Below are 72,089 nucleotides of genomic sequence, written 5' to 3'. Positions count from 1 at the left end.
CTGCCTGGGTTCAAATCCCACCTTTGCCACTTACTAGGACAAAGCCCATAACCTCCCTGGGCTTATGAAATGAGGATAATTATTGTCCTTCTTAAGGTTATTGCAAAAGTCAAGTGAGCTAACTCCTCGAAGTGATTAACATACCTAGTACTGTGAGCTAAATATTAGCTAGTATAGTTATATATGTCAGGTAAGTTCATTATCTAAGTCTGGATGAGGGATCATTATATCCAACTCACAAGTTTGTGGTGAAATTAGGCTGGAAAGTTAAGCTGTCTGCCTACATGGTCAAACTAGGACTAAATTCATAGCTCCGCAATTTTAAAGCTTGAGATATTTCCAGAATATCATGCTACCTACTCCCCCTTCACTGGCAGCCTGAGTAGTTTCACCATTGGCCCCAGAGTCCCCTGCCTCTGCTCGTGAACAAATACCCACCATGGGGACTGTGGTCAGAGGACTCAGGGACAAACAACCCTCTGCAGACCATATCTGGACTATTAGCTTCAAAAGGGGATTAAAGTCATGAGGAAAGCAAGAGGGGGTAAAAAAGGGTGATAACAGGAAACAATCTGCTCTGATTGCAGGTTTGTTTCTATGCTTGTGTCCAGCCTTTATGTTCAGATACTAGATAGCAGGATAAAGCTGAGTCTCACTTGGGACAACAAATTTCTAATGAGTGTCCTTGAAGTCTCACCCCAGTGACTTTTTCAACTTTCATTTATCATTTTTCAAATCAATGTAAGGCCTTGGCAACCAGCCTACTTCTTTCTCCAGCATTCCCCCCACCTGCCTTCTGCAGAAAACCATCAAGTAAAACATCTGACAAAATACTTAGTGCTCAGTTGGTGTCCTGCATTGTAAGATGGCTCCAGGACCAGCAGGGCACCTCCAATCAGTCCCAGTGGTTTTATCCAGCGTCCAAAAGCAGCTGTTCCCCTGGGGCTTGAGAAGAATGCATTTGGACAACCCTTTCCCATCCTTCCTTGCCTCCCCCTAGGAAGTCCTCTCCTCGGCCAAACTGGCTAGGACCGCAGGCCTGCTGCATTTGCGTGTGTGTGAGTGTCTTCCCACTGGGAAGCTGGCTCATGAAGTCTCACCCCTTCCCCCTGGCCCAAATTAAAACAAGCTGGTTGCAATTGTGAGCAAACTCAGCTCACACCAGCTGGGCCCTGCTTGCAGCTTCAGAAAATGCTGTTTCATGTTCAGATGCAAATAACTATTTCCTCTCTAGAGCGTGCCCAGACTATATTCCAGCCTGAATGGGGAGCAGAGGGGAACAGAGGCTCTGGAAGAACATGAGGCTGGGACTGTCAGCAGGGATTCTGCTGTCCTTAACTTTCTCTGAATTCAGGGAGTGGTCAGTGCCCCACAGGAAGTATGGAGGACAGAAGGGAGATGTTTCCAGCATTTCCTGCAGCTGTGCCTGTACCCATCCCATTGCCAGCACCTGAGGACCATCACTTGTGGCCTCTGAACAGGTTCCCCTGCCTCCTGGAATGTCCTCTAAAAATGCCTGCTCCCATAGTGATTCCATCACTCATTCACTCAAATGTCAGTTACTGGACACTAAACTGTACTGGATACTGCTGCAAGCATTATCAGAATCACAAAGCAGGTGGAAGGATCCATCCTTAGGAGGCTTGTATTCTAATGATCATTCTCATGTGTAGTTCTTAACTTACCTCTATGCTCCAAAGTCCTCAATGGCTCCCTATGTCCAACTGAATGAAAATTAAACTTCTTAATGCAGGTGGGGCCCTCCAGGCTCACACCCAAACCCCTTTACCCAGTCCTGAATTTCATTGTTCACCAGTCATGAGTGTTGACAGGCCTACATTCAGGATAGAAGAGAGAGCATGGAAACAGAAGAGAGTCTGGAGTCGGTGATAGAGACACCTATGGTTTAATGGATGGGGAAGCTGAGCTGTCTGAAGCAAGGTCCTAGAGCGACACCCCACCATGTGTGGCAGATGGTGGCACTCTCCACTTCGGGGGGAGAGGGGAAGGTTACCAGTTTTAGGGGAAATAACATCAGGTGGGCTCATTTGTTACCAGGAAAACTGGCAGAGGGAAATGGCCCTCGTGGTCCCTTTGATAAGCTCTCATGATGGAGATATTCTAATGAGATGTTCTGATATTCTAATCAGAACAACTAAAACAATGCCCAGCTGGGGCAAGTGTGTAGGCTGGTCAATCAATGAAGATGCACCAGGGAATGTACAGGGAGCAAGAGAAGAGTCATCCTGGGGGGCTGACCATACAATGAGCCTGTTGAATATTTACCCACCCTGCAAGACCCAGCTCCAGTGTCATCTCCTTGAAAGCATCCAGGACCCCCCAGTAGGAATGAAGCCCTCCCTCCTCTATGTCCTCACAGCAAGATCCCAGCAACTTACAGAAAGGGTAAATCACAGAGAGCATCCAAAACTCCAAGGCAACCCTTCAACAGTCCCTTCCTTCCCGGGCCAAAGTGTGTGTTCAGTTCAGTTCAGTCGCTCAGTCGTGTTCAACTCTCCACAACCCCATGAATCACAGCACGCCAGTCCTCCCTGTCCATCACCAACTCCCGGAGTTCACTCAAACTCACGTCCATTGAGTCGGTGATGCCATCCAGCCATCTCATTCTCTGTCGTCCCCTTCTCCTCCTGCCCCCAACCTTTCCCAGCATCAGAGTCTTTTCCAGTGAGTCAACTCGTCACATGAGGTGGCCAAAGTATTGCAGTTTCAGCTTTAGCATCAGTCCTTCCAATGAACACCCAGGATTGATCTCCTTTAGAATGGACTGGTTGGATCTCCTTGCAGTCCAAAGGACTCTCAAGAGTCTTCTCCAACACCACAGTTCAAAAGCATCAATTCTTCGGCAGTCAGCTTTCTTCACAGTCCAACTCTCACATCCATACATGACCACGGGAAAAACCATTGCCTTGACTAGACGGATCTTGGTTGGCAAAGTAATGTCTCTGCTTTTTAATATACTATCAAGGTTGGTCATAACTTTCCTTCCAAGGAGTAAGCGTCTTTTAATTTCATGGCTGCAATCAGCATCTGCAGTGATTTTGGAGCCCAAAAAAATAAAGTCTGACACTGTTTCCCCATCTATTTCCCATGAAGTGATGGGACCAGATGCCATGATCTTTGTTTTCTGAATGTTGAGCTTCAAGCCAACCTTTTCACTCTCCTCTTTCACTTTCATCAAGAGGCTTTTGAGTTCCTCTTCACATTCTGCCATAAGGGTAGTGTCATCTGCATATCTGAGGTTATTGATATTTCTCCCAGCAATCTTGATTCCAGCTTGTGCTTCTTCCAGCCCGGCGTTCCTCATGATGTACTCTGCATATAAGTTAAATAAGCAAGGTGACAATATACAGCCTTGATGTACTCCTTTTCCTATTTGGAACCAGTCTGTTGTTCCATGTACAGTTCTGACTGTTTCTTCCTGACCTGCATACAGGTTTCTCAAGAGGCAGGTCAGGTGGTCTGGTATAAGACCAATTAATTTGTATTGTGGTGAACATGACTCAGGTTCCTTGATGTGTGACTTAACTAAAATCTGTTGAGGGCCTGATGTGAAGAGCTGACTCATTGGAAAAGATCCTGATTCTGGGAAAGATTGAAGGTAGGTGGAGACGAGGATGGCAGAGAATGAGATAGTTGGATGGCACCACCGACTCAATGGACATGAGTGAGCAAACTCCAGGAGATGGTGAAGGACAGGGAAGCCTGGTGTGCTGCAGTCCATGAGGTCGCAAAGTGGCAGATATGACTGAGTGACTGAACAGCAGTTGAGGGCCTGATGTGTGCCAGGGTCTGTGCCACATGCTTAATTTCTTCTTGTCTTCTCTGCTTCTATATACGGATGAGGAAACCAGACTCAGAGTGGTGAGGTTATTTACCTAATGTCACACAGCTGGTATTTCCATTGCTGTCACACAGCAAGGGAACCCATTCCCACAGCCATGTCTCCCACCTGTAGCACACACATTCTCCAGGGCACAGAGGTGTATGGTACGGGGCAGAGGGCTGTGCAAAGTTACAGAATAAATACTGGACCTATGCCTGGGGCATCCTTTTCATTACTGGCAAGTAATTTAAATATTATTTGATTTAAGAATATCTCCATTAATACAAGGGTTTCCCTGATAGTTCAGTTGGTAAAGAATCTGCCTACAATGCAGGAGACCCTGGTTCGATTCCTGGGTCAGGCAGATCTGTTGGTGAAGGGACAGGCTACCCACGCCATTATTCTTGGGCTTCCCTTGTGGCTCAGTTGGTAAAGAATCTGCCTGCAATGCAGGAGACCTGGGTTCCATCCCTGGGTAGGGAAGATCCCCTGGAGACAGGAAAAGCTACCCACTCCAGTATTCTGCCCTAGAGAATCCCATGGACTATATAGTCCATGGGGTCACAAAGAGTAGGACATGACTGAGCAACTCTCACTCGCTAATTAATACAAACCCAGATGTTGCATATTATAGAGTAGAATTTTAAGACTGCATAAATTTTAAGCATGAAATGCAAGTCTTCAGATCCATTTTGTACCAGAGAAGGGCACTTGGGGCTGCGCTCCAGACCTCTCAGCTGGCCCCCATTCAGGCTCCTGTGACATGAGGGCTACTTGGATGGAAAAGCTTTCTTTAATGTTACACTTTCCTGAAGGCAGAAACACTGATGGCAACAGATGAAGGCAGGTAGAAAGTGAAGAAGAAGGTGGGAGAAAGAAGCCTTTAAAAATACAGACATTCGAAGAAGTACTGAGGCCTAGGAGCACTGGGGCTGCGACCATGAGCCCTCCATGCATCTGAAGGAAGGACATGGTAAGAAATAATATTTCTGATAGTGGGCCATCCAAAAACAGAAAGGAGGGGCAGCTAATGATTTATTATATTCTGTATAGTATTTTCAAAAGACAATGACATCAGGCACTTGAGAAAACATTCCACTTAAACCAGTTCAAACTGTTAAAACATGGGTGCTTATAAAATATATATATATATATATATTGCATTTTCTTACTGAACAATGTACGTCCTTCCCCTCCTAAGATGTGGGCCCTGCATGTGGCAGGTAACTAACTGATGTGGCTGGCTGAATGATGTGTTCTTGACGAACTGATTCCTTTTCTGTAGCATCTTCTGTTCTGTAGAGACCTGAGCTGCCTGGCCAGAAAGAAAAGCATGATGGTGGAAATTCAGTCATTGTGTCAAGAAACAGGAAGAGTTTACATTGTGGAGGGTTGTGAAAAGGAGAGAGTCCTGTGTGCCTCAGGGACTCTGCTTCTCATAATTTAGAATTGATTCTAGCAGCTATTGACTTGGAGCAATGCTGGGTTTCCTGAATACAGGTGAGTTCTGAAAAACATGTGTTTTCATTTTCATTGTGCTAATTATCTGGAAAAATCAACTCAAATTTAATATAGGCCACATGAGCCAACACATCCTCCCCCCGTACAGGTTCATGGCCATGCCTCCCTTGGTTACCTAGTCACAGACTTCATTTCTCTACATTCTAGACTTGACTTCAGGATGTTCCTCAACACAGTACTCAGGCAGATGCTACTGATGGACCAGAGCTGGCAAGAGAAAAGAGCCTTTGTTTGACCTCCCTGATCTGGAGCCCAGGCATTAGATGAAGGATGCTGATGGACTGCCTGCTTTACATATGCCTAGCTCACACTGACTCTAAAGAGAAATCTGACTATGCCTCTCAAAAGGTCTTCTGTGGCTTCCCATCCCTACAATCCACACGCCTCCATTGTCTGTACCAGCCAGACTTTGATGTTCCTCTGTGGCACAGTCACACAGTGGCCCTACCCTCCAGCCCCTGAGTGATGTTCCCGTCCGTCGTCCACCATCTCCCTGCCTTTGTGCACCTGCTTCTTTGGCCTGGGGCAACTTCCTCCTTTCTTACCTAGAGCAGTAGTTCTCAAACTTCAGCAGACCTCAAGGACTGGTTAAAACACAGATGGTCAGGCTCCCATAGCCAGTTTCTGGTTCTTTCTGACTGGGATGGGCCCTCAAGATTTGCATTTCTCATGATTTCCTAGGGAATGCTGGTGCTTCTAGACTAGGGACTACACTTGGAAAACTATGCGGGCCAATCAAGCTCAGCTAAAGCTTCACTTCTTCTAGGAAGCCCACCCTGACTGGCCTCCTCCCCTACAGTTAGGTTCCCGCCTTGGACCCCCACACCCCCCTGTTAGGTACTCTGTCCTTTCATAATGAAGGGTTATGAAGAAACCTGTTGATGTGTCCATATTGTCTCAACCGTAACCTCCCTGAGACTTGAGCTTAACCGTGTCTTTGTTATCTCCATACCGCTAACGCCTCACACCTGAGTACACAGGACAGGCTCATTAAAAATTTTTAAATGAAAACAAGCCCTCAGGCAAGCAGATGGAGATATATTTAAGAAAAAGCATGATATAATCAGGAGGAATATTATCACTGTGGCTCATCCTCTCTTACCTGGAAGACTGCCTCAATTTCCCCCCTATTCTCTAGGCCTCTAGTCTCAATACCTCCCTGTCATTGATCATACTAACTCTGCCACACTCCTGCCTAAAACTCTCTTATGAACCCACATGGCCATCAGGAAAAAGACCAAGTTCCTCATCCTATCATTCAAAGTCTCCAGGTTTGGGCCCCAACATAATTTTCCAGCCTCATTCTGTTATACACTACATTCTCAGTCTCCCAGACTTTATCCTGTGCCATTTCCTCTATAAATAATACCCTCCTCCCTTTTCTTCCTGGAAAACTCCTATTCATGCTTCAAGACCCAAGTCAAATATTACCTTGTCTATGAAACCCTCATGGATTAGTCTGGGCCTAGTAACTTATTTTCATAATATGTAGTATTTAAACCTAGGGCAGGTCTCCTTCAGTTCAGTTCAGTTCAGTCGCTCAGTCGTGTCCAACTCTCCACGACCCCATGAATCACAGCACGCCAGGCCTCCCTGTCCATCACCAACTCCCGGAGTACACTCAAACTCATGTCCACAGAGTCGGTGATGCCATCCAGCCATCTCATTCTTGGTCGTCCCCTTCTCCTCCCGCCCCCAACCTTTCCCAGCATCAGAGTCTTTTCCAGTGAATCAACTTGTCACATGAGGTGGCCAAAGCATTGCAGTTTCAGCTTTAGCATCAGTCCTTCCAATGAACACCCAGGATCGATCTCCCTTAGAATGGACTGGTTGGATCTCCTTACGGTACAAGGGACTCTCAAGAGTCTTCTCCAGCACCACAGTTCAAAAGCATCAATTCTTTGGCGATCAGCTTTCTTCACAGTCCAACTCTCACATCCATACATGACCATGGGAAAAACCATAGCCTTGACTAGACGGACCTTGGTTGGCAAAGTAATGTCTCTGCTTTTTAATATACTATCAAGGTTGGTCATAACTACAACCTGAAAAAAAAATCTCATCCCTGCTTGTCCAATGCACAAGCCCAATGAGATCCAGAGCTCCTTTTCAGTGGGATCAAAATGTGTTTACATAATCAAATAATCAGAAAAGGAAAATCTTGTGAAATTGGCTGAACAAATGGGGTGACTTCAGTGCCCTCTCATGGACTTGCGTGAAAAGCAGAAATTCAAGAGACCTTTGCGGGCTCCCACTTTGTGCACAAGCACACACACACAGTCTGTAGAGAGAATCTGAGAGTAGACAGAGAAGTAGACAGACACGCCAGCTCAGAGATGCAGGGAGAAACAAAGGTGAAACAGAGCGGGAAGCAAAAGACAGTAGGAAAGTGAGAGAGACTAAATAGAAAAAGAAAGAGATGGGACTTCCCCGGTGGTCCTGTGGTTAAGACTTCACCTTCCAATGCAGGGGCGTGAAGGTTCAGTCCCTGGTCAGGGACCTAAGATCCCACATGCTTCATGGCCAAAAAGGCAAAAACAAAACATAAAACAGAAGCAATATCATAACAAATTCAATAAAGACTTTAAAAATGGTCCACATCCAAAAAACCGTAGAAAAGGAGACAGCAAAACCAGCAAAAAATAACGGAATAAAAACAGAGAAAGGTGTAGCAATACAAGAGAAGGAGGAAGAAGAGGAAAAGAAGGAAAAAGGGGGAAGAAAAAGAGAGACACTTTGGCCAAAAAGCCCAGAGAGACACAAGCATATATGCAGATGAGAGATGCAATGGGAAACAAAGACAAGGAAGTAGATTAAAGAAAGATGAAAGCCAACCATGTCTCCAAGACGCTACACTGTGATGAACGGTCCATGCTGCTGCTGCTGCTGAGTCACTTCAGTCGTGTCCGACTCTGTGTGACCCCATAGACGGAAGCCCACCAGGCTCCCCCGTCCCTGGGATTCTCCAGGCAAGAACACTGGAGTGGGTTGCCATTTCCTTCTCCAATGTGTGAAAGTGAAAAGTGAAAGTGAAGTCGTTTAGTCATGTCCGACCCATAGCGACCCCATGGACTACAGCCCACCAGGCTCCTCCATCCATGGGGTTTTCTAGGCAAGAGTACTGGAGTGGCTTGCCATTGCCTTCTCCGAATGGTCCACAGGTACTAATAAATATTTCGAATGACTATAGGATGGAATGGAGAGGAAAAGACCCAGATATGGACAGAAAGGGAATAGGATGAAGCTCAAACTTGGTGCCTGCTGTGTTCCCACCACATACTCTATAAGCAATGGAAAAATGACAAGTCGGCCAAGAGCACATGTGAGCGTGAGATCTCCGATTTCGGCAATGGCCTCCAAAAGCTTAAGGAGTGTCTTCTAGCACATGAAGGGCCAGGCCAGCTCTGGGAAGAGACTGAATAGATCATAAAAATTCTTCGCTGAGATCAACACAGTAATACACTGTTTCTCCCATCCTTGATTGATTCCATGGGGCATGAGGAAGAGGAACATGCAGGCAGTCTGGGCACCTGGCTTCTGGTCTGGGTCTTGCAGCTTGTTGGACAATCAGCTAGGACAGTCACTGGCCTTCTCTGGCCTCAGTCTTCCCAACTAGAAAGGGAATGTGGAGTGGTAATTGGACCAGATCACTTTTTTCCATCCTTTGCTTTTTTTTTTTTTTTTAATAAAAGAAACTTTTGTTCCCTAATAAACCACGGGCTAAAGTCCAATATAGAAAACTGATTAAAAAATTTTAATGAAATTTCTCTGGTTCAAGTTTGATGAGAGCTCAATAGCACACAGACAGCTCTGCTGAGCACAGAGGGAGCAAGCAATTTAGGAATCATCTTGAGAGTTTTTTTAAGGTGCTGTACCGTTCTCTATGTTTCTATATACTTCTGCTCTACAGAGCCCATGTGTGTACTGCTAGAGAGGCCTCAATGGACTGGCTTTCCCAGAACCACCCTTAGTCCTGGGTAAGAGGGACTCTAGTCACAGGCCTGTGGGTTAGAGGGTCTCTCTCACACACACACCGAGGGTTGGGGCTTAGCACTGGCACAGTGCCACCTGTAACACAGCCAGTCCCTGGACTAACACTGTACGAGGTCCAGGAAAAGGCATCCTCTCTTTCCTTCTGTCCCTGAATCAAAGAGCAGCTGGGTCCAAGTACTGTGAGAATTTGTGCTGCCAATATCGGAAATGACCCTCCTTCTGAGAATGGAGGAAACTGAAGGGTCAAAGTGCCTGCTGCTGCTGCTGCTAAGTCGCTTCAGTTGTGTCCAACTCTGTGCAACCCCATAGACGGAAGCCCACCAGGCTCCCCCGTCCCTGGGATTCTCAAGGCAAGAACACTGGAGTGGGTTGCCTACAGAGGACAAAAGACAGATTAACTGTCATTCAGAGAGCCTGACTGCCGTCAATTCCTATATTGCAAAGTATTGGTTTCTAATAATGCTGAGAGTTCATGTTCTTCTTTTTTAACATTTGAATTCATAATTTCAAAGGTATTTACAAATGAACACAATTGTCACAGTAGCTAAGGAAAACTTTGTAATATTAATTCAGTTGCTCATAAAAGTGTATCTTATACATAAGTCTAGAAGAAACATGAGTGAAATGACAATAGCCCTATAAAAGGGTAACTAAATGGCCCTCAGTTCAGTTCAGTTCAGTTCAGTTCAGTCGCTCAGTCGTGTCCGACTCTCTGCGACCCCATGAATCACAGCACGCCAGGCCTCCCTGTCCATCACCAACTCCCGGAGTTCACTCAAACTCATGTCCACAGAGTCGGTGATGCCATCCAGCCATCTCATTCTCTGTCGTCTCCGTCTCCTCCCACCCCCAACTCTTCCTAGCATCAGACTGTTTTCCAGTGAGTCAACTCGACGAATGAGACTGTTCTATTTTTTTATAGTTTTGCTTTCATTAAAATATGTAAATATCCCTATTTAAAACTTCAAAAAGTTTTACTTTTAAATATTTTATAGTTTAATATTCACTGAGTATAGTTTGTAGTTTGCCTTTCAGTTTGACTATCTCACAAAAATAAATTTTCTGAAAAACATAGAATATTTTTTTATTTTTACATTTTAATGAGAATATTCAAATTATGTATACATTAAATACAATTACATTTTATTTTCAATCCTTTAGAATATATCATTGAGAATGAATAAAAGTAGTGATCATGATAGAAATTTCAAAAAGTGAAATTCAGAAAATAAAAAAGCTAAAAAGAACAAAGGAAAAGAAAAAAGAAAAACTCAAAGAGAAAATCTTTTAGTTTTTTAATTGAAAATAGTGGGAAAAAACTGAAATTCCTAGATCTAAAAATAAGACTTAAATTCAATATCAGAAAAGCAAACAACCTAATCAAAAAATGGGCAAAAGATCTAAAAAGACATTTCTTCAAAGAAGACATACAGATGGCCCAAAAAGCACATGAAAAGATACTCAACATTGCTAATTATTAGAAAAATACAAATCAAAACTACAATGGGGTTATCACTTAACACCAGTTAGAATGGCCATCATTTAAAAAGTCTACAAAAATAAATGCTCCTACACTGCTGGTACAAATATAAATTAGTGCAGCCACATTGGAGAACAGTATGGAGGTTCCTTAAAAAATTAAAAACAGAGCTACCATATGATCTAGAATCCTACTCCTGGGCATATACCCAGAGAAAACCATAATTAGAAAAGATACACACTCCCCAGTGTTCACTGCAGCACTGTTTCCAAGATATGGAAGCAACCTAAGTGTCCATCAACAGAGGAATGGATAAAGACGATGCAGTATATATATACAATGGAATATTATCCAGTCGTGAAAAGAATGAAATAATGCCATTTGCAGCAATATGGATGGACCTAGAGATTATCACACTAACTAAAGTAGGTCAGACAAAGATAAATATCATGATATCACTTATATGCAAAATCTCAAAAAACGATACAAATGAACTTATTCATAAAACAGAATCAGACTCATAGACCTAGAAAGCAAACTTATGGCTGCCAAAGGGGAAATGTTTGGTCAGAGGAATAAATTAAGAGTTTGGGATTAACATATACACACTACTGTATATAAAATAATAAGAACCTACTGTATAGCACAAAGAATTCTACTCAATATTCTATAATAACTTATATGGGAAAAAATCTGAAAAAGAATAGACATATGTATATGTATAATTGAATCACTTTGCTGTACACATGAAAATAATAGAAATTTTTAAAAACTCTGGCTTAAAAAATGTCCACATTTCTATAGCATCCATTAAAAAAAAAAAAGTGACATTGGCTATTTGAGTGATATTTTGGAGAATAGTATTCAATAACTGGCTGCCTCCCTGGTGGCTCAGACCGTAAAGTGTCTGCCTGCAGTTCAACAACTATCACTGCTTGGGTCACTATTCTCTGGCAATATCTCTATTTGTGGGTCTCCTTCTAGACTCTACAAGTTTCATTAACCCACATGTCTATCTTTGCAACAATACCACTGTGTCATGAATACCATGGTTTCATAATAAATCTTGGTATCAGGTTATGGCAACTTCTCCAACTTTGTTCTTTTTCAAGGGTCTCAACTACTTTAGGTTTCTGCATTTCCATGTAGATTTTAGAATAATCTTGTCAATTTCTACAAAAATTCTTCTGGAATTTTTGTTAGGGTTTCATTATATCTATAGATTAATTCGAAAGGGAATTCATGACTTGAAACTAATAAGTTTCTGATTCTTGAGCATAGTATATTACACACTGGTTTAGGTCTTAATTTCTCTGTGTTTTACAGTTTTCACATATTTAAATAAACCTATTCGCTCCAAAATCACTGCAGATGCTGATTGCAGCCATGAAATTAAAAGACGCTTACTCCTTGGAAGGAAAGTTATGACCAGCCTAGATAGCATATTAAAAAACAGAGACATTACTTTGCCAACCAAGGTCCCTCTAGTCAAGGCTATGGTTTTTCCCGTGGTCATGTATGGATGTGAGAGTTGGACTGTGAAGAAAGCTGATCGCCGAAGAATTGATGCTTTTGAACTGTGGTGCTGGAGAAGACTCCTGAGAGTCCCTTGGACTGCAAGGAGATCCAACCAGTCTATTTAAAGGTAATCAATCCTGGGTGTTCATTGGAAGGACTGATGCTAAAGCTGACACTGCAATACTTTGGCCACCTCATGCTATGAGTTGACTCACTGGAAAAGACTCTGATGCTGGGAAAGGTTGGGGGCAGGAGGAGAAGGGGACGACAGAGAATGAGATGGCTGGATGGCATCACCGACTCTGTGGACATGAGTTTGAGTGAACTCCGGGAGTTGGTGATGGACAGGGAGGCCTGGCGTGCTGTGATTCATGGGGTCGCGGAGAGTCGGACATGACTGAGCAACTGAACTGAACTTAACTGAACTGAACTTCCTGGTTTTTGATGCTACTTTAAATTACAGTGGCTTTTTATTTCATTTTCAATTGTCTCTTGCTCTGTATAGAAATACAATTGATTGTGGGCATATTGTACTTGTATCCAATGACCATGCTAAATTCATTTAGTTCTAGGAGATTTTGTAGTTTTCGTGGGATTTTCTACATGAATAATCATATCATCCACAAATAAAATCAGTTTTACTTCTTTCTTTCCAATCTGAGCCACTTTCCTGGTGGCTCAGACAGTAAAAATCCACCTGCAATGTGGGACACCCAGGTTCGATCCCTGGGTTGGGAAGATCCCCTGGAGAAAGGAACAGCTTCCTACTCCAGTATTCTTACCTGGAGAATTTCATGGACAGAGGAGCCTGGCAGGCTACAGTCCATGGGGCCGTATAAAGTCAGACGCCCCTGAGTGACTTTCACTTTCCAATCTAAGTGCCTTTTTTCACCTTACGTATTGACTCTCTGGGGTCTCTGGTAAAATAATGAATATAACTGGTGAAAATGGACATCCTTGAGTATAGGGGAAGGTATTCATTCCTAACCTCAAGTATGAGGTCTCAGTTGGAGGTTTTATTGTAAATAACCTTTATCAGGTTAGGAAAGTTTCCTTCTGTTCCTAGTTTTCTGAAAAATTTTATCATAAATAGGTGTTGGATATTGTCAAATGCTTTTTCTTTGTCTAGTGAAGTGTTCATATTCTTTTCTCCTTTATTTTATTAACATCATGTATTACATTAACTAAATTCAAATGTTATACAAAATTTGTATTCCTGGAATAAATATAGGATATTGCTGGACATGATTTGCTAATTTTTTGCTAATATTTTGCATCTGTATTCATAAGGGAAGTTAATATTGGATTTTCCTTTCTTGTCATATCTATGGTTGGTTTCAGTGTCAAGATAGATAATGTTAGGTTCATAAAGTGGGTTGGAGAGTATTCCCTCTTCCTCTAGAAACAATTTATGTAAGATTGCTACTATTTCTTTCTTAAATATTTGGTATAACTTATCAGTGAAGCCATCTGGGCATTAAGATGTTTTTGTTGTTATTGTTCTGTGGGGAAATTTATTTTTAACTTTTTATTTTGAGATAATTTTAGACTTATTGAATAATTGCAAAAAATAGTACAGTGAGTTCCTGTATATCCTTTACCCAGCATCTCCTAAGGTTAATAGGGGTTGTCTTTTCCATTCAAGCATTTTTTTCCTCTCTGTGCCTTAGTTTGGATAATGTTGTAGAATGAATTGTGCCCCCTTAAAATGGATGTCTAGAATCCCTAATCCCCAACATGACTTATTTGGAGATAAGGCCTTTAGTGGAGGGAATTAAGGTTAAATAAGGTCATAAGGATTGGTACTAATCCAAAGGACTTGTGTTCTTGTAAGAAAGGAAGAGACATCACAGGTCTTTTTCTCTCCCTCTCTTTCTTCTTCCTCTTCTGTACGTACACAGAGAGAAGAGGGCATGCAAGGATACAGTAATAAAGCAGCTATCTGCAAGCGAGCAAGAGCAGTTCCACCTAAAACCAACCCTGAAGGCACCTTGATCTTGGACTTCTAGCCTCCAGGACTGTGAGAAAATGAATTTCTGTTGTTTAAGCCACTTGGTCAGTGATATTTTGTTATGGCAGCCCAAGTAAACTAAGGCAGATAATTTATTGTTTCAGAGATGTATCTTCCATAACATCCAATCTGTGTTATCCCACTAGATGAGGATTTTTTGTTTAAAATTCATTGTTTAAAAAAATTGTATTTTTCACCTATTTGTTCTATTTCACTGTTCTTTTAAAGTCTTCCATTTCAGTATTTATTGTGTCCATGTTTTCCTTTAAATATTTAAACATAATTATAGCTATTACAAAGATCTTGTCTGCTAATTCTATTATCTGTCATTTTTGGACCTGTCTCTATTGAATAATTTTTCTTTTTAATATCTCATTTTCTTACTTCTTAACATGTCTAATAATTTCTAATTGAATCCTGTACATTGCTGTGTTCTGGATTCCGTTGTCCTCCTATGAACAGTGTCAGCTTTGTTCTGGCAGGCAGCTAAATAACTTGGGGATCACCCTGATCCTTTCAAGATTATACTTAAGCTTGTTAATTTGGGGCTTGTCTAGGACTTCTCATAGGAGATGATCCTTCTGGTATTTACTGAATATCTTAAGTGTTCAATGGGATCTCTCTGCTCTGGTTGCAAATCTCTCTCAATACTACGAGAGCTTTAGGAATTGTTCTGCTTACAACTCACCAGTCATTCTTTTCATGGCTGCATAGTTTCCCTCCATGTGCGTGCAACTTAATATTTAACAACAGACTCAAAAGAAACCGGTGCAGATTTCTGGAGGTTTTTCTCTTTGTAGTTCCTTCCCCTTTGGTCTTCTGCTCTGCAAATTCCAGCAAAGTCCACCTCCCTGAACTCTGGTCTCTGATTCCTGAATTCAGTGAGACTACCACAGTCTGACTAGAATTCTCACCCCTTTATCATAGCACCAAAAGTTCCTCCAGGCAGAAAGCAAAATTATCATTGGCCTCATTTTATTTGTTTTCTTTCTCTTTTTTTCATTTATTTTGTGCATTTTTAAGCCACGCTATCAAAAGAAAGCAAGAGTAGCTATATTAATTTCAAACAGATCAGACTTGCAAGCAAGAAATATTATCAAAGATAAAAAAGGACATTACATAATGAAGATTAAAAAGCATAATTGCTAATTTTGCAGAAGTGGAGGCAAGAAAATTAATTTTATGGAATAATAACATCAAAATTTATGAATTATGTATGTCTGTCGCTCATCCAAACATTTTTGGCTCATCAACAGAACACTCAGATATATTCAATAACAATTAAATTCAGTCATATTTTATACTTTGCCAACTTTTACTCATTTAAAAACTACATTTTAAATGTAGTTTCAGGACTACATTCAAAAGTATAACATGTTGCTTTAATTTCAAAATATATTTTCAAAATACATTGCTTAATAGTTTATTGAGTTGATTTATAACTTTTAAATATTTAGACATATGGTGTCCATGTTCCATGTGAACTCCTGCCCCAGGCCCTGCAAGTGTGAGGGATGGGCTTGTCCTTGCCATTACACATTCTTCTGCCACCAAGCTGCATCACCCGCCAAAGTCCCTGCTCTCTATTGGCGGTGAACAGTGATGCCCCCTATCCATCCCTGCAAAGGCCTAACTCTCCTCACAGTCCAAGAGGAGTCCTATGTTCCTTTCATCCCTGCTAATGGCCCTGGAATTCATATCCACCCCTTGAGGCTGCCATGGATATTGGCTGCTCCAGAATCCCCTTACATCTCTGGACCTCTTGGACCAGTGCTGTAATTGCCATCATTGCCATCAGTGAAGTTGGAGGTTTCAGTTCAGTCATTTAGTCGTGTCCGACTCTTTGCGACCCCATGAACCACAGCACGCCAGGCCTCCCTGGCCATCACCAACTCCCGGAGTTCACTCAAACTCATGTCCATCAAGACGGTGATGCCATCCAGCCATCTCATTCTCTGTCGTCCCCTTCTCCTCCTACCCCCAATCCCTCCCAGCATCAGACTCTTTTCTAGTGAGTCAACTCGTCGCATGAGGTGGCCAAAGTATTGGAGTTTCAGCTTTAGCATAAGTCCTTCCAATGAACACCCAGGACTGATCTCCTTTAGAATGGACTGGTTGGATCTACTTGCACTCCAAGGGACTCTCAAGAGTCCCTTCTCCAGCACCACAGTTCAAAAGCATCAATTCTTCAGTGATCAGCTTTCTTCACAATCCAAATCTCACATCCATACATGACCACGGGAAAAACCATAGCCTTGACTAGACGGACCTTGGTTGGCAAAGTAATGTCTCTGTTTTTTAATATGCTATCTAGGCTGGTCATAACTTTCCTTCCAAGGAGTAAGCGTCTTTTAATTTCATGGCTGCAATCAGCATCCGCAGTGATTTTGGAGCCCCCAAAAATAAAGTCTGACTCTGTTTCCACTGTTTCCCCATCTATTTCCCATGAAGTGATGGGACCAGATGCCATGATCTTCGTTTTCTGAATGTTGAGCTTCAAGCCAACCTTTTCACTCTCCTCTTTCACTTTCATCAAGAGGCTTTTGAGTTCCTCTTCACTTTCTGCCATAACGGTGGTGTCATCTGCATATCTGAGGTTATTGATATTTCTCCCAGCAATCTTGATTCCAGCTTGTGCTTCTTTCAGCCCAGCATTCCTCATGATGTATTCTGCATATAAGTTAAATAAGCAGGGTGATAATGTACAGCCTTGACATACTCCTTTTCCTATTTGGAACCAGTCTGTTGTTCCATGTCCAGTTCTAACTGTTGCTTCCTGACCTGCGTACAGGTTTATCAAGAGGCAGGTCAGGTAGTCTGGTATGCCCATCTCTTTCAGAATTTTCCACAGTTTATTGTGATCCACACAGTCAAAGGCTTTGGCACAGTCAATGAAGCAGTAATAGATGTTTTTCTGGAACTCTCTTGCTTTCTCCATGATCCAGTGGATGTTGGCAATTTGATCTCTGGTGCCCCTGCCTTTTCTAAAACCTGCTTGAACATCTGGAAATTCACGATTCACATATTGCTGAAGCCTAGCTTGGAGAATTTTGAGCATAACTTTACTAGCATGTGAGATGAGTGCAATTGTGCAGTAGTTTGAGCATTCTTTGGCATTCCCTTTCTTTGGGATTGGAATGAAGACTGACCTCTTCCAGTCCTGTGGCCATTGTTGAGTGTTCCAAATTTGCTGGCATATTGAGTGCAGCACTTTCACAGCATCATCTTTCAGGATTTGAAATAGCTCAATTGGAATTCTATCACCTCCACTAGCTTTGTTCGTCGTGATGCTCTCTAAGGCCCACTTGACTTCACATTCCAAGATGTCTGGTTCCAGGTGAGTGATCACGCCATTGTGATTATCTTCGTCGTGAAGATCTTTTTTGTACAGTTCTGCTGTGTATTCTTGCACCTCTTCTTAATATCTTCTGCTTCTGTTAGGTCCCTACCATTTCTGTCCTTTATCGAGCCCATCTTTGCATGAAACGTTCCCTTGATATCTCTAATTTTCTTGAAAAGATCTCTTGTTTTTCCTATTCTGCTGTTTTCCTCTATTTCTTTGCATTGATCGCTGAGGAAGGCTTTGTTATCTCTCCTTGCTGTTCTTTGGAACTCTGCATTCAGATGCTTATATCTTTCCTTTTCTCCTCTGCTTTTCGCTTCTCTTCTTTCCACAGCTATTTGTAAGGCCTCCTCAGACAGCCATTTTGCTTGTTTGCATTTCTTTTCCATGGGGATGGTCTTGGTCCCTGTCTCCTGTACAATGTCACGAACCTCCGTCCAGAGTTCATCAGGCACTCTATCTATCAGATCTAGACCCTTAAATCTATTTCTTACTTCTACTGCATAATCATAAGGGATTTGATTTAGGTCATATCTGAATGATCTAGTGGTTTTCCCTACTTTCTTCAATTTCAGTCTGAATTTGGCAATAAGGAGTTCATGATCTGAGCCACAGTCAGATCCTGGTCTTGTTTTTGTTATCTGTATAGAGCTTCTCCATCTTTGGCTGCAAAGAATATAATCAATCTGATTTCGGTGTTGACCATCTGGTGATGTCCATGTGTAGAGTCTTCTCTGGTGTTGTTGGAAGAGGGTGTTTGCTATGACCAGTGCGTTCTCTTGGCAAAACTCTATTAGCCTTTGCCCTGCTTCATTTCGTGCTCCAAGGCCAAATTTGCCTGTTACTCCAGGGGTTTCTTGACTTCCTACTTTTGCATTCCAGTCCCCTATAATGAAAAGGACATCTTTTTTGGGTGTTAGTTCTAAAAGGTCTTGTAAGTCTTCATAGAACTGGAGGTTTGGGACCCTGCAAATGTGTGTCCTCTGCCTGGCCAAGGGAAGCTGACTATCCTCTAAGCCCCTGTATTAGTTTCCTATGGCTGCTATAACAAACTTTGTGGCTTTAGACCCACAGAATTGTATTTTCTCACAGTTCTGGAAGCCAGAAGTCCAAAATCAGTGTCATGGGACCAAAATGAAGGTGTAGGCAGAGCCATGTTCCCACCAGAGGTTTTAGGGGAGAAGGTGTTCTCCTTGATGTGTGGCTGCATCACTCCAGTCTCTGCCTTCCAGATCCCATTGCCTCCTCCCTTTCTGTTTGTCCTCAAATCTCCCTCTGCTGCTGCTGCTGCTGCTAAGTCGCTTCAGTCGTGTCCGACTCTGTGCGACCCCATAGACGGAAGCCCACCAGGCTCCCCCGTCCCTGGGATTCTCCAGGCAAGAACACTGGAGTGGGTTGCCATTTCCTTCTCCACTGCGTGAAAGTGAAAAGTGAAAGTGAGTTCTCTCAGTCGTGTCCGACTGAGTGACCCCATGGACTCAGCCTACCAGGCTCCTCCATCCATGGGATTTTCTAGGCAATAGTACTGGAGTGGCTTGCCATTGCCTTCTCTGAAATCTCCCTCTACCTGCTCTTAAAAGAATACATGTTATTGAATTTCAGAATCACACTGATAATCCCAGGTAATCTCCCCCATCTCAAGAGATTTAGCTTAGTTACAGCTGCAGAGACCCTTTTTCCAAGTAAGATAAGATCTACAGGTTAGACGGATTAGGAATTGATATCTTTGGGGGCCATTATTCATCTTAATATAACCCCCCCAATTCTTGTTCATACTACTATCACAGTTGTCTCAATCCTCCATCCCCAGTTCAAAGTCTGAGCCAAAATCTTGACCCAGTTCAAAATTTTACCCATCTTCTCTCCCAGAAATAACAATTTCCAGAATGACTGACAATGGAATCAATTATTCTCTTCAAAAGAAAACCCTACCCTGCTCACCAGAATATGGCCTTGCTTCTCCAAAACAAAATAACAAAATAACTTAATTTTGTATAATCAGATTTGAGGAAATATATGAGTCTTATCCATGCTCACTTTGTTATAATTTTACATTATAAAAGCCATTTGAATTGTTTTTAATTTTCTTTATTCTGCTAATGTCCTCATGTACCACTCGACCTGGGGTCCTTTGCAGACCGGCATGCGTCTAGCATGTCTCTCTCTCTTCCACACTCATCACCCCAACTTCTCATGGGATCTGATGTATTAGGCACTGCAGAGGTACTTGTTAATTCAAATGCATCAAACAAATTGAAGAGTCTTGGGAAATGGAGGATGGAAATCCCCTTGGCTAAGCCATGTTCTACTGTACTTGATGGCTGTAATAATTACATTTAAGAACAACAAAGTAGACGGAAGGAAGGAGAGCTGGGGCTCTAGTCCCAACAGGGCTATTAACTAGTGATGTAGCCAGAGAGGCATTACTCACTCCCAGGCCTGGTTTTGCTCACTGGTCAAGTGGGGATTCACACCTTGACTGCTCAGGGCTCTTAGGGGATTTACAGTAACCATGTAGATGAAGGTCATGTGCAATACAAAGATCTGGGCAAATGTGTGTTCTCCTTGTTAATAACTCTATGGAATGGATATTATTATCACCATAAAATTGATGGTATTATTTTTTCATAACAATTACTTCATTTTAAGGGCTTCCCTGGTGGCTCAGATGGTAAAGAATCTGCCTGCAAATGTGAAAGACCCAAGTTCGATCCCTGGGTTGGGAAGATTCCCTGGAGAAGGGAATGGCAAACCAATTCAGTATTCTTGCCTAGAGAATTCCATGGACAGAGGAGCCTGGTGGGCTATAGTCCATGGGGTCGCAAAGAGTCAGACATGACTGAGCGACTACACTTTATCTCATTTTATTCTTTAAAATAAAAGAGGTTGGTGACATGCAACACCAAATAATACTCTGCCAGTGAGGGAAAGACCCAGGGTCAAAGTCAGCTCTGATTCTACCATCAGCAGGAAGAAAACACTGATAACCTTTCAGTATCTGGCAGTTAGAAACACACAAACTTCTTCCTTTCCTTATAGGAAGATTCTGTTACTTCTAATCCTCTGAGTGTGACCTAAATGCTAAACATGTTGGAACCCTGTGTAACATAGGAAAAAACAGGCTAGGAATGAGGGTCTAAAAGGATACACAATTTTTTTAAGTTGCTTTCTATTCAGATTTTATTTGGTTTCTTTTGGGGGGGGCTACATTCCAATTTCTACCTATCCATTCTGAAAATACATATGCAATGAAAAAATACAGATGCAATAATAATAACAATAGTAATTATTATTATTTTAACAATAACTATAATTTATTGAACAGTTACTCTGTCCCAGGCATTATTATCTGTAGACCTCAGGGCAACAGAGAAAAATGTTATTGTTTCGCTAAAATTTTTGAAGGTAGAGATTACATTGTAGGCTATCAGATAATGACCGTCAAACAGGTCAGGAAGTAAATTAAATAAAAAGCAACACCTCTAAAAAACGAAGGCTGCCTATGTCCTAAATATTTACACTTGTCACAAATTGCATAGGATAGTGTCTTGGGAACCAGGCTGTGGTCAGGGATCAAAGTTTATAAGCACCAACAGTCTCACCTAAAAGAAAAGGAGAGAGAAGTTTGGTTTGGAGAGTTTAAAATACAGAGCTCCCTGCTTTCAGTCTAGTGGATAAAATACCTAATGTTTGCTTTTTTCTTTTTCTTTTAGTTGGTAAATAAAATACTTCGGCGATAAACATGTTGTAAGGAAATGCTCACTGTAACTAATAGAGGGTTGAAACACTAGAAAACTAACTTAAATTTTATATAGATTGTAAATCTTTATAGTTAATTTTTCCAATCTTATTTGGCTATTAATTTGCTTAAAGCCTCTGTTGCATACATTATGCAAAGGAAAATCTCACCCTGGCTATCACCCTCATACTATTTTGAATAATGCTCAGCTATCCATTGAAAAGGTTTAGACAGGTGATTGTTGGGGCTTTCCAGGTGGCACAGTGGTAAAGAATCCACCTGCCAACACAGGAGATGCAAGAGACACCAGTTCAATCCCTACATCAGGAATATCCCCTGGAATAGGAAATGGCAACCCACTCCAGTATTCTTGCTTGAAGAATCCCATGGATAGAGAACCCATGGGGTTGCAAAAAGTCATACGTGACTATGCACACAGAACATGTTTGTTTGTTAGTGAAAAACCAGCCTTTGGAGAGCTTCTTAATATTTATGAAGCCCTTCCTCATCCATGCTCTCAGCTGAGCCTCACATCAACTTCCTATTATTCCAGTTAAGAAAAATGAAACTTAGGGGGATGTTTTAGTAGCAGTCCTTAGGAAGGCACCAGAATAAGGAGCATTATGAAACAAGGACACCACCAAAGCAGGAAAAGAAACCCAAAACAAGCCTAGGATTTGAAGATTTCCACACTCTTGTTTGAATCCCAGCCCTGCCCTTAGCAGCACAGAGTCACACTGCTTGGACATGTTTTACTTTCATCTATTTCATCCCTTTCTGCCTCAGCAGGGTATTAACTTCGTAAGGACCAACATCTATCATGCTTTTCTACCTCTGAATCCTCAGCACTCAGCCCAGTGCCTGGCACATAGTAGCTGCTCGCAAATATCTCTTGAATATGTTTCTCAAACATAGTAAGCTACTGCTCCCGTCTGAGACCCAACTTCACCATTTGCAAAATGGTGTCAGAACTAACTTAAAGGGTTGTAAGGCTTAAGGTAAAACACAAATGTTAACTTCTTGGAACTTCCCTGGTGGTCCACTGATTAAGAATCCGCCTTGCGATGCAAGGGATGCAGGTTCGAACCCTGGTCAAGGAACTAAGATACCACACACCACAGAAGAACTGGGCCCATGCACTGCAACCACCAAGCCAATGTGCTCCAGAGCCCAGAACTGTAACTAGAGAGTTAGAGTGCCACACAAAAGATGCCACACGACACAGCTAAGACCCAAGGCAGCCAAATAAATATTTTTTTAAAAAAGAAACAAATACTAACTTCTCAACAAAGGGTAATTTCCCCAGGCTGCCCTTTGCCTTGTCCTCACACAGGTCCACTCCTAGAATGCCCATTCTCTGGAAGGCAGGCTGTCATACAGACAGGAAAGGATATTTGGGTGCTGCCATCATTTCCGAGCTGTGTAAACACTATATGACTCAGAAATGAAAAATGGCATCGCTGTTCAGAGCTAAAACCAACATCTCTCATTTCTAATGTTCTGCCAATGAACATCTCAGCCACTTTAGAGAACTGGGTCCCAATTTATATTGCCTCACTTAGCAGTTGTGTTTTTTAAAGGAATAAACATTTCTGCCTGCTAAGCAAAAGTGAAATGTGATTTAGTAAATACACAACTCATTTGATCAACATACTCCATGCAAGGCCCCGAGCTGATTGCTCAAGATAGATTTTTCAGGGGCAACAGCATATCATACAGCTCGTCCCTCATCTCTAACTGTCCTGTGAAGAGGCAGCAGATTGAAATGGAAGAGCCTAGGCTATAGTGTCAGACCTAATTTCAATCCCAGTTCAACTACGTGTACACATGTAACCTCATAAAATATCCTCTCTCTGTTAGTCAGGGTTCTCCAGAGAAACAGAGCCAATAGGATACACGTGAAGAAAGAGAGAGATTTAGTCTAAGGAACTGGTCCACATGACTGTGGAGGTTGGCAAGTCCAAAATCTGTAGAGCAGGTAGTAGGCTGTCAATTCAGTTAAAGGGGTTTCCCCAATGGCTCAAAGGTAAAGAATCCACCTGCAATGCAGGAAATACAGGAGGCACAGGTTCAATCTCTGGGTCAGGAAGAACCCTTGGAGAAGGAAATGGCAACCCACTCTAATATTCTTGCATGGAATATCCCACAAACAGAGAAGCCTGGTGGGGTTACAGTCTATGGGGTCGCAAAGAGTTAGGGTTAGAAGTTGTTGCTGCATTTGAGTCCAAAAGCCATCTAGAGGCAGAATTCCTTCTTTTTCAGGGGACTTCCATCTTTTCTTTTTTTTTTTTTTTTGAGGCCCTCAACTGATTGGATGAGGCCCACCCACATTATGGAGTTAAGCAGCTTTACTCAAAGTCAACTGATTTGTGTTAATCACCTTTAAAAGCACATTTATTACACATAGACTGATTTTTGACCAAGCAAACAAGCACAAAGTCTAGCCAAATGGACACATAAAATTAACCATCACACTAAGACTCACCTTCTTCATCCACAAATAAAAACCATACAAAGCTTGAAAAGTACCTAGCTTATAGTAAGTACCAGATCACGTCATGCTGAGGAACTGTACAGTTCTAGAAACGTCGATAGGACATCTACCATGTACCAGGCATTGTTCTAGATCCTGGAGATGCAGAGGTAGACAGAACCTTGCTCCTAAGGATGTTATTATCTAGAAAGGGAAACAAATGCTTCAGCTATCTGTTATGATAATGTAGGAGTCCAAAGCAGGTGGGCCCAACACAGCTGGAAGAGACGGGGAGGTCTCCTGGAGAAAGTGATGCCCGAGGTGAATGTCTCAGAGTGACAAAAATTTAGTTAAGTCCAGTAAAGCAGAAAAGTTAGTCAAAACAAGAACATAGCCAAAGGCTTGGAAATATGAAAGCCCATGGCATATGTGAGAACCAGAGCTTAAAGTGTGAGCTGGTGAGTGATGGGAGGTGAATTCAGAAAGGTACTTGCGACCAGATCATGAAGAGCCTTGGCGCTATATCAAGAGGCAGGAGTTTCCTTAGGGCTGCCATAATGGTGGCTAAAACCAGTAGCTTATTCTCTCAGGGTTCTAGACCAGAAAGCTGAAATCAAGGCATCAGCCCTGTCAACAGGGTTGTTTTTCTGGAGCCTCTGAGGGAGAATCTGTCCCAGTTTTCTACCTATCCCAGTTTCTGGGGGTCGCACATCATCCCCACCTCTGCCTCCATCTTCACATGATGTATCCTGTGTGAGTTTCTGTGTCAGAAGTTCCCTCTTCCTATAAGGTCATCAGTCACGTGGTAAGGGTGAGCCCACCTTTCAATGCAGTTACCTCTGCAAAGACCCTCTTCCAAGTGAGGTCCCATTCATAGGTATGAGGGGCTAGGACTTGAACTTGCCTTTTGTGGGGACAAAATTCAATCCACAACATAAGGTAAAGGGAGTGATAGTGACTGTTTTATGAAGGAAGAGCCTTCAGGCTCTGGCATGAAAAAGAAATAAGACTAGAGATCTCCTCCTCCAGTTCTTGCTTTGGTCAGAGTCAAATGAGCCACACGTGTACACATGCACCTTTTGAGGGAAGCGCATGTACAGGGCACTATGATTTGAACTTAATTTATGACCATTATTCCTGACCGCCTCTCATTTTCTACCTATCCTTATATATCAGCCAGAGTCCTAACAGGAAACAGATGGTCCACTGAAATTAGTGTAATTCAAGCAGGCTTTATTTACAGTGGGACTACTTACAGAGGTGTGGGCTGGAGGGAAGGGAAATACAGTGACCAGGGGCCAGTAACAGTGGGGTTTCTCAGCCCTCCTCCTGAGGGACAGAGAAGTTACCTGTCTAGAAGCAAAAAGTCTTGTTGGGAAGGTTACCTTGAGAAGACTTGTGTCCCCCATGGAAGGACGCAGCCTGCCCAAAGAGACCTCACAACCTCACCCTGTTCTCCTTCTGAACTCCTGCTGGTCATTCCCATGGCCAAACCCACAGAGAATCTAGATACAGGTCACACCAGTCAGTTCCCAGAGCAGACAGCAGGATGGAGAAGGGTGGAGAGTGGACCTGGAGGGTCAATACCTACCCCTTTTAAGAAAACTTTATTTTCCTTCATCCTGATTTCCTCATTTATTTTTCATTCTTTTATTACTCAGACTCTATGCTTAGATCATTTACTTCAAACCCTTTCTTTTTAGAGTCAAAAGAGGAATAACCATCATATATATATATATTAAAAGTTGGGACAAGCTTCCCTGATGGCTCTGACAGTAAAAAGTCTGTGCAATGAGGGAGACCCGGGTTCTTTGATCTCTGGGTCAGGGAGATCCCCTGGAGAAGGAAATGGCAAACCAGCAGAATTTCCTGCCCTAGTCCCCAAGGTGCTCTGTCCTCTGGAGTTTTCACGCTGCATGAAGCCTGTTGTTGAGTCACCATGAGGGCTCACAGATTCTTTGCTCATGCTCTCCTGGCCACTCATCCAGTTACATAAACTCCCGGCAGGCTCCCTATCGCCAGGGCTTTCCAAGGACATATTTGAGGCAAGAGTCATCTTGGCACCAAGTGTTTCTGACAGATGTTGCAGATTGCCATGCGAGAGAGGCCCAGATGGGGGTACGTAGGGGGCGGAGCAAGCCCCAGGAGGGTCCACAGGCTCCTCATCTCACATGGAGAACACATCAAATAATTCTGGGCACAGGCTGGGAAGATCGTCTTTCCTCCCTGAGCCCCAGCTCACTGCAGGAGTATTTAGACACAGGAACAGATGTCAGTGCTTGGGGGGCTCTTGAGACCGACAGTGTAAGCCCTTTGTCATACAGATGTGCAGACTAAGGGCCAGAGCGGGGCAGGCTAACAGTGTAACATGGCTGGGGCGTGATGGGGCCCCAGCTCTTAGGCACATTGTGCTATGTGTCATGTTCATTCATTCATATTGTTATGCATCAAAGATCTGCTCTACCTGCTACGTGCAGGGCACCAGACCAAAAAATGCAGGTCCATATGGGGACAAGGCTAGCATTACCCCGTCTTCGTGGAGTCTACAGAATAATCAGCTTTCTACCACCATCACCAATCCTCACACAAGCCTGCAAGGTGTGGGAAAGTCTGGGGAACCAAAAGGACCCAGCCCAACATTGTTCATAAGTGCAAAACTAAAGACAAGAAAGTCACCACGTGTAAGTTAAATATTAACCCTTTACCAACTCTGTGGACATGAGTTTGAGTGTACTCCGGGAGTTGGTGATAGACAGGGAGGCCTGGCGTGCTGTGATTCATGGGGTCGCGGAGAGTCGGACACGACTGAGCGACTGAACTGACTGACTGACTGACTGACAGAACATCACAGAGATGTGGACAGTCATGGAAGGAGGCAGAAAATGCTTCCAGACCTGGAGGCCTTGGCTTTAAACTAATTGAAGATACCGGTATTTCTAAAGGAAAAGACTGTCCATCTGCAGGGTATGGGTCAGGCGTAGAGGCCTAGAAAATTAATTAACAGAAGCTTCTGTTTAGAAAAAGGTCAGGAAGTACTGCCTCAGCTATATTGTGGTTTTTCTCCCTATTTTCATTGAATAAAATAGGGAAAAACCTTCCTCAACTTCAGGGAAAATTGGATTTTCTCTTCAAATCAGTCTTCTGACTGCTAATTGTTTCTAACAATCAAATGAGTTTGGACTCAGCATTGAGCCAACCCAAGACCGTGACTTATGTGGTCCTGTGATGCAGGCTCACTTTGGAAGGGCTGTCTTGTGAGCATTTCATGCTGTCCAGGAGGAAAGTGCCTTCACCAGTGGACTCCTAGTGAAGAAGAACAGAGTTCCTGGTGTCAAACTAACTGATTTTAAGAGCTGGCTCCACCACTGAAAACTCTGTGACTCTGAGCAAGCCAATTACCCATTAGGAGTCTCAGTTTTCTCATCTATGTAATGGGAAGGATTAAAATCCTTCCTATAAGTCTGTTTTACAGGTAGCAATTGATACCATAAATAGAAATATTTAAATGCTTTTCACATAGTGAGTACTGAACAATTGCCATTATCGGTATTACTGCATAGCTGCTGCTGCTGCTAAGTCACTTCAGTTGTGTCCACTCTGTGCGACCCCAGAGACGGCAGCCCACCAGGCTCCCCCGTCCCTGGGATTCTCCAGGCAAGAATGGAGTGGGTTGCCATTTCCTTCTCCAATGCATGAAAGTGAAAAGTGAAAGTGAAGCCACTCAGTCATGTCCAACTCTTATCGATCCCATGGACTGCAATTATTAGTTTTATTAATTATTAGGTATTAAAAACAACCATTTAAAAGTTCACATGGTTCACAGTAGTAAATTTGTGAAAGTTTTTGCTGGATAACACTTTTAAGTCAATTTTTTACTTTCTTTTTTTATTCTAAAGGGGAATACACATTCCTCATGGAAAAATAGAACAGAAAGATTAAAAAGAAAGTTTTATTTTTATCTACAATCCCACAATCTAGTGATAACCACTCTTAATATGTTGGTATATTTCTCTCCAACTTTCTTTTCTTCACATGTGTGTGTTAGAAAGAGAGGAGTTTTACATGAATAAAACCGTACTTTACGTATATGACTACTTTCCACAGAAAACGGTTCTGTAAAGCAAGGAGATCCAACCAGTCCATTCTAAAGGAGATCAATCCTGGGTGTTCATTGGAAGGACTGATGCTAAAGCTGAAAGTGCAATACTTTGGCCACCTCATGCAACGAGTTGACTCACTGGAAAAGACTCTGATGCTGGGAAAGGTTGGGGGCGGGAGGAGAAGGGGACGACAGAGAATGAGATGGCTGGATGGCATCACCGACTCTATGGACATGAGTTTGAGTGAACTCCGGGAGTTGGTGATAGACAGGGAGGCCTGGCGTGCTGTGATTCATGGGGTCGCAGAGAGTCGGACACGACTGAGCGACTGAACTGAACTGAACTGAATATTATTTCTGTGCACTATAATTTACACAACCAGGCTCAGATGGTGACAGATCTGTCCAGAATGTGGGAGACCCAGGTTCTATTCCCAAGTCGGGAAGATCCCCTGGGAATGGCAATGCACTCCTGGAGAACCCCATGGACAGAGGAGCCTTGTGGGCTACAGTCCATGAGGTCACAAAGAGTCAGACACTATTGAGCAACTTACACTTTCACTTTTCTCTCATTCTCTCACTGTTAGGCTTTTGAGGTTCCACCCCCCACCACAATATTTCGATTCTTATAGTTCATGGTGCAATGAAATTGTTTACATAGAAATCTTTTTATACCTCTCATAATTCCTTAGAAGAAGAATCTCTTGGAATTTTTGGATCAAAGGATATAAACTTTTTTAAGTCCATAGCACATTTTGTCAAGTTAATTTCCAACAGGATTATGCTAAATCACCCTTTCAACAGAATGTGAATATTCATTTTAAAATGTTTCATTTCATGGAAAAAAGTAAAAACACCTTTTCTTTATTTTCATTGCTTTGATTAGTAGTAAACTTGATAGCTGTTGTTTGTTCTTTTTCTAAGAAGTGTATGTTTACACCTTTGACCCACTTTTCTAATATATTTCATAATTTTTCTTATCACTAGTCATGATCTCTTTATCTAATAAAGCTATTTTAAAAATATGTGGAAAATAAATTGCACAGTCTATTTTTTTGCCTTTTACTTCTTAATGATATTCTGACATATATTTTTCATTTTATATAGTTTAAAAATTTACTATAAAATTTAATTTTGTTCCTATAAGTACAGTCAACTACAAACCCTTAAACCTCACAATGAGCAAAAAACTCAATATAGTTAGATCTTTTAGACTATAATAATATAAAGCATATTATATAATATATAATAATTATAAAGCATATGTGATATATGGTTTGTTTTATAAACATATATAATATATAGCATACTATATTCTTTTTGATTTGCTGGGGTGATGGGTGCACAGAGATTTATTACACTGTTCTTTTTCTGTGCATATTTTAAATTTTCTCATGCATGCATGTTTAGTCATTCAGTCGTGTCCAACTCTTTGCAACCCCATGGACTATAGCTGCCAGGCTCCTCTGTCTGTGGGATTATTCAAGCAAGAATATTGGAATGGGTTGCCAAATGGCAACCTCCTCCTCCTCCAAGAGATCTTCCCAACCCAGGCACCGAACTTGTGTCTCCTGAGTCTTCTTCATTGGCAGGTGGATTCTTTACCATTGAGCCACCTGGAAATTTTCTCATTGTTGTTCAGTCACCCAGTTGTGTCCAACTCTTTGTGACCCCATGGACTGCAGCATGCCAGGCTTCCCTGTCCTTCACCATCTCCCAGAGCTTGTTCAAACTCATGTCCATTGAGTTGTTGATGACATCCAACCATCTCATCCTCTGTTGTCCCCTTCTCCTCCTGCCTTCAGTCTTTCCCAGCGTCAGGGTCTTTTCTAATGAGTCGGCTTTCTGCATCATGTGACCAAACTATTGGAGTTTCAGCTTCAGCATTAGTCCTTCCAATGAATATTCAGGAATGATTTCCTTTACAATTGACTGGTTTGCTCTCCTTGCAGTCCAAGGGACTCTCAAGAGTCTTCTCTAACACCACAGTTCAAAAGCATCAGTTCTTCAGCACTCAGCCTTCTTTATGGTCCAACTCTCACATCCATACATGACGACTGGAAAAACCATAGCTTTGAATATATAGACCTTTTTGGAAAAGTGATGTCTCTGTTTTTTAATATACTGTCTAGGTTTGTCATAACTTTTGTTCCAAGGAGCAGGCATCTTTTAATTTCATGGCTGCAGTCACCATCTGCAGTGATTTTGGAGCCAAAGAAAATAAGATCTGTCACTGTTTCCATTGTTTCCCTATTTGCCATGAAGTGATGGGACCAGATGCCATGATCTTTGTTTTTTGAATGTTGATCTTTAAGCCAGCTTTTTCACTCTTCTCTTTCACCTTCAATCAAGAGGCTCTTTAGTTCCTCTTTGCTTTCTGCCAGAATGATGATGTCATCTGCATATCTGAGGTTATTGACGTTTCTCCTGACCATCTTGATTCCAGCTTGTGCTTCATCCAGCCCGGCATTTCACTTGATGTACTCTGCATAGAAGTTAAATAAGCAGGGTGACAATATACAGACTTGACGTGCTCCTTTCCCAACTTGGAACCAGTCCCGTTGTTCCATGTCCAGTTCTAACTGTTGCTTCTTGACCTGCATACAGGCTTCTCAGGTTTCTCATAACAAATCTTCTCATAACAAACCCTAAAATGTTATTTTCACAGTCTTGACTTATTTTCTGCTGCCATTCAAGTTTCATGGGCATAAATTTCTAATTTGTCACTTCAGACAAATTTTGAAATCTCTCTAAGTTTTGGTTACCTCTGCTACTAAAAAGCAAAATCAAACAAATAAGTAAAAATACACCAAAATGTTGAAAGGAGGAAATGAAATAATTCATCCCTAGTATATAATATTGGGCTATACCAATGGTAAAGAATCCACCTAGCAATGCTGGAGACATGGGTTCAATCCCTGGGTCAAGATGATCCCCTGGAGAAGGAAATGGCTTCACACTCCAGGCTTCCTATCTGGGAAAATCCCATGGACAGAGAAGCCTGGTGGGCTACAATTCATGGGGGTCACAAAGAGTCAGATACAACTGAGCGTCTGAACAGCAACAAAGTATAGGATATAGTGCCTGGATCCAGGAGATGTTCAGTAAAGGTTTATTATTATTATTATTATTATTATTATTATTATAGACTTTTTACCATCTGAGCCACCAGGGAAGCCCATTATTATGATTATTATGATTTTATTATTATATTACTACTATTGTTATTTCAATGTTTATGTCTCAGACTTCCTTGCTGCAAGAATCAGAAACTAATGTTTATTTCAAAGATATTGGGAATGGCAGAGGACAAGTTCAAGGAAAGTTTAAGAAAGATGCTTAGAGATTTGACCTCAGAAGAAACTTGCTATGACTGCTGCAGGCCTGCCAAGCACAAGTGCAAACTACCCTGGCTACAGTTACCCTCATAGAACTGGTCCTGCCCCAGTCCTGGACACCTACCCCAACATTGGCCCATGAACGTTTCTGAGCAAGCCTTGCTTCCTCTAGCTGTTCCTTTGGGTAAGTCTGACCAGTAAATGCTTGAGGAGTCAGACCCATAGAGCTTAAACCTCTGCAACCAGGAATTCAATAAATGCTGACAACCAGGCAGAAAACTTAACGATGCCCTATACAGTCTCCTTGCTAGCTGCCCAGATTTCACATAGATCTTCCTTCCATTCTGGAGCTTGACAATGGCAACAGTTATTATTACCCAACAATAAAAATCTAACACAACAGGCTCTCCATCCTTGGGAATGTTCTCACCCTCTGCATACAGGAGGTCAACCAAACACTCATCAATTATCATTCTGGGCAATGCATCTGGGGTCTCTAGGTAATGTTTCTACTCCTCCAATTCCATCACAATTCTATCTGAATGTGCTAGAGCCTATAGACAAATCTGTAAAATTCACTACCCCCACTATGCACCAGTCAAACCATAAGAGAATAAAGGGGAAAAAGGGAAATTTGTTATAATATAGCCTGACATTAAAAAAAAAATCCTAGAGATATCTTCAATAACTTTTCATGAAATTATAGTTAGGAAGAGTGAGGGAGAAAGATAAAATTAAATACTGTGTTTGTTCCACTGTCAGCCAGCATCTCAGCTAGTCAGAACACTTGACTTTGTGGGGTGACCCAAACCAAATCTTCATTCCTGAAGGATCTGAGCCATTGGTGGTCTTAGCAGTATGGAGACATAGAAGTTGTTTGTTTTTTTCGCCCAAATTTCTGAGCTTTAAAAAAAAAAATTGTAGAAGATTGGAACTTAATTCCAGATAGACCCCTCCATGCCCAATTTCATTAGCAGCAACCCTATTTTCTCTTGGTCATCAAGACTAACCACCATAAAAGCACAGTAACCTCCTTTTCCACCTGTTCATTGAGGGTAAGAAGGAGCCTGAAAATATCCAGGTGATGATTCAGCTTCCAGCCCCAGGACCCACTGCTAAGCACCCTGATGAAAGAACACCTCCCTCAGCACAGAGACCTCTGAACACACAGAACCCAGAGTCTCCGGGGTAGAAAGTACAATTCCATAATCAGAGTCATTAGGGATGGCTGCTCTGTCCGGTCCTGTCTGGGGAAACAGAAGCTCTAACAACTCAAACATCAGGGAACCCAATTCCAGACTGCTGTGCATATAATTTAGAGTTTCCAGGTGGCTGGAGCTTGTCCCTTGAATCTAGTTAATGTATGTTATTGAGTTCTCAAGGCTGCACATGCCTCCAGAAAATGCACTGGGTGATCCTGCTTGATTTGGGGGAACCTGGGATTAAACAAATGTGTTTGGCCAGCAAATCCTTACCTGTTCACCTCGGGTGGAAATACATTCCAGGTAGAAAGGAATGTTCCAACAAATAGTTGAGGACATGCCGCTATACAGAAATCCAGAGTTGGTTTTGTGCCTCTCAATGGCATGGAATTGTTCTGAGGATTATATTAAACAACAGAGGTAAAGTGTGTCACATAGTAGGTATTCCATACAAATGAAAATGTGTCACCCCATGCTTCTAAACCATGCTAGGGGTGAGGAGGCTGTGTGTTCATGTAGCCATTTTATAGATTAAAAACCTGGGGCTCAGAAAGGATAGATTAATGAGGACACAGTTAGGAAGTAGGAGCAGCAATGGCAGGAACTGACCTTGGCCTCCTGGCTCCAGTTCCAATTAATTAGACTCACCACTTCCTAAGACACACAGCCTCAATCCGGTCTTCCTCACCCCACAAGTTAACATTTCACAAATACTGAGTCACAGCTTCCCCTCCTCTTGGCTGCATGAGAATCTCAGCACGCTCCATCCCAGGCCTGGCAGCTCCCACCCTTTTCTGGGGCCTCTGATGGGGATGCTCAAGGCCCAGGCTGCCAGGAACTGAGGGAGTAGGTAAGGCATCCGTGCCTGGGGAGGGACTGACCCGTGTGAGCTGGCAGAATCTGAGATGCTGCCAAGGACCACATCAAAAAGATAATATTTGAGGAGTGAAATGTTCTCCAAAGAATGTAAAATCCTTCAAGCGCGTAAGAGCGTGGACTTCTCTGGCATGACTCACGCTAGATGGGCCAGAATGTGAGCTATAGAGAGCAGGTGAGACAGGGTCCGAGAGAGCAGGGTGTCCAAGCTGCAAGGGATCTGGGAGATTATCTGTCCCTTCAGCAAAGAAGAAACTGGTTCAAAGCAGACTGACATTTCCAGGGCCACACCACTGAGGGATAGCCCTAGAACCTAAACCCAGACTTTCTCGTTCGTTTGTCCAATATTAACTGTGTGCTTCCAGTGTGCCTGGAGGGCTATTAAGAAGTACCAAGACAGAAGTAAGCCAAACAAGCAGGATTTCTGTCTCCCCAGAACTGACTTTCTAGACATGAGAAAGAACGTAAGATGCTGCCATGGAGAATGAGAGGAGCTGGGATGGCGGCGGGGAGAGGGGCACAGAGTGCTGTGGGGGCACGGGGGGCAGTCTCACCCAGTCTGTGGAGTCAAGAAAGGTCTCCTGGTCCAAGCGATGGTACAGCTGAGAGCTAAACACTGAGGAGGCATGGATCAGGTGAGTGGGGTTGGGGTGGAGGGAAGAACTCCCCAGGCAGGAGGGAGTTCTGCAAACTAGGCACAGAACTAGACCCTTGTTTTAAAGAAATGCATAAGCTATGGATGCCCCACACTGAACAAGTACCCAGGTACAAAGAGCATGACAAAAGACCACCTGTCTATCAAAAGGAGGCGACATTTGGATCTTGACGGATGGGTAGGACTTCAGCAGGTACAGAGAAAGCAGATGGCTAGTCCAAGGCCAAGGGATTATGTGGGAAAAGGCACTGAAAGAGAAATTACGACAGGATGTACCTGGCACAGGAATTGACCTTTATGTAGGAGGTTTGTCAAATACTAAACCTCGGGACTAATGGTCATTGGTGGGGCTCAGAGAAGCACAGAGGGAGTCCTGGTCTCCCATGGCTGTTAGCAATGCCTCCCAGCTGTAGATGTAGAACAGCTGCTGCTTAAGCACAACACAGAGAAGAGGGTGACCCAGCATCACTGCCCACACCCAGTTCCCCATGCCGCTCCACGGTCTGTACTGCCACTGCAGCCCAACAAGCAGCTGGTGTCCATGGATCCATGGTGTCCAGGTTTCTCAGCCCCAAGGACCCCAAGTTGGCAAGGAGTAGTCAGAAGGAAGTCTTTCAGCTAATCAATTTTACTCTGATTATGGGATAAATCTTTTGTCTTTTCACACTTTCATGGGGTTCTCAAGGCAGGAGTGCTGAAGTGGTTTGCCATACCCTTTTGCAGTGGACCACATTTTGCCACAGGATTGGAAAAGGTCAGTTTTCATTCCAATCCCAAAGAAAGGCAATGCCAAAGAATGTTCAAACTACCAAACAATTGCACTCATCTCACACGCTAGCAAAGAAATGATCAAAATTCTCCAAGCTAGGCTTTGACAGTTCATAAACCTAGAACTTCCACATGTTAAAACTGGATTTAAAAAAGGTAGAGGAACTAGAGATCAAATTGCCAACATCCATTGGATCATAGAAAAAGCAAGAGAATTACAGAAAAACATCTACTTCTGTTTAATTGACTACACTGAAGCCTTCAACTCTGTGGATCACAACAAACAGGAAAATTTTTAAAGAGATGGGAATACCATCTTCTCTGGTAGCTCAGCTGATAAAGAATCCACCTGCAATGCAGGAGGCCCCAGTTCAATTCCTGGGTTGGAAAGATTCCCTGGAGAAGGGCTAGGCTACCCACTCCAGCATTATTGGGTTTACCTGGTAGCTCAGATGGCAAAGAATCCACCTGTAATGTGGGAGACCTGGGTTTGATCCCTCGGTTGGGAAGATTCCCCAGAGAAGGGAACAGCTACCCAGTCCAGTATTCTGGCCTGGAGAATTTCATGGACTGTATAGTCCATGGGGCCACAAAAAGTCAGACATGACTGAGAAAACTTTCACTTTCACTTTTTCACTTACCTGCCTCCTGAGAAACCTGTATGCAGGTCAAGAAGCAACAGTTAGAACCGGACATGGAAGAACAGACTTGTTCCAAATTGGGAAAGGAGTACATCAAGGCTGTATATTATCACCCTGCTTATTTAACTTATATGCAGAGTACATCATGAGAAATTCCAGGCTGGATGAAGCACAAGCTGGCATCAAGATTGTCAGAAGAAATATCAATAACCTCAGATATGCAGATGACACCACCCTTATGGCAGAAAGTGAAGAGAAACTAACGAGCCTCTTGATGAAGGTGAGAGTGAAGAAGTTGGCTTAAAACTCAACATTCTTAAAACTAAGATCATGGCATCCGGTCCCATCACTTCATGCAAATAGATGAGGAAACAATGGAAACTGTGACAGATTTTATTTTCTTTGGCTCCAAAATCACTGCAGATGGTGACTGCAGCCATGAAATTAAAAGACGCTTGCTCCTTGGAAGAAAAGCTATGACAAACCTAGACATCATATTAAAAAGCAAAGACGTAACTTTGCCAACAAAGGTTCATCTAGTCAAAGCTATGGTTTTTCCAGTAGTCAGGTATGAATATTAAGAGTTGGACTGTAAAGACGTTTGAGCACCGAAGAACTGATGCTTTTGAACTGTAGTGTTGTAGTAGACTCTTGAGAGTCCCTTGGACTGCAAAGAGATCAAACCAGTCAATCCTAAAGGAAATCAATCCTGAATATTCATTGGAAGGACTAATGCTGAAACTGAAACTGCAGTATTTTGGCCACCTGATGCGAAGAGCCAACTCATTAGAAAAGACCCTAATGCTGGGAAAGATTGAAGGCAGGAAAAGGGGCCACGACAGAGGATGAGGTGGTTGGATGGCATCACCAACTCAATGGACATGAGTTTGAGCAAGCTCTGGGAGACAGTGAAGGACAGAGAAGCCAGGTGTTCTGCAGCCCTTGGGGTCGCAAAGAGTCGAACATGACTGAGTGACAAAACAACAACAATGGGATGAATGGAGCAGACAAAATGAAATAGAAAGGCAAGAACTCCTAATATCCCATCCAAGAACACAGGTAGACACGCTAAAGAAAACAGTGCTAAAACTAGCCTCCCCAGGGAAAATCTTTGTGGTGTAGGGTGGCAACAGAGTAAAGACGGTGTTGCTTCCAGCTCATCACTTCACCGCTTGCTTCCCTGGGAACTGAGATAAAACACCTGAGCTGGGTCACAGCTTCATCTCTGAGGCCTGGGGAATGGGAGCCTGGGACACAGCCCCTACCCAACAGCCAAGGCCTTTGATGGAGGACAGACTGCAGCACCAGTACCCTGTGGCCCGTCCTTGTGTGCCTGCCCCAGAAACAGAGTCTTTAGGGCTGTGCTCGATACACGATATTGTGCCCAGATGCACTACTTGTGGGATGCTAAACATTCAGACTTGTAAAAAACCTTTTCTAGATTGGTTTTCATGTATGATCGCCATGTTTTTTGAATTTGAATGCCATGCTTATTTTACTGAAGGATTTACTTTAATTTTAAATAGAAATTGATGTTTTACTTTAACCAATAATAATTACTAAGACATTTGGAAGACTATGTTCGACTGATCTAGACGCAGCGTGACTACTGTTTACACTAACCCTGCAAGAGAGCCTGCCATGTGTACAGGTGAGGCCTCGACAGGCGTGGGAACAAGACTTTCTGACTCCAAAGCCCACGTTCTTTCCACAAGGCATCACCAGACGAGGACACATTCTGGTGGACTGCTGCCCAGGATCACAGAGGTCTGGTTAGTTGACATTTGAGGCACAGGATGGGGAGCAGTGAGGGATGCACTTAGGGAAACAGAGACTTGTCTCAGGCCTGCACAACCCCATGGGAGATACTGCAGGGACCAGAGAGAGAAAACACAGGGTCTCTTCCCAGAGAGCTCACAGACTCAAAGAAGACAGACAAGAAGACCAGCCTCAAGGTTGAGGCTGAAGGCTCCCTTCAGGAAGGACAAGCAGCCCTATTTCCTCAGCCAGGCAGGGCCTACCACAGTGCCAATGACTATGACCCACAGGCATTCCCTGCTCCATGCTGCTCATATCATCTGGAACCCTGGTCAAACCACACCGTAATCCTCTCTTTTCCTGTCCTGTGGGTCATTGCTCTTTCCCCCGTCCCCTCTTACCCTATATCAGTCAATACCCAGGAAGCATGCGTGTGGTCCCACAACCCTGACCACAGCCTCCACGTCAAATGTCAGCTGAGGACTTGTACACACCCCACCCGCCCACCCCACCCCGAGTTCTGCAATAACCACTTCAGCATGCTAAGCCTCTTGGTTTACATTTCTGCATCTGGTTCTGAGCGAACAGACCCTCTCTGTCTGGGATGTAGAGGACAAGGCAGAGCAGCTGGTCCCAGTGGCCAGTCAACAGTCCCTAACCTGTGGAAAGTGACGATTTGAATTTTTTTTTTTTTTTTGGCCATACCAAGTGGCATGTGGAATCTTAGTTCCCCAACCAGGGATGGAACCCATGCTCCCTACAGCGGAAGAGTGGAGTCTGAACCACTGGACCACCAGGGAAACTCCTTAAAGGCATGGCCCACATCTTGTCTCTGCATGCTCAGTGACAAGTTCTAGGTCTGACATTTAGTAGATGTCTAGAAAACATTTGTGGAATAGAATTAAAAATTCATCCTGGGACTTCCCTGGTGGTCCAGTGGTTAAGAATCCACCTGCAAATGCACAGGACATGGGTTTGATCCCTAGTCTGGGAAGATTCCACGTGGGGCAGAGCAACTAAGCCTGTGTGCCACAACCTCTGAGTCCACGAATCACAACTACCGAAGCCCATGCTCTCAGAGTCTGTGCTCTGTAATGAGAGAGCGCACTGCAATGAGAAGCCCGTGTACCACAGTTAGAGAGCAGCCCTCACTCACTGCAACTAGAGAAAGCCCACGCAACAATGAAGACCCAGTGCAGACAAAAATGAATTAAAATTTGTTTTTAATTTTTTTAATAAAAATAATTTTTAAAGAGAAAATTCACCCTGACTCTCTTAAATCTCTAATTTTTAGACAGTAGGGACCGCTTAACAAAATTCTTCCACATATCAGCTCTTTTTGGCAAAAGGAAATGGGTGAGGTGGGAATTAAGCATTTATTGAGCATTTACTAAGTAACAGGACTACATGGTTTCCAAATGTGGCTTCATTTAATCCTCCAACAACTCTCTGAAGTAGTTGTTCTTTTTCTTTTTATAGAAGCAGAAATAAATCTTACAACAGCCCCCGGTTACTATCCTGGCTCTACCATTTATTAGTTGTGTGCTTCTGGGGATATTTTCAGTCTCTCTGGCCCTGTAATCTTTCTAGTTCATCACTTTGCCTCCTAGGGCTTTGAAGACAATAACTTCATTCCCTCCAAGATTTTTCTTGTCTCCAAGCAGCACATCACCAGCTATTTTCAATGTCTTTCATGGTACAGTGGTCAAGGGCACTGTCTCTAGAATTAGAATAACCAGGGTTTGTCCCTAACCATGTCATCTTGTGCACAAGAGACTTAACCTCTCTCAGTGTTGGTTTTCCTATCTGTGTGACATGAGATACTCACAATACCATCCCATAGAGTTGTTGTGAAGATTAAATAAGATCACAAGTGTAAGCACCTCAGACCATGGCACACAGTAGGTCCTCATGAGATGCTGCTGCTTCTGGCTTTGAGTTCCTCCTCCCTCCACCGTTTCAACTGAATTCAAGCCAGATTGCTGGTGTCTGATTCCCATTACATGACATCAGAACTGGACATTCTCTGGGCCTCTTTGTTTTCCAGAGAACATCACAATCTGCCATGTCAGCCCAGATCCTGCCTCTTGAAGAGAAGTAAGGATCCGGAGCATGTGAATAGGACTAGGGTCATACCACTTCCAGGAACCCATACAAGATCTGCTGATAAATCATGACTCAAGAACTGGTGATAAATAAACTGGTGTTTACTCTAAACACAAGAGCAAAGACAGTGATTTGATCTAAATAGTTGGATTTTTGTTACATTGACTGTTTAAGAGCAACCATTGGGGAAGCCTTCTCCATCCCAGGAGAATTAGTGAATATAATACCAGGAAGCAGATCACCATCCTGGGGTACTTTCTTAAGTCTCAGAGGACATTTTTTCCCACGCAAATGTTCTAAAATCACAATGCATCTGATAATCAATGGACAATAATAATCATTTAAAATAGTGCCAAGTTCCTCCTTCCAAGAATTTATGATTAAATTGATGATGGTGCTCTCTTGGGCAGCAAACACACTAAAACTGGAATGATACAGACAAGTTGACACAAGATTGCACAAGGATGGTGTACAAAGCTGCGAAATATTCCATACTGTTTAGAGAACAAACTTATGGTTGCCAAGAGGGTGGGGGTGAGGGAGGAATAGACTGGGAGTTCGGGATTAGCAGGTGCAAACTATTTTGTGTAGAAAGGATAAACCACAGAGTCCTACTCTATAGCACAGGGAATTATATTCAATATCCAACGATAGGCCATAATGGAAAAGAAGATGAAAAAGAATGTATAACTGAATCGCTTTGCTGTACACCAGAAACTAACACAGCATTCTAAATCAACTGCACTTCAATAAAATAAATTTTTTAAATAATAAAATAATTCTTTGGCCACCTCATGTGAAGAGTTGACTCACTGGAAAAGACTCTGATCCTGGGAGGGATTGGGGGTGGGAGGAGAAGGGGACGACAGAGAATGAGATGGCTGGATGGCATCACCGACTCGATGGACATGAGTTTGAGTGAACTCCGGGAGTTGGTGATGGATAGGGAGGCCTGGCGTGCTGTGATTCATGAGGTTGCAAAGAGTCAGACACGACTGAGCGACTAAACTGAACTGAACTGAACTGAAACTGACGATTAACATTAGAATAGAAGAGGCAACCATTAATTGAGTACCTGCTATCTACTAGATCCAATGCTGTGTTCCAGATCCTTTCATTTTCGTTGCTTTCTTTTATACTCTTTCAGAATGTATTTTCCCTTTATAAAAATTAATAAATGTTGAAGAAAACTTTAAAAATACAGGCAACTTAAGTATCCTGGATTAAAGAGACATCTAAAGAGCACCTTCAGAATCTAAGGGGCTGTAACACGTGAAAATATCAACTTGCATAATTATAGGAGCAAAAGCACACTCCACCCACATTACCACCCACTATTCTGAAGATCCCAGGATAACTTACATTCTTTTGGTAGTCCCCTCTCTCTACAACCCCTGCTCCAAGCCTCTCTACCATTCAGTTCTGCCATTCAAGCTTCCCCAAGCTGCCACTGCATCTTCCCTGGCCTTCCCACACCTAAACTTTGATCTTCCCTTAATTTCCCAAAGTACAAATGACGCTATACCTGAGTGTTTGACCAACTCCACTCAAGTCCTGGAGGGACTATAAGGGCATTGCAACACTGAAAAGTAAAATGGAAAAATGAATCCCAGAAGGTGCTGAATCCAAAGACCAATGTCCTTAGTCTATATAAGGGACCACCATCCTCAACCAAAGCAGGGTGCCAGTTTGCTCCATCTGGGCTAACCTCATGATAGAGAATTCCCTCTTACCTCCTCTCCCCTGGGTTCCACGGCCCCAGTTCTATCCCTCTGAATACTGCTGAAGGAGCCCAAAATGTGTTACTATATTAGTTGAGATAACACCAGCTACCTTTAACAGCGAAACTCTGACATCCCAGGGGTTGAAAAGAAGAATTCTGTCTACCCTTACAAAGTCCAGCCAATGAGAGGCAGGGCTCACAGAGCTGTGCTCCATAGAATCATACATGGACCCAGACTCAGAGGATCTGCTGTCATCTACACAGCTCGCTCTGGACATCAACACCCAGTCTGAAGACAGGGCAAGAGAAGGAATCATGTGTAAACGATTTATGTGGCCAGTGTTGCTAGTGGCATGTGAAATTTCCACCCATATTCCATTAACTAGAACACATGGCCATGCCTTATTGCAAAAAAGGCTGGGAAACATAAAACAACTTGTACCCAACAGGAGAAGGAAGCAGATTTCTCAAACAATAGTCACTTTCTGCCACAGGCACTATTATCATGTTCCCATAAACAGGAAGCCAACAGCACCTTCCAGATGATGATGCAGAGCAATTTACCACCTATTCCTTTTGCTTTGGGGCTTCCTTGGTGGCTCAGACAGTAAAGAATCCATCTGCAATATGAGAGACCTAGGTTCGATCCCTGGGTTGGGAAGATCCTCTAGAGGGGGGCATGGCAACCCATTCCAGTACTCTTGCCTGGAAAATTCCCATAGACAGAGGAGCCTGGTGGGTTACAGTCCATGGGATCGCAGAGTCAGATACAACTGAGCAACTAAGCAGACACTTTACTTCAAGCTCTCCTTACAGACTGGCTTCTGGCCATGCTGCTCCAGAACCAAAAGCTTATTTCAGTGTTTTTCCTAAACAATAAAGAAATCTCCCTCCCAAAAAAAAAAATAAATTCTGCTGCCAACTCTAGAACTCAGATATACTTGTTATTGTTTTCATGTGTGTTTGTCCCCCTACATAGAAAAAATGTTTAAAGAAATTACTTATAATCTTATAACTCTAATAATTTTAATACATTGCTTTCCTTAATATTTCTAGATGCTCAAATCTTGTATAAACTTCAAAGTCTTGTTTCAGTGATATATCTTTCTTGAGCCTGAGGCTCAGAGAGATTAAGTAACTTGCCAGAGGTCACACAGCTAGGAAATAGTAGAACCAGATTTTGAACCATGCTTTCACCCCAGAGTTGAGACTCTTGCCAATGCAGCATGCTGCCTCTGGATATTCCTTGTAACTGTCCCTAGCCTTTTACTCACTCTTGTCTGCTGAATGGTAATTATCTGTGTCTAAAATGACCCCCAAATTTGTGAAGCATTCCATATATTAGGGTTAGGATTAGGGTTAGGGTTAGTGACTTCTGTAAAAAACCTTATCTTCCCAAATGGCACTTCCCAAAAGTACATAGCTGTATTTGACTCCTCTTTGCAACCACAGGCTTCCTTGATAATTCAGTTGGTAAAGAATACTCCTGCAATGCAGGAGACCCCAGTTCAATTCCTGGGTCGGGAAGATTCCCTGGAGAAGGGATAGGCTACCCACTCTGGTATTCTTGGACTTCCCTTGGGACTCAGCTGGTAAAGAATCCTCCTGCAATGTGGGAAACCTGGGCTTGATCCCTGGGTTGGGACAATCCCCTGGAGAAGGGAAAGGCTACCCACTCCAGTATTCTGGCCTGGAGAATTCCATGGACTGTATAGTCCACAGAGTTGCAAAGAGTTAGACACGACTGAGTGACTTTCACAAGGCTTGGCTCATAATAGCTGTTTAATTCTCTACCGCCCAAAGAAGCAAACATCAAATTGGAAGCTACCTAAAAGGTTCTGCTTCAATCTACTGCCCAATTCACAGCCCTCCTTCCCATTTCACCCATAACCACAGCACAGACTTTGTTCATTTCCATCAGCACAGATCCAGTCCAAGTTCATTTTCCCCTCCACCACCGTGTGACTTTGGACAAGTTACTGAAGTTCTCACTTTGTGAAATTCAAATGAGTTAACACACAACACATTGATACACGGTAATGATTGTACAATTATTGTATTGGCCAAAAAGTTCATTCAGGTTTTCCATACATCTAATGGCAATAATATTACTTATTAATATTATTACTTGTTTTTAATATTAATTTATTACTATTCTTATTATTACCACCATTATCCACCCTCTGATTTTTCCAAATTGCTTACCACAGAAAGAAGTGAATAAAAATTTTAAGGGTTGGCAACAAAAAGGAGGTGAGATTTTGAGTGGCTTCTCATGACCCTTGGAGAGCAGACTGGTGCAAGTACACTTTGGGGGAATTCTTGACCCTTCTAAAATCCCATTAAACCTAAACACACATCTGTTAGCACACACCAAGCATGCAGTGTCTGCTTTCACCCAGCACTGAGTAGTACAAGAAGGAATATTATATCCAGTAACTCATATGGAACTATTTATCTCCAATCACTTTGTGCTTTTCCTTCAACTTTTCCATAGTCTTTAGTTTCAAAGGCCATTTTAGAATGACTAAATTTCCTTGCGAAGTAAGTCTCCCCCTGCCCCCACCAGAAAAAGAGAGAGAGAGATTTAGGAAAATCTCCTTGGGGTGTAGGGTCTATGAGTTTCCAAACTTGCTTTCTCCTGCTTTCCTTTTTCCTTTTAAATAAAAATTGCCCAGGAAACCAAGATTTGTTCAGAGTGATGGGGAAAAATAAGACCGAATTGAAAGGAGTCTGAGGCTTCGGGTTTAGCAGGGAACTCACAAATCTCTTTTAGGAGAATCTTTTAAGACCAGAGGATATGGGGACAGGAAAAGACTTCAAACATCATATAGCTCCAACTCCTATTTTGGAAGTAGGAAAATTGAGATCTAGAAGAGAAAAATTATCCAAAGTGATACAGCAAGTCAGCCAAACAACTGAGATTTGAACTCAGGTCTCCCATAATTCAGCCAAATTAAACCAAGTTCTCTAGAAAGCAGAGCCTGATGCAAGGATTACATACAGGGTTGATGCTTTACTTGGGAGACACAAGTCCAGGCAGTGAAAGTGAAGAAAAAGGAAAATGAGACCAGAAATGGTGGTCAGTCATGCAACATGATGCCGTGAGAAGCACTCTTGCGCCTGCACCAGTCAGAAGACTAGTTTACTCAGCACTCAGGACTTCTCAGGAGCTGTAAGGAGAAACTCCCTCCCTAGGTTGGGTATCTAGAAACTGCATCATCCCTGACCAGTCAGACAGGAAATTGGTGGATTACGAATAGTTCGGTTTCCTCAACCTCAGCTGGGATAGTTTAGGCATACGTGCTACAGTGACTCCCAGACTGAGTGACTGACGTGTCTGAATTTGCCTGGGATTTCCCTGGATTCTGGTGGCTTAGACAGTAAAGAATCTGCCTGCAATGCAAGAGACCTGGGTTCGATCCCAGGGTCGAGAATAGCCCCTGCAGAAGGGAATAGCAACCCACTACAGTATTCTTACCTGAAGAATTCCATGGACAGAGGAACTTGGTGGGCTACAGTCCATGGGGTCACAAAGAGTCAACGAGCTGGACATAACACAGCTGAGTGACTAACACTTTTTTCATACTTTCCCTGGATTTTGCACTGAGATTTCCTCATCTCAGCAAACCCCTTAACCCCAGGTAAAGTGGGTCAATTGTTCCCCTTCTCCCAGAGGATCCCTGTGTAACTTGGCTCCAGCCGTCCATAGTAACTCCCTACTATGGAAAGCTTTCCTTTCCTTTCCTATTCATTGCCCTGTGTGTGTTTCTTAGGATCATAACCCAGTTAAACTGTTTGCATTTCAGTCTTCCTCTCAGGGGTGTCTGCTTCTAGGGGAACCCACGTGTCTGGCACATAGCATGTGCTCAATAAATGTAATGAGAAATCATATTAAAACAGCATACACTGTCTTCTCTTTCTCCCTTCCAGCTGCTTTGGGAACTCGAGCAATGCAGTCTTCTCACCCCTGGTCTGCTCCTCGGGCACCCCACAAGTCGATAGTCTGAAGGAGAGCTTGGCTCTGGTTTTGCCTGCTCCAGGCAGCAGAATGGTAATGGAGATTGTTAGGCAAGATCTAACCTGCCTGGGCACATATTTATATGGGCACATATTTATATACCACTGTAGTTGCACAACTGCTTTAACTAGGGGCTTTTTATATAGTTGAGAATGACTAAACTAGGCTAGAACACTATATACAATTTATCATACAGTTAATTTAAGTCCCTTGTGTATATAGTAATGCAGAATTCCCTACAGTGTGATCAGCAGTCCACTACCTACTTCCTAAACATGGGGATGGCCAGCTTGTTCAAAATGATGGTCCAAGGTCCTTTGCAGATGCCCCCTACTGAACGCTGCCAGGTGCAGCCCCATCATCTCCAAGAGATACTGAGGCCCGTTAAACTTGGAGCTTCACCAGCCTGAACAACTAACTGATCGAGGCTTTTTTCCTCCTCCTTGTGGGACCAGTGAACAACTCCTCCAGGCTCAGTTTGGCCTCCACGGACTCCTCCCCTTGTACCGCATGATTTCTGAAGTTCCCCCTAGAGAAAGCCCCTTACTGCTCTTGACCAATGATCCAGGCTGACACTGCCACTTCCCAGAGGCTCTGTGTTTTCAATCTCTGCTTCAGAGCTTGTTCAAAGTTGACTGTAAGCACAAGCCTTTATCCATCATGGTGTTCAGAGTAAATGCCTACATCTTATGATGAATTAACCCAGCTGGTACTTGGCTAGTCCTTCCTGACCTGGGCCTCTGTGTCTTCCTGGCCTCAGGTGCAGAAAAGGATCAGCATACTTTGAGCCTCGGTTGCCATCATCAAAGTATGTTTTATTCTACTCCCTTTGCTGGCAAAAGAATTTCATCTCTGGGACCCAAGATGGAAATGGATTTTCCCAGTTGGGTAGAGCCCAAAGACCCTGATATCCCCACATGATGCCAGGGAGTATCCCACCACTGCCCACCCCCTCTCGCCCAGCTGAAACAGCGCCAGTGTTCTTAGCTCCCACGGTGGGGTCTCCTCATTGTTTCCTTGTACGTACATAGGTTCCCTCTACTACATTATGAATTTCTTAAGGCCTGATCTTAAGGGACCTTACAACAAATCTAAATGATCCCCAGCAAAATATCTAAATCTTGGTTCAGATAAGGTGTTCCAACAATGTTTTCTGGAAAAAAAATGTGTATGTATTTCCTATAATATAGAGATAATACATAATAATGAATGGCCAATTTCTATGCCATTATCTTGTTTTTATTTTCTCTACAATACTTATCATTATCTAAATTACCAAGTTTTGGGACTTTCCTGGCAGTCCAGTGGTTAAGAAGCTGCCTTTCAATGCAGGGGACATGGGTTTGATCCCTGGTTAGGGAACTAAGACCCCATATGCCTCTAGGAAGCCCATGGGCTGCAACTACTGAGCCTCTGCACCACAACAAAAGATTCTGCATACTACAACTAAGATCAAATGCAGCCAATAATAAATAAATAAAGATTAAAATATTTTAAATTATGTTACCAAGTTTATTTATTTGTTTATTGGTATAGCCATTTGTTGCTCCTCAAACCTGACAGTCTGTAAAGAAACGGTATTGCTTATAATGCAGGAGACTTGGGTTCAATCCCCAGACTCAATCCCTGGGTCAGGAAGATCCCTGGGAGAAGGAAATAGCAACCCACTCCAGTATTCTTGCCTGGGAAATCCCATGGACAGAGGAGCCTGTTGGGCTACAGTCTATGGGGTCTCAAGAGTTGGACGACTAAACCACCCACCACCAAACCTGACACACACTAGAATGTAAATCCCCAGCAAGTGTTATGAGCCAAATTGTGTAGCTCCCAAAATTCATATGTTGAAGTTCTACCCTCAGTAATTCTGAATGTGATTGTATTTGGAGACAGGATCCTGAAAGAGGTAATTAAGTTAAAATGAGGTCATTACAGTGGGCCCTAATGCAACATGATGGTGTCTTTATAAGAGGAGTAATTAGGGTAGAGATAAATACAGAGGGAAGACTATAGGAGGACACAGAAAGAAAATGGCCATCTACTAGCCAAGGAGAGAGGCTGGAGAAGAAGCCAATCCTGGGACTTCCCTGATGGCTCAGTGATAAAGAATCCATCTGCCAGTTCAGGAGACACGGGTTCAATCCCTGATCCAAGACGATCCCACACGCGAAGGAGCAACTAAGCCCCTGCATCGCAAACACTGAGCCTGTGCTCTGGAGTCCGGGAACCACGACTACCGATCCCATGTGCCACAACTGCTGAAGTCCGCACACCCTAGAGCCTGTGCTCAGCAGCAAGAGACGCCACAATGAGAAGCCTGCACACGGCAACCAGAGAGCAGCCCCACCACAGCTAGAAAAAGCCCACACAGCAACAAAGACGCAGCACAGCCAAAAAAAGAAACCAGTCCTGCCGACACTGCCATCTCAGACTTTTAGCCTTCTGATGTCAAGAAAATAATTTTTGTTTTTCAAGCCGCCAGTCTATTGTACCTTATTGTGGCAGCCCTCACAAACTAGTACAGCAAGAAAGAAAGAAGCCTGCCTTCGTTACCCCTGAATCCTGAGCACCTGAAACAGTTTCTGCCACATAGTAGGCGCTTAAGAAATAATCAGTGGAGACTTCCCTGTAGTCTAGTGGCTAGGACTTTGCCTTCCAATGCAGGAGGGTTAGGGTTCGATTCCTGGTCAGGGAACTAAGATCCCACATGCCTCAAGGCCAAAAAACCAAAACATAAAACAGAAGCAGTATTGTAATAGATTCAGTAAAGACTTTAAAAATGGCCCACATCAAAAAAAAAGAAAATATTTTTTTAAAAAACAATAATCGTTGAATGAACACTCTGAAAAATACAAACTATTCACTGTTCCCCCTCAAATGTACATACTCTTTCATGCATCTGTGTCTTTGCTGCACCTCCACCTAAAACCCCCTTCTCCATCCAGTCAAAGAAGTCCTATTCTTCCTTCCAAATTCAGTTCAGACTCGTATTCTCCTTGACCCCACCAGACAGAATTGACTACTCTCTTCTCTTTGTTTTTCTGAACTTTGTAGACATACATCTATATCACTGTAGTTGCCAGGCTATGAGTCTGACTTCAGAAACCATATTCATTTCTGATCCCTGCCATCCAGTTTGGGGCGTGGTCCAGAGGACATGATCCATCATTAAACCCCCAAACCCTTTGACTCCTTCTTATCTGACTGCAAAACAAACAGTCCTTGTCCACCAGTAACTTCTGCCTGATGCGGGACAGACCCATAAACTCACATCTCTGGCACATACTGGTGTAGAAATAACTTTCTAGGCCCAAGATGGAGCCCCTCATGCCCAGGGTGCCACACCAGGAAACCAAAGTGTGGATAGCTTTCATGTTCCTACAAATGCTCCACTTGCCAAGAAACACAGTATACCCAGTCAGCCTGTCTCCAGATGCCAAGCCAGCTCTGGGCTCTCTACTTACTTCCTTATTCCTTCTCACCACAAACAAGGTTGACAGGTAACCCCAGCCAATGAGATATTTTCTATTTTTCTCTTCCTTGTTCTTTATTCTTTACCCTATAAGCTTCCTGCCTACTGCCCCCACTTTGTAGCACTATGATTAGAGACTGTCCTGCTTCATGAAGTTTGTTTATCACCTACATTGTCTTCTTGAATCACGTTTAACACTAGTGAGTGAAGTGAAAGTTGCTCAGTTGGGTCCAACTCTTGGTGACCCCATGGACTGTAGTCCCTCGGTCTCCTCTGTCCATGGAATTCTCCAGGCAAGAATACTGGAATGGGTAGCTGTTGGCAGATTATTTACAGTCTGAGCTACGGAAGCCCAAGAGTACTAGAGTGGGTAGCCATTCCCTTCTCCAGGGTATCTTCCTGACCCAGGGATTGAACCTGTGTCTCCCATATTGGAGGTAGATTGTTCACCGGCTGAGATACCAGGGAAGCCCCATTTAACACTAGGTACTCAACAATGCTTTTGAACTGTGGTGCTGGAGAAGACTCTTGAGAGTCCCTTGGACTGCAAGGAGATCCAACCAGTCCATCCTAAAGGAGATCAGTCCTGGGTGTTCATTGGAAGGACTGATGCTGAAGCTGAAACTGCAATACTTTGGCCACCTCATGCGAAGAGTTGACTCATTGGAAAAGACCCTGGTGCTGGGAGGGATTGGGGAAGGGAGGAGAAGGGGACGACAGAGAATGAGATGGCTGGATGGCATCACCGACTCGATGGACATGAGTTTGAGTGAACTCCGGGAGTTGGTGATGGACAAGGAGGCCTGGCATGCTGCGATTCATGGGGTCTCAAAGAGTCAGACATGACTGAGCAACTGAACTCAACTCAACTGAACTCAACTCAACTCAACAAATATTTGTTGGATTGAAATGTACCAAGTTGTTGGTAAATTTTACATTCCCACTATGGTGTTTGCTTAGAATGTCCACCTTTATCCTCTCCTTCTGAAAAAATCACCCCAATTTTTCAAGTCCTAACTCTTCGAGAATCCCCTACCTGGCTCTTCTCGAATTCGCTGAGTTCCAAGAATTACTTCTGAACATGATTCACAGTAAGAAACACGAACACAGCCCAGCTGTGAGGGGAGCACAATGCTTCCATCCTGGATCCCAGAGCACTTCTTAACTCTGAAACCAGCAACAGGCAGGTCTCTTCCTGCCCTGCACTGACCCAGCCTGGGGTGGGGCTCCTCCGCACAACCCCCCCCCCCACCAGGGACTGAGGCAAAACCAGCCTGGGTTGCACAGCCTGAGTTTTGCCTTAAGGAACAAAATCTGAGTGGAAAGAAAACACTGACAGGAACCATCTGCCCTCCCCCAAAGCTTGAAAGAAGCTGCATGTGGACCCCTTAATCCTTCCTCTCTCTCCTCAGCCAGGAATGAATTTCATTTGGAAGGAAAATGAGGAGGGCTGTGAGGGAGAGGGAGCAGAGAGGTAGGCCAGACACATCTGGACAGCTTTGCTCTGTAAATTCAGAAGACTGCAGGGAATCACTTTCTCCCCTTGACAAAGGAAATGGGCCATGGTCAGAAATTGATGACTTGCAAAATTCATGCAGGCGAAGAGGTTATTGTGCCTCGAGGTCTTTGGGGCTTAGGAAAAAAAAAAGGAAAGAGCAAATAATTTAAATGGGGCGGCTGTTTGTGTGACCAGAAAACCCACCACCAGCACCAGTCAGCAGAGAGAGCAGTCTAGGGTCCCCAAGGTCATTCCTCTATTGATTTGTTCAGTTATTCAGCAAAAATATCTTAAAATATACTTGAGGGTTTTTGGGTTTTGTTTTTTCTTTTGCCAGGCAGGATGCTTGGTATTAGGGAAATAGTCATGGGTTTAGATTCATCTTCATCTCTAATACCCTCACAGGGGAAACAGTCACGTAAACAATAATACGCAGACCAACAGCCACAGGCAATCATCCAGAAGCCAGGACAGATCGGGTGTGAAGCACCATAAACAAAGCATCTGAAAAAATGATTCCCTTAACTAGTACCTATGCTTGGGGAAGGGGTGACAAAGCTTTGGAAACAGGGCACAAAGCTGGATTCTGAAGGCAATTCAGAAAGAAAAAAATTTACAAACGACAGGGCAAAAAGCATAGTAGTGCGAAAGTCAGTGCACACTTGGGGAACAGGAGCAGCTGGGTGTTGGGTGTGATCACAGCTGGGAACTGTTGTGGAAAGTGGTGGGAGACATGCCTGTAGAAGGACGCAAGGACAACTTCCTGGAAGCCAGGGCATATACCAGTACATCAATGCCATGCAACCTTACCCAGGAAAGCACCGATACATACTGTGAAAGAGAGACTGAAGGAAACGAGGAAGAGCTGAAGTCCAAAGCAGCTTTTTATAAACATAGAATTTGTTTGGAACCATCATTTCTCCTTTCAAATAAAAGCATGTGCATTTTGCAATCTGCTTCATAATTTTGGCTTTAATTGTTTTGAAATGTTTTCCTAATTCTTCAAGTAGAATGAATACCCAGCAGATGGTTTCATGTCTTCCAACACATGGCCACGTAGCCCTAGGCATATGTAAACCCTAATCTGGGAAGCAGAGCTTGTTGAAGGTGGAGCCCCAGTCAAAGTTTTAATCAAAAGAAGATGAAGAAAATGAAGCCTTCATCCCTAGCTCTACCTTGCTCGATCCCAGAGCCCCCTCCTCCAACAAGCAAGAAAATAGCAGTAAAAGATACAGCTCTCTCTTCTGTGCCTGCATGCTAAGTCGCTTCAGTCAGCCCTGTGGACTGAGGCCCCTCAGGCCTCTCTGTCCATGGCGATTCTCCAGGAAAGACTACTGGAGTGGATTGCCATGCTGCCTCCAGGTCTCTTTTCTGTTCAGTTCAGTTCAGTTCAGTCACTCAGTCGTGTCTGACTCTGCGCGACCCCATAAATCACAGCACACCAGGCCTCCCTGTCCATCACCAACTCCCGGAGTTCACTCAAACTCATGTCCACAGAGTCGGTGATGCCATCCAGCCATCTCATTCTCTGTCGTCCCCTTCTCCTCCCGCCCCCAACCTTTCCCAGCATCAGAGTCTTTTCCAGTGAGTCAACTCATCGCATGAGGTGGCCAAAGTATTGCAGTTTCAGCTTTAGCATCAGTCCTTCCAATGAACACCCAGGATTGATCTCCTTTAGAATGGACTGGTTGGATCTCCTTGCAGTACAAGGGACTCTCAAGAGTCTTCTCCAGCACCGCAGTTCAAAAGCATCAATTCTTCGGCGATCAGCGTTCTTCACAGTCCAACTCTCACATCCATACATTTCTGTAAGTGAACACAAATCCAGAGCAACAGAAAGGAGGACCCCATCCACTATGCCATGCACATTTGCCCTCTTCCGCCAGTACCACAACTTATGAGGGATCTTCTCCAACAAAGTGACCCAACTCTTCAGTCTCAAAACATCTCAGTCCTTGGTGGTCCTGTTTCTGTAAAGGTCTAACAGTCTAACAAGGGGGCATGAATACAGCAAGAACAGAGGAATCATTAGAGTTCCCTCCATATTCCTCTCTGCCCTCTACTTTGTATTCAAATACAGTTTCTTTTCATTGGTCAAGGTCAACCACATAAACCAAACTCTATTCCTTTGTTTTCTGCATGGCTCCTAGAGCCCAAGTGGCCCGGGAACCCCCCAATAACTTCTAATTCAGTAGAAGAATGACTGTTTTCCCAATGAGATTATTTCTTCCTTGGGTACTTTCTAAGGTATAGCAAACCACAGAAACCCAAATTAAGAAGCAAAATTCTGAGCATGAATCATCCCTTTCAGTTATAAAAGGTACCACCCCACCTCGACCCCTCAGTTCCTAAATCTATAGTCACCATTTCAGAACACTTGTTACATTCTGAAAAAAAAAATCCTAAACTTGTCGTTGGTTACCTCCCACCTGTTGTCATATCCAAATCTTCAATATGATATTCACTGTCCTTTAAGTTCATCCAGAAAAGGAGATTATGATAAAACCAGTGATTGTCATAATAATCAGTTCACTGCCTTATTTCTTTCCCCGTACATGTCAGGGACTTAGAGTTGGTCTGTGGGGCTGCAAAATTAGGTACTAGCAGTGGCAAGAGACATGGAGTGGAGAAGCCATGGACCCTTGCTCAGTATACCCATCACCTCTTTTGCTTGCTTCACATCCTCTCAATTTATCTTCATTTCCACCTATTACTTTATTTTTCTCGGCTCCAAAATCACTGAAGATGGTGATTGCAGCTATTAAATTAAAAGACACTTATTCCTTGGAAGGAAAGTTATGACCAAACTAGACAGCATATTAAAAAGCAGAGACATTACTTTGCCAACAAAGGTCCATCTAGTCAAGGCTATGGTTTTTCCAGTGGTCATGTATGGATGTGAGAGTTGGACTATAAAGAAAGCTGAGTGCAGAAGAATTGATGCTTTTGAACTGTGGTGCTGGAGAAGACTCTTGAGAGTCCCTTGGACTGCAAGGAGCTCCAACCAGTCCATCCTAAAAGAGATCAGTCCTGGGTGTTCATTGGAAGGACTGATGTTGAAGCTGAAACTCCAATACTTTGGCCACCTGATGTGAAGAGTTGACTCATTTGAAAAGACCCTGATGCTGGGAAAGATTAAGGGCAGGAGAAGGGGACAACAGAGGATGAGATGGTTGGATAGCATCACCAACTCAATGGACATGGGTTTGGGTGGACTCCAAGAGTTGGTGATGGATAGAGAGACCTGGCATGCTGCAATTCATGGGGCTGCAAAGAGTCAGACACGACTGAGCCACTGAACTGAACTGAACTGAACTGAACCACCTATTACTGCAGCAACAAGCCTGCAGACTTAGCCTGATAGATAATGGCCTCAACCCTGCCACTTACCTCAGGCCTTTGCCCTGGCATTCTCTGACACTGTGGTATAAGATGCCTACAGGGGCCTTTCAGTTGTCAGGCATAGGCAAACCTAGAAATAAGAGGGTAGCAGCATGATCCATGGAAGCAATAGACAAACGCGTCCTTTTTTTCATCACTTGGGTGGAAAATTCTGAAGTTCTCAGCGTGTCCCAATGGAAAAGCCCCAATCATCCACCATGGTGATCAGCTCAATAACACAACCTGACACTGACCTTCCTTTCATCCCTGTTTTCCTCTTCCCAAATGAGGAGAAGGGGACGACAGAGAATGAGATGGCTGGATGGCATCACCGACTCTGTGGACATGAGTTTGGGTGAACTCCGGGAGTTGGTGGTGGACAGGGAGGCCTGGCGTGCTGTGATTCATGGGGTCGCGCAGAGTCAGACACGACTGAGAGACTGAACTGAACTGAACTGAACTGAAACCCCTACCTATTTTCTCTGGAGTCACATCCCAATATCAGCAACCTACCCATAAACAATGTCTCTAGATCTACTTTCAGGGATAACTTAATCTATGAAAGTTGCAATTAAGAAGTGGCCTTGGGGGCCTTCCCTGGTGGTCCAGCGGTTAAGACTTCGCCTTCCGGTGCAGAGGGTGCAGGTTTGATCCCTGGTCAGGGAGCTAAGATTCCACATGTCTCATGGTCCAAAAAAGAAAACATAAAAACAGAAGCAATATTGTAACAAATTCAATAAAGACTTTAAAAATGGTTTACAACAACAACCAAAAAAGTCTTCAAAAAAAAAAAAAAAAGATGTGGCTCTGGAAAACAGGACTTCCAGGGAGGATTCTGGAACTGTAATACTCACTGGCCAGAAAAAAAAGATGTGGCCCTGGAAAACAGGACTTCCAGGCAGGATTCTGGAACTGTAATACTCACTGGCCAGATGGTAAGAACCCACTGCTGGTGGGGGGTGGGGTGATGATAATCCCTAGAAGTACAAAGTACCAAGACAGAGGTAGGTTGGAAGGAGTTAAAGAAAGCATGGGGACATTGAATGACATGACAGCGGTGGTAACTGTAAGACTGTAGATATGGCTACTTGTGGTCAACAATTTTAGAAGCTCTGACAAAAAGAAAATGACAGCTCAGTTAGCCAACCATCTATCCAAGACTTGCTATAAACAGTCAGAACGCCTCGAAGGCAGTTGGGATGGCTCTTGGAAGCTTGGACACAAACTTGGCCTATAGTATCAATACATGAGGAGGAGGTACCAAAACTGCCCCTGCAGAATACTGAAAGGGCTGGAGGCTCAGAAAAATAAGAACATCAGAATGGTGTTCTCGTATGAGACCATTCAGCATCTTTATTCACAGTAGATGCATGAAGCCTGTTGTATCCCCAGGTCAGAAGAGTTGATCAGAGAGCCACCCAGACTGCATTTTGGAACAGCTCAGAGATCCTTCTTTCAATCTGGGCCTCTCTTAAGGCTTCTAGTTTTTTCAGGTCACTTGGCAAATACATAAGAACAATATACCCAAATGTGACATTAACTGAATTCCAGAGACCCAGAGACCCAGTTCCCATCGTGCCTCCTTCATAGTGGAAGGGAGACCAGGAAAGACCATTTTCTCCTTGGAGGAGCTATCTGACATGTGCTAGATCAGGGAGGGGTCTGCAAACTAAGATCTACAAGCCAAATCAAGCCCACAGTCTGTTTTTGTAAATAAAGTTTGTGGGAACACAGTCATGCTTATTGTTTGCATATTGTCTATGGCTGCTTTATCCTACGATAGCAGAAATAAGTGGTTGCAAGAGACACTGTGTGCCCAAAGCTAAAATTATTTCCTATCTGACCTTGTACAGATCACTGGAACTGTACAGGCACTCAATTTCACAGAATGTACAACTCACCCTGTGCACAAATGTATCTTGCCAAACATCTAAGGAACCTGTTAGTTCTAGGTCTTACCCGCTCTAGGAGAGGAAAAACTTCTTGACCCTTTTAGGGTCCCTGACCGGGTCTGAAAATTAAACAGACAAAGACAGATAAGAGGAGAAAAGCATACAAGTTTTATTGAACTTTTTACATGTGCAAGGGAGCCGTCACAAGAAAATCAAGGCCCAAAGAAGTAAGCAAGGAAGGAAGCTTTTATGTCTTTTAAACAGAGGGACAATAAATTTGTGAAGAATTGAAAAGACAAAGGAAGTCCAAAAGTGAGGGGATATATGTATATGTATGATTCATTTTGCTGTACAGCAGAAACTAACACAATATTGTAAAGCAACTACACTCCAATAAAAATTAATTTTAAAAAGTTTTAACATTTAAATCTAAAAAAGGGGAGGTGGTGTGAGGCTGGGGTAATAAATAGTAAAGAGGTAACTGGGAAGATAAGAGTGAGTTTAACAAGGTTTGACTGCACAGTTTTGTACAAATGTCTTAGCCTCAAATCCCTCATCTCTTATGAAAGTCTTCCTACCTTCTGGTATAGGGAGGGTACCTTTCACAAGGGAGTTTTATGACCTGTTTCAGGAAGAAGGGGAGAGGTGGGGAAAGAGATCAGAATGGCCTTCCTGATTCTGCCATTTTCTCAAACTCCTTCAGCTTAAGATATTCAGTGTGCCAAGGTGCCGTAATGTCACCAAGCTACTGGACAAACATGATGTCCTGTAAGATAATGAAGCCATCAAGATCCAGTAGAATAAATTGTAGCATGGATCAGAAGAATTTACACATCCCTGAATTAGGATAGTAAACACATGAGTGCTCTCCCCACTAGATGCAAGCAAATTGCCGCTGATGTTCACTGTGACTCAGAATGGGGGAAAACATATCTGCATGTCCATTGGCTGCACATCCAATGTCAGGGGTTGTATTCCTTAGTTCCAGGAGGAGGCCATATCTGAAACAGCTGTTCAATTGGGTTCTCCACCTAATCACATGTATGATAAACTGTAATCAACTCAAGGATCCTTTAATCCTGGCAAATGGAAAAATTAAGTGGGGGTGAGCTAGGAGGCAACCTGCCTGTATCTTTCAATCCTCTGATAGTTCTGACAGTGTCTTCAGCTCTGCTCAAAAATGCAGTATGACTAAATTTGATGTCTTTCTTTTTTGTGTAACTGGTGAATATTAATGTCTTCTCTGTGATCCTTGCTCTATAGTAGGCCTTCCCATGGTTCAGGAAGCAATGTGCAATTGCTGTCAGTTGCTGAAGATATCCATTCCAGCTATGTATCCAGACGTGGGTAATCATAACAAGGAGATTTAGTGCTCAGCTTTCCTCCTATGAAGAGAACTCAAGTGAGATCTCGATTTATCTCTTGGCCTGCAAAAGTCCTCCTCCACCCCCCAGTTTAAATGGTAAAAAATGGTACAGTTCTGAATTCCTAGCTTTAGCTTGGAGTCAGTATCAAATAAAATTCCAGAAGGTTGGCTACATCTTTTCCCTTGGGATATAATTACTGGGCTTAAATGGCAGAAGCTTCCTTTGGGAAAGACTGAGAAGATGTTCACAGGGATATTAGGTGTCTATGGAGCAAGGGTCCATTGTCAATGGTTCAAGGGTTCTCAGCCCTGGAACTCAGGGGCTGTCTACTGGGTCAGGTGCAGGGTTGGAGAGAAAGGTAGGCTGTGTTGGGAAGTGTTCACCTGCCTAAGTGATTGTCCAGCAGGAGAGCCAAAAATTATACATGGAAATGTTTAATGTCTAATTGCATTGTGATACAGCATGATATGAGCACGGGGTACTATCAGAGCATGCACCCTACTCAAGTCAAGAAAGCTGCCAAGGAAATAACATGTAAGCCAAAATCTGAAGGATAAATAGCTAAAGAATCAGAATACAAAAAGCATGACATTATACTCCCAATTTTTGTCCCAATTTTCTTTTATTTTAAAAGATGTTTAAATGTATGATTGGAGTATCCCGCTACTCAATTTGGGGAACATTATTTCTATTCTGAGAACTGACCAGGTACAATGTGAATGTTTATATGCAACAATATACACACACATGGGCTTCCATGGGGCTCAGATAGTAAAGAATCTGCCTGCAACACGAGAGACCCAGATTAGATCCCTGGGTTGGGAAAATCCCCTGGAGAAGGGAATCACTACCCACTCCAGTATTCTTGGGGCTTCCCTGGTGGCTCAGATGGTAAAGAATCTACCTGCAATGCAGGAGTCCCAATTTCTGGGTCAGGAAGATCCCTGGGAGAAGGGAATGACTACCCAATCCAGTATTCTTACATGGAGAATTTCATGGACAGAGGAGACAGGCGAGCTACAGTCCATGGGGTTCCAAAGTCAGACACAATTGAGCAACTAACACTTTGACTTCACTTCATACATACACATGCATCAAAAATGTCTAGAAAGCTATGCAATAAAGTGTTAATGGTGGGTATCTCTGCAAGGTGGAATTATAAGTGGGTTTCTTTCCCAAATAAATTGTTCTATGATTATTTTTAACATACACAAAAAGCAGTTACTGTTTTTGTTATAAGAAAAAAAGAAATTCATTTGTTTTCTTAGAGAGAAGGCTGTGCATCAATGTTTAAGTCATTTGACCTCTTGACTCACTCCTCCAACTGGGCCTGGCTGTATACCTGTCTTCATGAACTTCCAGAACTGAAATCTAAACTCAGGGAGCAGTGAGTGGTGTCAGATTTGTCCCAAACTGCAGCATTTGGGATTCTAGTCCTGAGCCAAGGGCAGAAGCTCCGACACTGGGAAGATGCTCAGCATTCTGACTTTCTGGTCTATCTGGTACTGACTACTGCCCAGGCAGTGTGAATCCTGGGGTCAAGGAAGAGACAAACCATCAGTGTCCCTCTGTGCATCTCCCACTTCACCTAGGAGACTGGGCAGGCTGCTGTGGTCCAAAACTTCACTGACTTCAGATACAACAAATGCCTGGGCCAACAGCTTAACCATTTTTGCATTGAGGATCATCAAAACATCTTGAACTCCTTCTCTAGTATTTTGAGTTTGTCAAAACTCTCAGTCATGCTTGGCTGATTAATTCTAAATGCATGCAGCTTAAAAAGAAGCAGGGAGAGAGCAAATGGGATCCTTATGGTTTCCATTCATTCACACCTAATTCAGCCAGATGTGGGAGAATGGTGGGGGAGGGGCACCAGATGCCCTGGGTTCAGTCATGGAGTATTCTATCAAGGCAGGAGGCTGACAGGGACCCGGGGGGCCAACAGGGAGCCAGAAATCCTGGATTCTTGTCCAATCTTTTCTAAGTGCCTCTTCTCGTGCCAGGCCCTGTGCTGGATACTGCAGATACAAGGTGAGTTAGGCACATTTCCTGCTTTCCAAGGATTCAAATTTCAATGTCAGAGATGAATATATAAGGAGCTAATTCCCTTAAAGAGTGTCAGAGATGCACAGGGTATAGTGGGACTTCAAGGAAGAGGCAGTCTGTTCTTCCCAGAGTTTAAAGAAAGGCTTCAGAGAGTATAATAAGGCTAAACTGTTGTTTAGTCACCAAGTCATGTCATGTCCAACTCTTTGCAACCCCACCAGGCTCTTCTATAGCCCACCAGGTTTCTCTGTCCATGGGATTTCACAGGCAAGACTACTGGAGTGGCTAACCATTTCTTTCTCCAGGGGATCTTCCCGACCCAGGGATCGAACCCATGTCTCTTGCATTGGCAGGCAGTTTTTTACCACTGAGCCACAAGGGAAGCCCCTATAATGCTAATGTTTGCCCTGTATTGAGTACTTGTCATGTGTATTAATTTCCCAGGGTTGCCTTCACAGGCTGCAACCAACTGGGTAGCTTAAAACAACAGAAAAGTATTCTGGCAAGTTCGAGACTCTGGATATCAAGGTGTCAGCTGAGCTGGCTCCTTCTAAGGGTGTAAGGAGAATCTGTTCCACACCTCTCTTCTAGCTTCAGGTGGCTCCAAGCAACCTGGGTGTTCCTTAGCTTCTAACTGCTTCACTCCAACCACTGCCTCCTTCATCACACAGCTATCTGCTCTGTTCTGTGTCTTTTTTTCCTATAAGATGCCAGTCTTCAGATCTAGAACATACCCTCAATCCGATGTAATTTCATCACAAAAGTCTTATTTCCAAATCATTGAAATTCACAGTGTAGAAGAGGTTAGGGCTTGAATGGCTTTTGGAGGACACAGTTATACTACACCACATTGCAGCCCCTTACGTACATTATATGATTTAATTCTCACAACAGCCCTGTGAGACAGGTACTATCATTAGTTCTGTTTTATAGATGAGGAAACAGACATTCAAAGGTAAAGAACTGGGCATTCAGGAAACATGCTAAGTGAAACAAAAATCCGTTCAATCGACCAACCACATGACATGCCCCAGCATACACAGCTGACCTGCTGCAAGGAAAGTGTATGATACACATTGAGCTACCTGTGTATGAAGATCAGAGGTTTAATCTGTATTTTGGGGGTGACAGCATACTAATAAAACAATAATGCATTCCTGTAAAAAACACACACACACATAACCAGTAAGACAAAAAGCATAGTTTGAACACAGGTCTGACAGACCCCAAAGCCCTATCCTTAGTCTTTGTGTTACTCTCTTAAGTTGAATCTTGAATGGTAGCTGGTTGTTTATCAGGGAGATGACAAAGTACCTGGGAGTTACTCCTTTCAAGGAAACAGAACAGCTAGGGGGAACCAGCAACCTCAGGCTTCCAAAAGCAGGGCCAGAGACATGAGAGGTAATGAAGAAACATACAGCCTGAGCTCAGTCCAATGTGAGCCCCTTCAGTCGAGCACACAGCTAAGGGGAGAGGCTTGCAAGGTAAGTGTGGAGCTCTGGGCCGGGACAGGTGCCTGGATGCAAATGATAATGAAGTTCCTTCAGCCTGGGTGTTTCTGACTGTTTTCTCCCAAAGCCGTGACTGCTGCAGACTCTGCTCACGGTGACCTCCATCTTTGCTCACAGCCAGGACAATGGACCTCAGGTGCACAGAGTCTGACACCCTCATGGGTTCTCTTCTCCCTGCCCTCGCTGCCCTCCTCCCTCTTTCCTTTAATCTAGGCTTCTTGGAGAGCTTTTTATCAGCTCTCACTTAGAGGAAGCAGGGGCAGCACCAAGGAGAGACATTGCTTCCAAAGCTCTTGGTTCTCACTCTAATTGAAGCCCATGCCTGGTCCTCCTAGGGACTCTGTTATCCCCAATATGGCAGCCCTGTGGGCTCCTGCACTGCACTGGCCACATCTTCCGTATCTATACAATCCAGCTTCTTCCACTGACTCCTCTTGTGCTTGGCTGACAGAACCAATCACGCAAAGAAGCAAAAATCGCCTACTCCCATCAGGGGTTAGTATCTCCTGTCTGTTTCACAGCAGACACTGTGCTTGTGACTCTGCAAAAGGTAAATTCAGGTGCTGAGTCACCTGTCACTGTGTCTTACTTTCTTTCTACCCCACCCCCCAAGAGTGCCCTACGTTCTTGACGCAATGAACCAACTTGGCTTTGTTTTCTAGACAGGACATACCCAAGCATTCCTCTGGGCCTTTGCTTTTGCGACTTCTTCTGCCAGGAACACCTTGCTTCACCTTCAAGCTCCTCTGGTCCTTTAAGACCCAGCTGAAATGTTATCTCTCTGCAAATCTCTCCTGGCTTTCCCAAAGTGACTCACCCAGGTTCTGGGTTTTAAGTCTTCCTTCTTATGTAAAGCACTTGCATCACATCTGTTTCCATTCTCTTCTCCCCCAGATAGACTCATTCCTCCATTTCTATTTTCCCAGAAGAGAGCAGAGTGACTGGCACATAGTTGGTGCGCGGTACAAGTTTATGGTCTGTGTGAACAGGCAGGAGGGAGTTAAATCTGATTTCACTCCAAAAGTATGGATACTGGCAGAGCAGATGGAAACCATTTAGGAAATGCAGCTCTTCCTCTCCAGCCCCACCCTCTCCAGCCTGGGCTCCACCTCCCCAGGGTCTCACCTGAGCTTGAAACACCCAACAAGGGCAGTGCCCGCTTTAAAGCACGTGCTGTGGCCTCTCTCCTAGAAGCATGTTCTCTGAGCTCTTCTGCATGTTTCCCACTGTTGATCTCATTTCCAGCATGGACTGCCTCTAGGCTCATGACAGCCATTTAACTCATGAATATCCGAGGCTGCTATCCCTCCAATAGAGATGGAAAATGGAGCATTCACTTAACATCAGCCAACATCAGGGGTCGCTGGACTGGACTGGACACAGAGATGAATGGGATTCAAGCTCTAGCCTTGGGGAGCCCTCCTTCAGGAGGGGTTGACAGCCTGGTGAACAAATATACATAACACAGTGTGGTTCACAGTGAAAAAGAAGACCCATCAGGTCAGGGAGCAGAGATAAGAAGGTGTTTGTGGGAGAAACAAAGGAAAGAAAGGGCATCAGGCTTGAAGTGTTCAAGGAAGGCTTCTTGGCAGAGGCAGTACCTAAGCTGCAATTTTAACTACGTGCAAACACAGGACCTTAAATAATTTTAGATCCAGACTCTTGGGATGTCTAGAGAGTCCCCAAGGCAGTGTTAGGAACGGAAATATGATGCTGCCATCTACAGACCCTAGAGCCTGCCATTTCTACAGGTAGGGGAGACCCATGGCCTAAAACTCTTCAACAGTTGCATGGGCTTGTCTGTCCCTGCCACCGGTGTTCCTCAGGCCCCACAGCACAGAGCCTCGGGATTCAAAGTTCTCTAGTTCTTGGTCACAGTTCTCACTTTTAGTCTCTGTAGAAGGTCTTACCTTTTATCTGACAGAGGCCTTGTAAGATATGCTATGTGTTTTAGATTCAACATAGGCAGGGGAGTCAATTCACTGGCTTTAATTCATTGCTGGGTGTGTGACCTTGGGCAAACCGCTGAACCTAGCTCAGCTTCATGCTCTGTCAAAGAAAGGTAATAATTAATAATATCTCCCTTATGGTTGTTGAGGGGATGGAATGGGATATAGGGTGGAAACCTCATCTTCCATGCCTCTTTGCTCCCTTGATCACATCATACTCTTTTCTGCCCTTTGACCTGTTTCCCTCAGCGGGAAGCTTCTATCTCAGTTTAGTTGTTTAGCCCCTCCCGTCTTCTAGGACCCCCTGGAGGTCACTCCTCAGGACAGCTTTCCCTGACACCCTAGACCCAAGTACCTTGTATCACAAAGGCTCATAGTCGCTGGAATTTCTTCTACACTAGGCTCAGTGAACTTGAACATCAAGCAGATCACGACGTCTTTGCCAGACAACTATAAGATCAAGGACATCGATCTCTCTTGTTCAGTGCTGTATCTCCAACTAACTCACCAGGTCTGGCACACAGCAGGGACTCAATAAACATCTACTGAATGAATGCACAGATAAACAAGTAAATGAGAACTCAGTGATGGTGGATATTACTAATGATACTATGACCTCAGCCTGCCACTTGCTACCTGTATGACTTTGTTGCATCACCTGCAAAATGAGAAGCATGAATATTCAGAATGACCCTGCAAAATAGCTATTGACTTAATGTAGATAAAATGCTTATCTCATAGTGTTGGAGTTAAACATGTCCAAAATGTAGTCACTTGTGCTAAGCCCCATCCATGTCTTGATTTGGTGCCCAAACCAAGACTTAATTTACAGTTTTGGTTCTCCCAGAAATAGAACCTCAGTCCATCAGAAATTACCTGACCAGCCCTAAGTAGGTAATCTGCCTGATATACCCCTGCCAGGTATAACTTCCTTGTTCCTGCTCCCTTCTCCCTGTAAGTCTTTCGTTTCATACAACTCTTGGAGCTCATTTCCATCTGCCAGATTGGATGCTGTCTGGTTCAAAATGATTTTTGCTTAAATAAACTCAAAAGTTTTAACATGCCTCCGTTTATATTTAAACAGGAGGGAATCACCAACTGAGAGTGACTCTTCTCATCATAAGGGCAAAGGGAAACTAGGGCCTCTTTTTCAGAACCCAAAAGGATCCTTTCCCCATGTTTCCATAGGTCAGAAGAATGCTGTGATCCTCACCCCTGTATAACCTAGCGCTCTCCAGGAGAGCTTGAAAGGAAGAAGATGCCCGTGGCCATGCCCGGTCTGCTGCCTTGACAACCAAGACTGCCTCAGCGTGGGGGCTACTGCAAATCTGCACGCTCCTGCTCCAGACCAGAGCAGAGAGGCAGACAGGGGATCATTGCCAATGGCTTCGTGCAGATTCATCATTTCAAATCCTCGTTCTTAACATGTGTTTTCGATCGCATGCAAAACATGGCTTTCTGGTTTCCATTACCTTTGTTTCATTTTAGAATATAATGTTTTTTATAGCCTTGGGAAGGGAGGGAGTTGCAAACAAGCCAGTAAGAGTGTGAGTATATGCTTTTCATGTTTCCATCAGAAGAAAGAGGGATGAGAGAGCCAAGAAACCAGTGATGGCAGGCTTGCCTCTGACTCCTTCAAGTCAATCACTGACTCCCCAGACATTTATTGAGCACCTACTCTGTGCACACAGAGAAAGAGGATAAAAAGATGACCCCCATGTGGTCCCTGCAGTCCAGTAATTTGCAACTGAATGAAGCAAACTGGCTCACAGCACCACAATAGGAGACAGAGTTTTCTTCTGGAAGCGACGGGGAGGAAGTGGAGAGGGAGCAGAAAAAGACGAAGAATGGAAGAAGGGGGAGGGAGGAAGAGAAGGAGAGAAGAAAGGGTGAAGGCAGAGTGCAATAGGGGAGGGGAGGAAACTAACATGTATTTACGACTTCCTGTGTTCCAAGGACTCGGCTAAGTACCTTCCATCTTGTATTCTATTTAATCCTCATAACAGCCTTCTAAGGAAAGTTCATTTACCATTTTACAGACAAGAAAACAGAGACTGAGGTGACGCCCAAAGTCTCAGAGCTGGTAGAACAATATGAAGGTGTTGCACAGGCTCTGGAGCTGGTGGTGCCAGCCCAACTCTGCTGTCCAGACTGGAGCTTCCTTGAGTGCACGAGGGGCCCACAGCCTGAGAACCTCTGGCTCAGACGGTTAGAATCAATGGAACTTAGAAATCATTAATCCAACCCACTGGAGGAGAAACCGAGATCCAGAAACAGGTGGTGGTCACTTGCCTGGGGTCCTGTGGAAGGTTCATAGAAGATTTGGGGTCCAGTCCTTCCCACCAGAGCCCACGGGGAAGTCAGCAATGCCAACAGCCATGGCATTTAATTGTTTCCAGACTATGGAAGACTGCACTCCACCCTCCTCACTCTGTCCCATTCTGGCTCAAGCATTCCCAGGTCTGCTGAGCAGAAAGGTTTGTTTTGGCAGAAAGCTGGGTGCTGTCCAGCTCGATAATCACCCGTGTTAACACACCATTATGTGTGTCGTTAACAGACTTGGCAACTGGGATTTCACTTTTTTTTTTCATTTTATTTTCAAAAACTAAAAAAATAAACTGCAACCCCCATGTGTGAATCAGAAGGACCAGTCACACAGGTGCATGTTGACTCTGCCTGGAAAAGGAGGCTTTTCCAAAAGCAGGTCTTTCTGCCTAGGACAGAGATCACAGCTTTGCTCTTGAAGGAGGCGCTGTCATCAGAAGTGGGATTTGCCGCTCATAGCCGGGGCCCCCACATCCAGTCTTTCCTCCCATGCCTTACCAGCACCTTCTCTAAACCAGCCTAGCTGGTAGAATGGAAAAGGTAAGGGCTCTGAGCTCAGACAAACTTGAGATTAAAGACTGACTTCATCACCTTGTGGCTTGTGAGGACTTAACTGAGATTTAACCTCTCTGAACTTCAGTTTCCCCATCTAGAAAATGGAGTAGCAATAAGATTCATATATCGTCCTTCCCTCCATTTATGTCATGCTCAGAAACTTACCGATTTTTAAAAAGAAAGAAAAACATTTAAAAATAGTATTGTACTCCTATGATTTGGCAGACCTTATTCTAAGTACTTCGAATAGAAAGATAAATCAGATACAGATCTTGCCTTCCAAAAGTTTACAAAAGGCTCACAGGGGAGCTGAAGAAATTTAATCATTATTCCACAAATACACACTAAGCCAATGTTAACCCATTTCCAAAGCTAACACCCTGGTCCAAATCACATGTTCACTCGCCTTGACCCCTGCATTCACCCAACCAGCCTCGGGTTTCCTCCCTTGCTCCTTTACAGTCTATTCTTGACAGGGCAGCCAGCACAAGCCCTTAAAACACCAGTAAGATCATGTCACTCTGCTGTTCACAACCTCTCAATGGCTTCCTTAAATTCAGGGGGAAAACAGCTTAAGTACTTAGACTGACCTAGAACGTCCTAGGATCTAGGCCCCTCACGTCTCACTGCCCACCTCATTCACTCTGCCTCTGCCCCACCGGTCTGTCTGCTTGCTAGTCACCGAGCACTCTTGGAAGCTCCCACTTCCAATGCATCATTCTTCCCAGAGGTCGGAGGTCCCCTAGGTATCTGCACCTTGCATCACTTCACTCAGGCTGCTGCTCAAATGTCACCTCATCAGAGAGACGCTTGATTCACACGAGCATTCAGGTGCCTGCTTTGCCCTTACTCTGTTTTCCTTTCCTCCGTAGACGTATCGCCTCCTGAATGATAGTGTTTATCGATTTGTTCGTTTTCCGCCCTTCTCATCAGAATACAAACTCACAGAGGGCAGGGATTTTGGAGCAGCACCCTTCTCATACTATGTCCTCCATAAACATCTATTGGGTAGAAAAATGGTACAAAACATACTATCTGACAGAGAACTGCACTAAGCAGTAGTGAGGCCAAATGGCCAGACAGAGGCCACCTCTCCTAGTCTGTGTGGGGAGGACGACGGAGAAAGCTCCATGGGTCTTCTGAGGAGGTACTTGACCTGGCTGTGGGAAGTCAGAGTCAGGGAATTCTTTCAGAAGGATAGTATTTCTAAACCCGGCCTTAAAGAATGAGTTAGGGTACAGAGAAAGATAGGAAAGTTGGGGATAGGGGAAGGGTATTTCAGATAGAGGGAGCAATATGAGAAAAGGAAGACAGGAAAGAAACAGGTTGGCATGTTTTGAGACCCACAAAGATTCCAGTTTTGCAGAAGCTATACCTGTGTGTGTGTGTGTGTGTGTGTGTGTGTCTGTGCGTGCATGTGTTGGAGGTGGTGTAGAATAAAAAGAGATGGAGCTGGAGATATAGAAAGGAATGTTTCATGGAAGGATTTCTATGTCGGTTGAGGATATGCTATCTTATCTTACCAGCTAGGGAAAGCCATTGAAGAAGAGTGTGAGGGTCAGATTTGAGTTTTAGAAAAATCTTCTGACCAGAGGATGGAAGACAGAATCAGGGGATCTCAGGGTGAGAATCACAGAGGTGAGTTAGCTAGAATTTAAAAATTGTTTTGCTTTCTATAACTCCAGCTATCATCTAAAGAGGACAGATCCCACTAAATGGGAACAAGATCTTATTTCAGCTAAGGCTTTCTATGATTTTGGTTATATAGTTTTGCGGACAAGATCTGGGGAGAGCTAAATTCTCTGTATCATATGAGGAAAGAATTTGGGGTTTCCCCAGAGGATCTCAATGGGAAAAAATAGGAGCAAAAGAAAGAGGAACCAGTAAGACAATGTGATACTAACTACTGAGCAGAGAAAATTTTCAATAGAGAAACCCAGTAGCGATGGGGTGTTTTCAAAACAGGAGCGTGTAATTTGTGGTTTGAAGTTGCTTGCTAATTAATGAGACTACTAGTATAAGTATGCCTGCCATCAGTGAAATAAAACAAACAAAATGGACAAAGCACAGAAGGCAACAGTTTTCTGGCCCTGGACAAAAGGCAGCACAAGGCCAGGATGCCAGCAAGGAGGGGAGTTCACAAGGTAAACCCCGAAACCCCAGCTCTCTGTCTGGGGAGGAGTCCCCCACTGCAGAGCAGAGAGCCAGTGTGTGCATGCAACAAGATAGTTCTAATGAGCTGAGGAGGTCGAAATCAGAGCTCAGCGCAGCTGGAACGGCTGGAACTGTGAGGAAACGCACAGAGAAGAGCTAATGCACAGACAGGGGTCTCCAGAAGCTGTAGAGGGAGGCCTATAAAGTCCCGAGCTGAAAGCTAGGCTATACTCAGAGACAGAGCTACAACAGAGTGGAGAACAAAACAGATACCAAAAGCTCAGCAGTGCTGGAGAACAGTTCAGCTGTAGGGGAGAAATCTTGTTCACACCCAAGTCTCCAGCTGAGACATTAAGATGATGACAGTATGAGTCGGGACCACACCCTAGAGTCAGGCATACTCTTGATAATCACTGGCCATTAGAACTTCTGCAATGATGTTAATGTTACTTGACTGGTCCAAAATGATAACCATGAGCTACAAGCAGTTATCAAGCACTCAAAATATGACTAGTACAGCTAAGGAAATGAGTTTGTAATTTATTTCATTTCACTTAATATAAATTTGAACAGCTACATGTGGCTGTCGTATTTGTCCCACCAAAATAAAAAGCCCTAAATCCAAGCCCTCACAATATCCACAATAGACAAAGATTTGGAGGTTGGCCTCATCAAGTTAGAGTTGCTTGAGAAATATGGGCTTTCCACAGATTCTCCATATCAAAACCTACAGTCAAGGTGATGAGCCAGTCTAAATAGATTTATTTTGATAAGCTAAAGAGGCATATTGTTAGCTTTAGAGCAACTACTAAGAAGCAATAAGAAGTATTAATGAGAAGCCAAATAGAGGAAATAAAATGGAATTCCAAAAATATGTAAAATTAGGAAAGGAAAGGATCATTAGAGAAACAATCCCCAAAAAACAAGCAAATGAAAACAAATAGCAAAATGATAATCTTAAACCTAAACATATTTATAATCTTACTAAATGTAAAACTCCCCAATTTAAAAAAAGAACAGAATGACAGACTCTATTAAAAAGCAAGATTCAAGAATATTCTCTCTATAAGTGATGCACTTTAAATTTCAAAACACAAATATATTGAAAGTATATAGATGAAAAAGACATATTTTGAGTTATGGGCTGAATTATACCCTCCCCCACAAATATATGCTTCCCTGATAGCTCAGATGGTAAAGAATCTGCCTGCAATGAAGGAGACCTACGTTCTGGGTTGGGAAGGTCCCTTGGAGAAGGAAATGGCTACCCACTCCAATATTCTTGCCTGGAGAATTCCATGAACAGAGGAGCCTGGAGAGCTACAGTCCACGGGGTCACAAAGAGTCGGACATGACTGAGTGACTAACACACATACATACACACCACAAATATACATGTTTAAGCCCTAATACCCAATATGACTATCTTCGGAGATAGCAATTTTAGGGGGCCGGGGGTGGCTATTAAGGCTAAGTAAGGTCCTAACCCAATAGGACTGGTATCTCTGTTTTCACCTTTCTTATCCTTTTCTTATGTGGAAAGGAACTATTAATACTTAATCAAGGGACGGCACAGACGCAGCGTGGGCCACGCAGGACACGGTCCCACTCCCAACCAGTGTCTTCCAGGTTGCAGAAAGGTTCAGAAAAGGATATGTGCACTCTGCCCCAAAGACCTCAAGTGTAGTGTCCTGTACTTTGCACAGTCAGAGAATATAGCTGCTCATGAAAACTGTTTGCTGTATTCCTTGGCAGCTGTGGAGTGTCAGGACCATGACCCATATAATAATGATAGAAATTTTGACATGGAATCAGTAAAGAAAGAAATCAAGAGAGGAAGGAAGTTGAAATGCAGGCTTTGTGAGAAAACAGAAGCTACAGTGAGATGTGACTTAAAATCCTGTTTCAAGAATTACCACTTTTTCTGTGCCAAGAACGACCACACAGTTCTACAAGCTGATGGACTTAAAGGAATTTATAAGGTGTTTTGCCAACAACACGTTGACCCTCAAAATGATCTACCATCAGCAAAGCCTTTGTCTGGTGGCTTCCATTCTCACTACAGTGAGTGGACCAAACCAAGACAAGCCTGCTTTTCAGGAGTGAAAACAAAAGGAGCAAGGAGAAAACCTCTCTCAACAGGCAATCATGCACAGCCAGCTGTAAGAATGGCGCTGAAGAAGGAATCGGACGGCAGACACACAGATGCAATTGTGCAAGCTGCTTTTCTTGAGAAACATAAAGAAGCAGGACTTCTTGACGCTTTACTTGAAGAAATATTAGACAAACTTCATTTGATTCAGGAAAGACTCGTGGATGAGACTACTTCAGAATCAGACTGTGAAGAAATCGGGACTTCACTTTTTGACTGGAGATTGGTTGAAGACACACTTGCAAATTTTCAAGCAGCAATAGAGAATCAAATTCGTGAATCTGAAGAGAGGTGGCGGCAGCTAAAGGAAGAGATTGAGCTACTCCAGGACTTAAACCTTGTACTCCCAGCTTCAGTCAAGTTCCACTTGGGATTTTTCTCTGTCTTCTTAAGAAGGACCATTTCCTAAGCTAGGAATCGAGCATAGTTGCAAGCAGGGTGAAATCTGGAGAGTGGTCTGTGAGAGCCACACACCTTCAGCACCAGGCCCCTGGGGTCTCTCTGCTCCTTGCCCGCTCTTACCTGTTCTCGCTGATACGCCTCTGATGCCTGTTTACTGCCTCCCGCTCCTTACCGTCATCTCACTTCTACCTCTCCCCCACTAGTAAAATGTTTCTCAGAGTCTACCTCAGTAAATTAGACCATGCCTCCCTGGCTCTAAAAATCCTTTGGAAGCCTCCTCCCCTCCCTCACTGCAGTGAGCTAAGTGGATTCCAGGTGCTCCCACCCCAGGGCCTTTGCTTGTCCTGCTGTGAGGCCATCATCAAAATCTCCTCATACCTGTTCCACCAGAGAGTCCTTTCCCCTCACATCTCTCCTGGGTGTAAGCCACTGTATCACACATCAAACCACTGGAGTATAAGTAGTCTGAGGGCAGAAACTCCCATTCCTGTGTTTTCCTCCCAGTCACATTTCCAGCAGCTAGTATGCTCAGTAAACGTTAAGTGCATAAACTGTTTTTATCTTTTGAGACAAATTCCAGCCCATAATGCCTCTTTGATATAATAAATTTTAATATTATACATTACCAAAAAAAAATAATCAGGGATTATAGCACACACACAGCCACTCTAGTAGTTGGAAAGGTTAACTGACACAATCAGTTCAGTTCAGTTCATTTCAGTCGCTCAGTCGTGTCCAACTCTTTGCGAACCCATGAATCACAGCACGCCACGCCTCCCTGTCCATCACCAACTCCCGGAGTTCACTCAAATTCATGTCCATCGAGTCGGTGATGCCATCCAGCCATCTCATTCTATGTCGTCCCCGTCTCCTCCCACCCCCAATCCCTCCTAGCATCAGACTCTTTTCCAGTGAGTCAACTCGTCGCATGAGGTGGCCAAAGTATTGCAGTTTCAGCTTTAGCATCAGTCCTTCCAATGAACACCCAGGACTGATCTCCTTTAGGATTGACTGGTTGGATCTCCTTGGAGTCCAAGGGACTCTCAAGAGTCTTCTCCAGCACCACAGTTCAAAAGCATCAATTCTTTGGCGATCAGCTTTCTTCATAGTCCAACATAATAGAGGATTCTTTTAAAATGTAAGCCACGATCTCATTGCCTTTCAGCACAAAACCCTCAGACGGGAAAACGAACAGGGAGAGGTGAGAGGGGAAGAGGGAGTGCTGGGGCTTGGGGTGAGTCTCGGAAAAGGTTTCATTGTTGGAGCTCCCTGGAGAGGCACAAGAAAGCTTCTTAAGAAAGGTAAAGATAAGAAAATTTTGTGGAATAAAAATCTGGTTAAAATAAAACAGAAAGGGATCAAGTGAGTGAAGGAGGGAGGGAAGAAGAAAATAAAAAGAAAGAAATGCACATCACTGGCTTCCCATCTCAGAGAAAAAGCACAAGCTCTTGAATTGGCCAACCAGGCACCACGGAGTCACCAAGCCTGTGCTCCACTGGCAGCCCCACCCCTCTGCCCCCCGACTGTAGACGCACGGCTCCTGGTTGGTCCTTGAGTCCAGCAGGCACATCCCTGCATCATCAGGGCCTTTGCACTAGCTCTTCTCCCTGCTGCCAAGTCACCCCCCACCCCCACTCCCTCACCTCCTTCATATCTGTGTGAAAAGTCACCCTCTCATCAGGCCTTACCTGACCCCCCTTCTCTATTTAAAATCCCACATGCAGACACTATGCCCTTCCATTCTTAATTTTGCTCTACAGCACTCACCATCCAACATACACTATAAACATTACTTACATATTTTATTTATTTCCTGACTGCTCTGCAAGGATATAAGTGTAAGAACATCAGATGTTGTCCATTACGTTCACTGCCATATCCTGGTGCCTGATATGTGCGTTGCACATAGTAGGTGCTCAATATATACAGTTCTCCCTCAGTATCCAGGGAATTGATTCCAGGACCAAAATCTGAGGATGTGCAAGTCCCTTATATTAATAAAGTGGAGTCGTATTTGTGCATAAGCTATGAACATCCTCTAGATTACTTAGTGTAACCAATAAATCATCTCTAGATTACTTATTACTTATTATACTTATTACTAGTACCTAACACAACACAATGTTGGTGGTATCCACAGATGCAGAACCCATGGGTGTGGAGGGCCACTGATTTCTTGGGAAGAAGGAAGGAAGGGACATATAAAGCATTTTTCACAGTTCCAAGCACATAGTAAGCCTCTAGGCTTCCCTGGTAGCTCAGTTGGTAAAGAATCTGCC

At 43.6% G+C, this 72,089-nt stretch overlaps 1 protein-coding gene across 1 annotated transcript; it reads left to right on the top strand.

Moving 5' to 3' along the window:
• The first annotated feature begins 26,034 nt into the window (after positions 1–26,034).
• Positions 26,035–69,872, top strand: LOC129540341 (PHD finger protein 11-like). Its single transcript, XM_088834995.1, is given in 6 exon segments — positions 26,035–26,226; positions 26,376–26,520; positions 64,262–64,430; positions 68,822–68,895; positions 68,898–69,299; positions 69,372–69,872. Coding segments are annotated over 6 exon segments (1,428 nt in total). The 3' UTR covers positions 69,818–69,872.
• Positions 69,873–72,089: the final 2,217 nt, after the last annotated feature.

Source organism: Moschus berezovskii, chromosome 4 (assembly GCF_049115385.1).
Source record: "Moschus berezovskii isolate FMDL1 chromosome 4, NW_MosBer_1.0, whole genome shotgun sequence".
Classification (NCBI taxonomy): Eukaryota; Metazoa; Chordata; class Mammalia; order Artiodactyla; family Moschidae; genus Moschus; species Moschus berezovskii.
The sequence above is the reverse complement of the archived record's forward strand: the minus strand, read 5'-3'. Positions and strand labels throughout refer to the sequence as shown.